Source organism: Apium graveolens, chromosome 1 (genome assembly GCF_009905375.1).
Source record: "Apium graveolens cultivar Ventura chromosome 1, ASM990537v1, whole genome shotgun sequence".
NCBI lineage: Eukaryota > Viridiplantae > Streptophyta > Magnoliopsida > Apiales > Apiaceae > Apium > Apium graveolens.
Genome location: NC_133647.1, coordinates 172,293,239 through 172,365,327, shown reverse-complemented (window position 1 = coordinate 172,365,327; position 72,089 = coordinate 172,293,239). Strand labels below are relative to the sequence as shown.

The 72,089-nt window shown below is 35.2% G+C and overlaps 1 protein-coding gene, 1 long non-coding RNA gene and 1 other non-coding gene across 4 annotated transcripts; 2 read left to right on the top strand and 1 right to left on the bottom strand.

Moving 5' to 3' along the window:
• Positions 1-7,468: 7,468 nt before the first annotated feature.
• LOC141680079 (small nucleolar RNA R71) lies at positions 7,469-7,575 on the bottom strand. Its single transcript, XR_012558259.1, has one exon. It is a non-coding gene; the product is annotated as a small nucleolar RNA R71 (small nucleolar RNA).
• A 14,499-nt stretch (positions 7,576-22,074) lies between these two features.
• LOC141671165 (tonoplast dicarboxylate transporter) lies at positions 22,075-27,138 on the top strand. The gene is made up of 6 exons (XM_074477303.1): positions 22,075-22,680; positions 24,645-25,122; positions 25,278-25,321; positions 25,425-25,520; positions 26,355-26,868; positions 26,964-27,138. Exons 1-6 carry the CDS (start codon positions 22,255-22,257, stop codon positions 26,996-26,998), a joined length of 1,593 nt encoding a protein of 530 aa, XP_074333404.1. The 5' UTR covers positions 22,075-22,254; the 3' UTR covers positions 26,999-27,138.
• A 2,790-nt stretch (positions 27,139-29,928) lies between these two features.
• On the top strand, positions 29,929-32,102 carry LOC141671160 (uncharacterized). Of its 2 annotated transcripts, none has more exons than XR_012554984.1 (4): positions 29,929-30,148; positions 30,267-30,340; positions 30,704-31,101; positions 31,754-32,102. It is a non-coding gene; the product is annotated as an uncharacterized LOC141671160 (long non-coding RNA). The 2 variants fall into 2 exon arrangements; XR_012554985.1 differs by having other exon boundaries at positions 29,929-30,175.
• The last annotated feature ends 39,987 nt before the right edge of the window (positions 32,103-72,089 follow it).

Below are 72,089 nucleotides of genomic sequence, written 5' to 3'. Positions count from 1 at the left end.
TGATATCGATAAGTCATTTCTTTACTAGAGAACTCAGAGTTATCGATAAGTCATAATGAAGATATGAAGACTAGAAATCTTGACAAGCTGAAGACCTTTACAAGTCAAACTCAAAATGGAGTGCTAGAGATCTCGATAGCTATGTACTTATCGAGATGTCAAGTGTGCTACTAATTCAAACTGGAGATCTCGAGGTATAGTCTCAAAGTACAGAATTGCAGATCAGTTCAATATCCAAGATAAACAATCAACAAACAATTCAACAGCTGGATTGACAAGTCTACAAAAAGCAGCTTGAAGAGTGTGCAAGATCAATGGCAAAGATTAACTGACAAAGGAAGATTAAAGTAAACACGGGATGCTAAAGATATGCTAAGCCAGAAATGGAAGATCTGCTTTTCTATAAATAAAAATGACAAGTGACAGTTTAGAAAAGCTAATAGCATGTTTATTATCCACTGTGTAAACCAGCAGTTAACTGAGTTATAAAGTTAACACTTGTCCTCTAGTTAGAAGTAACAATTAAGGTAAAATCTCTTGTATCACTCTCAAGAAGAAGCTGAGCTCTTTAACATCAAAGAGCTTAGAAATTTTGTAGCAAAACAGTCTTAATTTTTATATAAAAATTAAGTGAGTTTTGAAGATTTGTGTTCTTTATTTAATGCAAGTTTAATTTCTGCATGAACACTTTTCTATACAAGATTTAATTTACTTTGTTCAACCATTAACTTTCAAGAAAAGCCTAAAATCAGAAAAACGCATTCACCCCCCCCCTCTATGTGTGAATCATTACCTAACAAGTAGTATCAGAGCAAAATCTGAAAGTAAACAGATTCAAGATCTTGGAAGAATGAATACACAGAAAATCAGTAGCATCAAAATTCCTACATTTGACAAAGCTAACTACACTATTTGGAAAAAAAAATGATACTGTTTATCAAGATGGCCCATCCATTCTATATTCAGATCCTCAAGAATGGACCCTTCATTCCTTTGGTGAGAATTGAGGAATCCACAGATGGAAACATGGTCATACCAGCTCATTATGCTCCTAAAGATCCAACTGAGTATTCTTACCCTGAAAGGAGAAAGTCTCCCTGGACAATAGCTTACAATTGATATTGATTGAGTCACTTGACAATGTGATGTACAACAATATTGTTAACTGTGACACTGCCAAGCAAATATGGGAGAAGATTGTAATACTATGTGAAAGAACTGAGGAGGTTAGATCTAATCAAAGAAGGATACTGATTTCACAGTATGAGGGTTTCATGGCTAAGCCTAAGGAAAGCATTATTAATATATTTGAAAGATTCAACAAGCTGATAAATGACTTGCAGCTTCATGACAAATACTATGAAGCTGAAGAGGTGAATCTAAAGTTCTTGCTTACTCTCCCTGACCATTTGGAACAGAAAATCTCAACAATCAGGGAAGGGAGAGACTTGAGCAGAATAACTCTGGAAGTTCTAGATGGAATTCTCAAAACATATGAAGTAGAGATGATTCAAAGGCAATCGCTGAGGTCTGGTCAATGACATGTTGTGGATGGCTCAAGTGCTTTAATTTTAAATGAAAGCCACTCATTCAATAATGAACTAAGATCTCAAACTTCAGTTGCCTCAACAAGTGAGCAGAGAACTAATGATTCACAGGAGCAAGTCATATTAGAGTTGGAAAAGGATGAGTTCTACACTCTTAAAAAACTGGATGAGCTAGATCAGTCAATGGCCTATCTAGCTAGAAAATTCTCTAACATTAGAGTAAAGAAACCAAGGCACTTCAGGAATAAAGGACAATCCTTCAACAAAGACAACAGCTGGAAAGAGAAAGGGAAGTATAATTCTGACAGCAAGAGTGGTTACAAAACTGGATCTGTTGACAGATCTAATATAAGGTGTTTCAATTGTGATGAACTAGGCCACTTTGCTATAGAATGCAGGAAACCTAAGAAGGTGAAGAAAGTTAAAGTTTATCTTGAACTGGAAGCAAATTATGAAGCTCTTCTGAAAAAGCAACAAAGCAAAGCTTACATTGCGGTGGGAAAGAGTTGGGATGATTCAGATAATGATGAAGATGAGGAAGTTGGAAACTATGCTCTAATGGCTTTGGAGCAAGGTGAATCATCCTCATCAAAAGCACAGTCACCAACTCTTACCACTATTGATTTAAACGTGAATCAATACAAGGAAACTGTTGAAAAGATGAGCACAGAAATGTTTCGCATTCACACAAGCATGGTTGCTGCTAATGAAGAATTTAGCAGATTAACAAAGATAAATAAGAAGCTCGAGAGTGAGAAGCAAGAAACTGAATTGTTGTTAGTTGAGCTTGAAGCTTTAAAACAAGAAAATGCTATCTCAAGAACAAGCTCAAGTGGGCAAATGAAATTGAAATAGTGTTAAGGGAGAAGCTAGAAAAGAATGAAGTAAAGATGAAATCTTTCAAAACTGCATCTGAACTGGTCGAATAGTATCATGAGAAGATTAAGCCATGTGCAAACATTTCTATTGTCCTTAACTATGATGACATGAGTGACAAAAAGAAAACTGTAGGTGACAAAGGGAAAGCCAAGAAGACTGAGAATGCTCCAACCTTTTTGAAAGAGGTTAATGCACCTATATTCAAAGCATGTGTAGTCAACTTCAGTGAAGAAGAATTGAGTATCAAGCAAGAAATTGCTAATAAATATAAAGAGAAGTAAACTGAAGAATCAGTTCAGTCTTCCAACACTGAAGAGAAACTTATGAACAAACAAAGTCCCAAGACTCATGTTCAAGAAACCAAAACTGAAGATGCAAGAAAGAGAAAGAAAAATAGAAATGGGAAAATAGGGATAAACAAAAACAATAATTTTGCTTATGTTGCAAATGCTCCTAGAAAGAAGTGTGAAAAATGTGGCTCTTCAAATCACCTAACTCACCTTTGTAAAAAGGTTGTTAGCAAGCCAGCTGAAGGAACTTACAAATATAATGAAGCAAATTCTAATGATCCCCATTCATTCTGTGACAAGTTTGACTACATTCCTTGCAACATGAAAGTAATGAAGAGTTGCCACAAACTGAGAATAGACCTTAAAGAATCAAGAATAGAGTCTACATCAGAAGGAAAACATGCACAACAAACACTGAATTCTATTTCATCTAAAATTACTCATTCTACCTCTACTAAACAAGTTACCAAGAAGAAACTACCCAACACTGCTTGGGTTTCCAAACACACTTAAGACTCACTGTGTGCAGGGCTAGTGAAGAAAGTCATCTGGATCATAGATAGTGGATGTTCCAGGCATATGACTGGTGGTAGAGCCCTGTTATCACAGTTTGAGGAGTAAGCTGGCCCATTGGTGGCCTTTGGAGACAACAGCAAAGGATTCAAAATGGGATATGGCAAGATTGTTCTAAAAATGTTGTCCTTAAATAATGAAGCACTGGTAGCTGATCTTAAAGTGAAAATTTTCAGAATTAGCATATTGTGGACAATAATCTCAAGTCATATTCAACAAGAAGAATACACTGTTATCAACATAAAAATTAGTGAAGTTGATCTAAAGGGAGCAAAGAAAGGAAGCTTGTTTGTTAAAGATTTTGACTCAACAAATAAGGATGGTATTTGTTGCTTATACACCAAGGTATCAGGAGAAATAAACAAGCTCATCTCATACACCTGGGTTTGATTGCACAACCTCAGGGGGAGTAAGAGGATCTTCAGATACTGGAAGGAAGCTCAACATGGGACCATGGTATCCCATGGGAATCAATTATGGAGCTGTTGGACTCACAAATACAGATTTTGCTGGATAGAAAGTGTCAACTTTGTCTTTCAAAGACCTGTATCCTGATATTGCATTAAGCTCATATTTGTACCAACAGAAAAATAAGTAGCTGACATTTTAACTTAACCTTTGGATGAAGCAACGCTCACTAGATTTGTTAGTGAAATTGGAACGCTTAATTCTTCATCCTAAGGCAAGAACTCAGCTAATGTTTTGCACCAGATTAATCTCCAGTAAATCAAAATTAATTGGATTAAATTAGAAATTAACTGAAATATGAATTATAAATATTTCAGAAATCTCTGCATATTTATTTTTCAAATTCGATTAACTTGGAATTTTTCAAATTCTGAGTAAACTACCTGGTTGCTAGTTTATATTCTTAATATGTAAAATTAACACAAGGCAGAATTAAAAAAATCAAAAGTATTTAGAGAACTGAGTTCTCGATAAGTAAAAATTGACTTCTCGACAAGTCATTTTAGGACTTCTCGAGTGAGTCCTCGATAAGTCAATTTACTGACTTCTCGAGTGACTTCCTGATAGGTTTAAAATGACTTATCGATAAGTCCTTGTAGAGTTCTCAAATAGTGTTCATTCACAGAGTTCTCTACAAGTACAATTCTTGACTTATCAAAGACTCAGAACTGAGATAATTTAAATTGATAAATTATTTTGGTAAAATACTTTTGAAAAATTTATTCTAATTTTATTTTGAATTTATTCAAGTAAAAGTTAGAATTAGTTCAGTCCAATTTTTGAAAAAACTTGGTATTTGTTTGACATTTCGATAAGTCAAGTTTGAGTTCTCTATAAGAGTAATTTAAAATGACTTCTCGATAGACAAACACCAAATGTCTATTTTTGAGTTCACGACAAGTCATCTTCTTTTACTATAAATACCCAGACTTCTCGATACATACTATTACTCACAGCTTTCGAGATCTAAACTGACCTAGATTTCAATCCAAAACCGTTTTCTCTCTCGTTTTTCATTCCTTCTTAGAAATTTCTCTTACCCATTCATTCTCATCAATCAACAATGGCCCAAAATATTTCTAGGACATTTATTCAAGAGAAAGGAACCAACTATCTTGCTTTTACTGATTCAAACCAAGCTCCTGATAGTTTCAAGGGGTTTGTGAAGCTGTTGTCTGAATCCTATCTTGCAGGTGCTTTGACTGCAAATCCAGTATTGTATCTAGACGTGCTGCATGAATTATGGACTACAGCTGTAGTGAGAACTGATGTTAACAATAACTCTCTTTCTTTGGTAGTGACATACACAATTGGACGCCAACGAATAGAATTCAATGATCAAGATGTGAATAGAGCCTTGGGGCTGCCAACTGAGAATCTGGTGGAGGTACCAACTCCTGATAAGCTGACTGAGTTCATGGACTTCATCAATTATGGTGGAAGAATCAACCTGTCAAGCTTAAACTGAACCAATCTAAGGAAGGAGTGGTCATTCATCTTTGACTCTGTAGTAAAGGCCTTACAGAAAAATAGGATATGACAATATCTCAAGTGTTGTGCAAAAGCTGGTGTATTCAATTGCCCACAACAGACACTGATAAGTGGCATTTTATACCACTTAGAACGTCTTATAATGGCTTGAATTGATGTCTTGAAATCAAGTATTTTGTGTATTTGATGCATTTTTCTAGTGTCTTTACATTTCAGGGTATAACTTGCGAATTTAGGGGGATTTCATCAAAAATAAGCCTAGGGAAGTACTTGGAATCAGTTGTGGGGAGTTGTGCGAAGAAATCAGCAAAATCAGGAGCAAAAAGTTGTTTTTTCCAGAAGCTGTCCAGGCGCCCGCTTGGGATGTGGGGCGACCGCCTAGAGGTGCAGGCGCCCGCTTGGAATCAGGGACGGCTGCCTGGGGTCGAGAAAATTAATTCTAGATTTTTAATTTGTATTCTACAGGGCTTCTGACGGTGCTGTTTCTTGTGGACTCTTATATAAACCTACTTGAGAGACGTTTCATAATAACAAGCAACAAGGATCAAGTATCAATCAAGCAAGGAGCAAGGAGAGAAGATTAAGAAGACCGTTTTAGCACACCGCAACAAAGAAGAGGAAGCATACGTTATCTTGTGATTCTTTTATTCGTTGTAACAGTGGATGCTAGTTTTCTTTATTTTGAACCTTAATACTCTTGTGACGTACTCCTGTTTTAATAAGTATTTTATTACTTTATATTGTCGTGTTATTATCATGTTTTCATATGAACCCATGGTGACGATGAGTTCTATCATGGGCTAATCGTGATCATGGGGTCGTAGCGAATTTACTCTGGATTTCTTTAGTTAATTGTTTAATACCTTGATATGTGATGGTTGTATGATATCTAGTATAGGTTGAGCTTATTCGTCTTATGTGCGTCGTGAACATATAAGATATCCTGTTAATCTCTTGTGAAGCGACAGTGAATCTTGAGATTTAGAACTTGCCATGCTAGCATATGTTCATGTATTGTATGCATGATTAGTGGGTAACTCTAACTGTTTTACTTGCCCTATGTAATCGTAATGAATAACTTGCGCTTAAATCGTTATGTTATCAAATTCTGTAGACATATAGGGTCTCAACATAATTGATGCCTATTTAACTTCTATCTTAATTGTGGATGCTTGGTAGAATGGTATTTGTGCAACGAAAGTTGGCTTTTATCAGTTTCGTGTTGTTCGATTAATATCATCACCGTTACATGCTGAGGGTAATAACAATAACTATTGAAGGAAGTTGTAATGAAGTTATGATCTCATGTGTGTTTAATATTGTTAATTCAATTGTTATTTAAGTGTTTTATTCTCGTAGTTAATCGTAGTTAATAATTAGTTAATCAACCTTAAGTGTTATTGTCTTGACATTGAGAAGTAATCATACATTGGTGAGTAAGTGTTAATTAAATATAATTAGTCTGAGTCTCTGTGGGAATGAACTAGAAATTATTCTATATTACTTGCGAACGCATATACTTGCGTGAATTATTAGTGCATGCTTTGTGCCAAACAAGTTTTTGGCGCCGCTGCCGAAGACTTGGTGTTAATTTGTTTAGTTTATGTACTTGCCATCAGTGGTCATTAGGACTCATTGATTAAGATTTGTTACTTATTGTTTCCGGTTGTGTTTCAAGTACTCTAGTGAGCGTTTATGCCAACACGTTCTTGCACTCGCAAGAGGACTCTAGATACGGATGAGGAGACAAACTCAGTTCTTGATATTCCGGAGAAGATAGATTTTGAAGATTCAGATAAAGAGAGTGAACAGAAAGAACCGGTAATCATGGGTGATCGTATAGTTCCAGCAGATCCAGCTCTTATGGACTTTTCTCGGCCTAAAATTGATGACATTCAGTCAAGCATCATTCATCCGGCTATCCAGGCTAATACTTTTGAAATCAAGCCGGGCACTATTCAGATGGTGCAGAATTATGTTTCTTTCGGAGGTGCTGCGACTGAAGATCCCAACATGCATATTAGGAATTTTGTCGAGATCTGTAGTACTTTCAAATATAATGGTGTTACTGATGATGCTATCAAGTTGAGGCTTTTCCCATTCTCTCTGAGGGATAAAGCTAAGGACTAGTTACATTCTTTACCAGCTGGGTCCATCACTACTTGGGAAGATCTTGCACAAAAGTTTTTGGTGAAGTTTTATCCAATGGCCAAGACTGCGGCTATGAGGAGTGCTCTTACTCAGTTTGCACATCAACCAATAGAATCTATGTGCGAAGCTTGGGAGCGCTATAAGGAGATGTTGAAAAAGTGTCCACATCATGGTATGCCTGACTGGATGGTGATCACTGGGTTCTAAATGGTTTGGGGGCCCAATCTCGGCCCATGCTCGATGCAGCAGCTGGAGGCGACTTGTGGGCCAAAAGCTATACTAAAGCCTATAATCTTATTGAAACTATGGCAGTAAACGAGCATCACAATCCAACTCAATGGATAATGCCTGGGAAGGTAGCAGGTATTCTGGAAGTTGATGCAGCTACAGCTATTACAGTGCAGCTCCAAGCGCTGTCTATGAAGGTCGATTCTTTAGCCAACTATGGAGTCAATCAGATAGCTATTGTCTATGAGCTTTGTGCAGGTTCTCTTGTTACGGATCAGTGTTCTCTTGTTAATGAATATGTTCAGTATGTGAACAATTATCAGCGACCGCAGCAGCCTGTGCCAGCTACTTATCATCCTAATAACATGAATCATCCCAATTTCAGCTGGAGCAATACTCAGAATACTGTTTAGCAACCATATCAGCAAGCTGTAAGTAAGCAGTTTAATCCACCTGGATTCCAGCAGCCACAGCAATATGCTCAAAGGCAATCATATCCTCAACAAGGAGGTGATGCTCCAACTTCTAGTGTTGATTTCGAGGAGCTAAAGTTGTTGTGCAAAAGTCAGGTTATTTCTATTAAGACCTTGGAGAATCAAATCGGTCAAATAGCCAATTTCGTGCTCAATCGTCAACCTGGCACACTTCCCAGTGATACTGAAGTGTCAGGCAGGAAGGAAGCTAAAGAGAAAGTCAAAGCTATTACCTTAAGGTCTGGAAAAGTTGCTGATGCTGAAAAAGCAAAAGATAGAGAAGCTGAAGTTGTAGATGAAGAAGAAAAGCAAAAGGAGAAAGAGGGGGAACCAAGGAAGACTACTGTCGAACACACTCTGCCTGAGGGTAATACAGGGGAGATACAGCTTTATCCTCCACCACATTTTCCTAAGTGATTGCAAAAACAAAAGCTGGATAAGCAGTTTGGTAAGTTTCTGGAGGTGTTCAAGAAACTTCACATCAACATACCTTTCGCTGAGGCTCTGGAGCAAATGCCTAGTTATGCGAAATTCATGAAAGGTATTCTTTCAAGGAAGGTGAAATTGGATGATCTTGATACCGTTGCTCTAACAGAAGAGTGCAGTGCTGTGCTGCAACAAAAATTACCTCCAAAGCTTAAACATCCAGGTAGCATCACCATTCCTTGCACCATCGGTAAATTGTCATTCGACAAGTGCCTTTGTGATTTGAGAGCAAGCATCAATCTGATACCGTTGTCTATTTTCAAAAAGCTGAATTTGCCTGATCCAAAGCCCACCTATATGTCTCTACAATTGGCTGATCGTTCTATTACATACCCACGAGGTATCGTGGAGGACGTGTTAGTAAAGGTGGATAAGCTCATCTTTTCTGCAGACTTTGTCATTTTAGATTTCGAGGAAGATAAGAAGATTTCCATAATCTTGGGAAGACCTTCCTTGGCTACAGGCCATACCTTGATAGATGTGCAAAACGGTGAACTTACTATGCGGGTGCAAGATCAGGATGTAACATTTAATGTATTCAATGTGATGAAATTACCTACAGAAGATGAGGAGTGCTTCAAGGTGGATTTGATTGATTCTGCAGTAACTTCAGAACTTGATCATGTGCTAAGGTCTGATGCCTTAGAAAAAGCCTTATTGGGGGAATTTGACAGTGAAGATGAGGAAGATAATGAGCAACTACAATTTCTAAATGCTTCTCCTTGGAAGCGAAAGCTAGATATGCCATTCGAATCTCTGGGTAATACTGATCTCAAGAATGATGATGGAAAGCTCAAACCAACTATTGAGAAAGCGCCTACTTTGGAGCTTAAACCATTGCCTGAACACTTGATGTATGCTTTTTTAGGTGATGCATCTACTTTTCCGGTTATTATTACATATGACCTTTCAGGTAGTGATGAGAACAAGCTCTTGAGGATCTAGAGAGAATTCAAATCGGCCATCAGATGGACTATAGCAGATATAAAAGGGATCAGCCCTTCATATTGCATGCATAAAATTCTGCTAGAGAAAGGTAGCAAGCCGACTGTTGAGCAACAGTGAGGACTTAATCCTATCATGAAAGAAGTGGTGAAGAAAGAAATTCTAAAGTGGCTGGATGCAGGAATCATATATCCTATTTTTGACAGTTCTTGGGTGAGCCCCGTGCAATGTGTACCTAAGAAAGGAGGTATTACTGTGGTAGCAAATGAGAAGAACGAGCTCATCCCCACTCGAATAGTCACAGGATGGAGGGTATACATGGACTACAGAAAGTTGAACAAAGCCACGAGGAAGGATCACTTCCCTCTTCCATTTATTGATCAGATGCTTGACAGGTTGGCTGGTCATAAGTATTATTGTCTTCTGGATGGCTATTCGGGTTACAATCAGATTTGTATTGCACCAGAAGATCAAGAAAAGACTACTTTCACTTGTCCATTTGGCACGCTTGCTTTTCGCAGAGTTTCTTTTGGCTTATGTGGTGCACCTACCACTTTTCAGAGATGCATGATGGCAATATTCTCTTATTTGATTGGAAATAATGTTGAAGTGTTCATGGACGACTTCTCCGTCTTTGGACATTCATTTGATAAATGTTTGAATAATATCCGTTCGGTGCTCCAAAGGTGTGTGGAAACTAATTTGGTGCTCAATTGGGAAAAATGTCACTTCATGGTGCAACAAGGCATCATTCTTGGGCATAAAGTCTCTAGTAAAGGTCTTGAGGTGATTAAAGCCAAGGTGGGACTCATTGAAAATCTTCCGCCACCTATTTCTGTGAAAGGAATCCGTAGTTTTCTTGGTCATGCGGGTTTTTATCGGCGTTTCATCAAGGACTTCTCTAAGATATCTAAGCCGTTGTGCAATTTGCTCGAGAAAGATGTGCCTTTCAAATTTGATGATGAATGCTTTGCAGCATTCGAGACTCTTAAGAAGAGTTTAATAACTGCACCAGTTATTACGGTACCTGATTGGACAGAACCTTTTGAGATGATGTGCGATGCAAGTGATTATGCAGTGGGAGCAGTTCTTGGACAGTGCAAGAATAATATTTTTCATGTGGTCTACTATGCTAGTAAGACGCTTAATGGAGCTCAATTGAACTACACCACTACTGAGATGGAGCTCGTGGCTATAGTTTTAGGTTTCAAAAAATTTCGATCTTATCTACTTGGGACAAAGGTAATAGTATTCACTGACCACACTGCCATTCGCTATCTGGTTTCAAAGAAGGATTCGAAGCCTAGACTTATTCGTTGGGTGCTCTTGCTACCAGAATTTGAGTTAGAGATAATGGATCGAAAAGGCACTGAAAATCAAGTAGCTCACCATCTCTCTATACTGGAGAATCCCGATTCTACTTCACATGATAAGATATTGATCAACAAATCTTTTTCGGATGAGCAGTTGTTCACAGTTAAGGAGGAAGAGCCATGGTTCGCAGACATTATGAACTATATTGTCAGCAATATAATGCCTCCTAATATGAATGCGGCTCAAAAGAAGAATTTTCTGCATGAGGTGAAGTGGTACATGTGGGATGAACCATATTTGTTTAGACAAGGAGCTGACCAGATCATCAGAAGATGTATCCCATTCTGTGAGACAGAGGGGATATTACGAGACTGTCATTCCACAGTTTATGGTGGACATTATGGTGGTGAAAAGTCAGGAGCTCATATTCTTCAAGCAGGTTTTTTCTAGCCTAGGTTATTTAAGGATGCACATCATTTCGTTTTAAGGTGTGATCGTTGCCAAAGAGTTGGAAATCTTACTAGAAAGGATGAGATGCCTTTAAATGTGATGCTTGAAGTTGAGGTCTTCGATGTTTGGAGAATCGATTTCATGGGACCATTTATCTCATCATGAAATAATCAGTACATCTTGCTGGCAGTCGATTATGTTTCGAAATGGGTAGAAGTCAAGGCTCTACCGATAAATGATGCAAAGGTAGTGTTGAGTTTTCTTCATAAGCAGATATTCACAAGGTTTGGAACGCCACGAGTTATCATAAGTGATGAGGGGTCGCATTTCTGCAATCGTAAGTTTACTTCTATGATGCAACGCTATAATGTGAATCATCGTATTGTTACTGCCTATCATCCGTAAACTAATGGTCAAGCTGAAGTGTCTAATAAAGAGATCAAGCGCATTCTAGAGAAAGTTGTTTGTCCGTCAAGGAAAGATTGGTCTTTGAAGCTCGATGAAGCTGTTTGAGCTTATAGAACAGCGTACAAGACTCCACTTGGGATGTCTCCGTTTCAACTTGTCTATGGTAAGGGATGTCATTTACCGGCGGAGCTTGACCATAAGGCTTATTGGGCATTAAAGAAATTAAACCTTGATCTAGATGTAGCTGGGAAGAAGCGAATACTTCAGTTAAATGAACTTGATGAATTTCGATTGCAAGCGTACGAAAACAATAAAATGTACAAGGAAAAAGTGAAAAGGTGGCATGACAGGAAGTTATCTCCTAAGTTATTTGTGCCGGGACAACAAGTACTTTTATTCAACTCTCATCTCCGACTTTTTCCTGGAAAGTTGAAATCAAGGTGGTCTGGACCATTTATCATCAAAACTGTGTTTCCACACGGAGCAGTAGAAATTTTTGAGAACGATCCGGCCAAGCATTCAAAGTTAATGGTCAGAGATTGAAGCACTATTATGGGGACACGACAAACCGGGAAGTGGTTAGTGTCGTTTTATTGTCAACTTGATTGCACTACTCTACGTCAAGATAATGACGTAAAAGATGCGTTTCTGGGAGGCAACCCAAGATTTGAGACTATAGGAACCTTTAGAAGTTAGTACTCTATCCAAAAACCCAAAAAAATCAGAAAAGAAAAAGGCAGAAAAAAAATTTCCAGGAACCTCCCGGGCGCCCGCCTGCCAATTCCAGGCGGCCGCTTGGGAATTGAGGTGCCCGCCTGCTGGTTCCAGGCGACCGCCTGGAGCCCGAATGTTTGAAAAAAAAATTAGCCTTATAAAAAAATAGAAAAATAAAACACAAAAAACAAAATACCACAGCCATAACCCCATTAACCCACGAATTTTCTCCTATAAACAAGCCACAAACCCCACTCCTAATCAATTTCTAAACCTAAATCCTACCCTATATATACACACAACCTCTCTATATACACTCCCATATACTTTCACTTACAAACTCTCTCCTACACACAAAATACAACTCTCAAACACTTATTCTCAGTTTCAATGGCCCCAAAGAGATCTCGAACTGTCGATAGCAGCAACACCATTCCTACTGCTGATTCTTCGAGGGGTACTGCTGCGAGGCCCCGATTGGTGGATAGGGCTGCTGAGGAGGAGTATGCTAGGCTTCTGACTAAGCCAATTCTGAAGGAGAGGGGATTTTTGCCATCGGGGAGGGATGGTGAGTTATTGCTGATGATTACAGAGAAAGGGTGGATTGTTTTTTGTGAGTCGCCTGAGGTGGTCCCAATGAGTGTGGTTCGCGAGTTCTATGCGAACGCCAAGACCGACAAGAATGGGTATTCTGTTGTTAGGGGGCTTACAGTTGATTATCAGCCCGAGGCGATTCGCCGTGTTATTGGGCAGCGACAAAGGAAGCCCCATGAGGAGAATTTGAATGAGAAGACTCCCGAGGATTTTGACTCGGATTTGATTATTGCTACTCTCTGTCACCCAGGTACGGTGTGGAAGTTTAAGACAGGATCTAACGAGTATCGTTCTTTTTCGGCTGTTGCGATGAACAGGTATGCCCGTGCATGGAATGCCTTATTTGTGCTAATATTTTGCCTTTTTCGCATGCACATGAGGTTACAGTTGAGAGAGCCAGGTTGTTGTGGGGGATTTTGAATGAGGAGTATTATGTGGACCTTGGTGAGTTCATCTACCAAGGGATTTTGAAGTTTTTGAGGGGGAGGACGCATAACAACATCCCTTATGCCTCTATTGTCACGAAGCTGTGCAAGATAATTGGAGTCCACTGGCCTTCTTATGAGAAGCTGTAGATGCCTGCCGCTCTTATTGATTTATCGACGCTAAATGCGATGCAGGAGTGGACGGGTGGAGAGACCGAGGAGCATGGTTTGGGATATCGTCTTCCAGGAGGACGTCCAGCAGCTGGTGCTACGATGGCTAGCCTCAATCAAGCTCATGGCGAGGCAGGTTCTTCTAGAGCCCAGGGAGGTAATGGTTCAGGTATAGCTGATGTCCAGTATAGGAGGCTATCCAGGAGGATGGATGCGATGTACAAGTCGCAGAGTAGGTTTGCTCAGGAGCTCACCCTAGCACTTGGGACTGCTTTCAGAGGCCTTGGAGCTGACATCCAGTGGCCCATTTTTGGTGAGGACTCTGCTTATCCGCCTCCTGACACTCCACCCTCTGAGGGTGATGATGATGATGATGATTTCTCTGAGTAGGTATATCCTGTGTTCCATTCTATTACCTTCACTAGGGACAGTGAAGATTTTAAGTTTGGGGGTGGTAGTTAAGGAACATATTTGTGTGTGTGTGTCATGTAGTTGCATATTCATGATAGTTTAGTTCATAAAGTTGCATATTTTTTTCCATAGAGTTTATTTTTATTTTATAGCTTTATTTATCATGTCATGTAGCTCATGCATATACCATGATCCCTTTTGTGTTTCTTTACCAATTGATATGTGATATTGATGCGAGTGTAATGATAGCGTTAGAGGGATGTTGAATCTTGTTAGGTTGACATGCATGCTAGAAATACTTGTATTTCACTAAGTCTTAGAGTATGCTTAAGGACTAGATTGTTGTCATGATATGGTGGTTTTTTAGGTTAATTTATTGATTATGCTTAGAATGTATGATAGACTCTTAATAATAAAAGGCATGAAAAGATAAAATTGGAGTAAAATTGGAATTCATTGCTAGTCGTGGCTAGGCGTCAAATGGCTAGTAGTCAGCTCGTATTGTATGCGAGTAGTCTAGGGTTGAGCAAGATGGAGTGAAACGCACTTGCTCAGAAATTGAAAAAAAAAATGAAAAAAAGAAGAAAATTGAAAAAAAAATATGGTTTAATGCATAATTGATCACGAGTGAGCGAGTGAGCTCTTTGGTATTCGAGTTATTAAGTTCTTAGGGGACTTTGTGCCTAGTGACCTAAGGCTTTTATAGTCTGGGATCCGCTATCCTAACGCTCGCTAAATGGATGCCATTGCATAAGTCTTTTGTGGACCTCACTCATTGCACGATCAAATAAGCATTTGTTTATTTTGTTGAATAAAAGCATGATTCCGTAATAAGCTCCAGTGATCTTGAAATGTTATAAGTCATTTTGTGTCTAGAATATATTTTTCGTATAATCTTGTGATTGCCTTGAGGATAATTGAGTTATGATAATTGACCTAGTTTCGAAGCATATCTGTTAAGCATTCGCACACACCACGTTTCTAGTTGTATGTTAGCTTGCGTGATTTGATTGATCTTTAGTCGCCTAATTGCATTTGTTGAGATGTTATGTGTTGGTTGGTTTAGTCATTGCGATGGGGATCACTACATTTCATGTAGTTTGCATTAATGCATGTTTTTATTTTGTTTTTGAGTCTGTGACGCTTGAGGACAAGCATCGATTTAAGTTTGGGGGTGTGATAAGTGGCATTTTATACCACTTAGAACATCTTATAATGACTTGAATTGATGTCTTGAAATCAAGTATTTTGTGTATTTGATGCGTTTTTTTAGTGTCTTTGCATTTCAGGGTATAACTTGCGAATTTAGGGGGATTTCATCAAAATAAGCCTAGGGAAGTACTTGGAATAAGTTACAGGGAGTTGTGCGAAGAAATCAGCAAAATCAAAAGCAAAAAGTTATTTTTTCCAGAAGCTGTCCAGGCGCCCTCCTGGGATGTGTGGCGACCGCCTGGAGGTGCAGGCGCCCACTTGGAATCTGGGGCGGCCGCCTGGGGTCGAGAAAATTAATTCTGGATTTTTAATTCGTATTCTACTGGGCTTCTGACGGCGATGTTTCTTGTGGACTCTTATATAAACCTACTTGAGACACGTTTCACTATAACAAGCAACAAGGATCAAGTATCAATCAAGCAAGGAGCAAGGAGAGAAGATTAAGAAGACCGTTTTAGCACACCGCAACAAAGAAGAGGAAGCATACGCTATCTTGTGATTCTTTTATTCGTTGTAACAATGGATGCTAGTTTTCTTTACTTTGAACCTTAATACTCTTGTGACGTACTCCGGTTTTAATAAGTATTTTATTACTTTATATTGTCGTGTTATATTATGTTTTCATATGAACCTATGGTGATGATGAGTTCTATCATGGGTTAATCGTGATCATGGGGTCGTAGCGAATTTACTATGGATTTCTTTAGTTAATTGTTTAATACCTTGGTATGTGATGGTTGTATGATATCTAGTATTGGTTTAGCTTATTCGTCTTATGTGCGTCGCGAACATATAAGATAGCCTATTAATCTCTTGTGAAGCGACAGTGAATCTTGAGATTTAGAACTTGCCATGCTAGCATAGGTTCATGTATTGTATGCATGATTAGTGGGTAACTCTAACTGTTTTACTTGCCCTATATAATCATAATGAATAACTTGCGCTTAAATCGTTATGTTGTCAAATTCTGTAGACATGTCTCAACATAATTGATGCTTATTGAACTTATATCTTAATTGTGGATGCTTGGTAGAATGGTATTAGTGCAACGAAAGTTGGCTTTTATCAGTTTCGTGTTGTTCGATTAATATCATCACCGTTACATGCTAAGAGTAATAACAATAACTATTGAAGGAAGTAGTAATGAAGTTGTGATCTCATGTGTGTTTAATATTGTTAATTCAAGTGTTATTTAAGTGTTTTATTCTCGTAGTTAATCGTAGTTAATAATTAGTTAATCAACCTTAAGTGTTATTGTCTTGACATTAAGAAGTAATCATACATTGGTGAGTAAGTGTTAATTAAATATAATTAGTCTGAGTCACTGTGGGAATGAACTAGATATTATTCTATATTACTTGTGAACGCGTATACTTGCGTGAATTATTAGCGCATGCTTTGTGCCTAACAGACACCTGAATGTTGGTCTGCTGATCCTGGAAGAACTTGCAACCAGGATGGTTATGCCTCTAACAGCTAGAGGTAAGGAAATTTTCTTTCCTAGATTTATTATGTCCACTTTAAATAATAAAGTAGCTCACATACACCTACTGAATGGTATAGATAGTACTAAAATAGGAAACTGCAAGCAAGTGTCCAAAATAATATTTGGCTCACTTACTACAAAGAATAAGGTGAATGTAAGTCTGAAAATCACTCCATTTATGTTGGAGAATTTAGGACTTATCCTTATCCTATGCCTGACAGTAGATCCAATGCACAATCTAGTACAACTATGATTCCTGAACCTGTGGAAGTACAAACACAGGATTACCAACAGGGATCTTCCCATGCTGCAACCATTCTTTCACAACCTTTAGAAGTTAGGAAACCAACTACCTCATGGATTCACTCTTCTAAACAAAAACTTAATGGATTCTTTGACTCCTGCAGAAATTAAGAGAGTGTTATGTTTGTTAAAAGGAAAGGACACTGTGACAAGGACTTGGAGATCATCTTTGGCTGAATGGTTGATTGAAAGGAAGAAAAAGAAGAAAAGAGATAAGGCTGAAGATGAAGAAAGAAGAAGGAAACATGATGAAGAAATAGATATGTTTATAAAAAGATTAGAAGAGTTGAAATCAAAAGAAATGAGCAGAATTTCTAAAGATGGTAGATTTCTAAACATCAAAGTTGGTGGGTTCTCAAGATTCAGCTTAGAGTATCTGGACCAGGGTTACCCTAAGGCAGCAAGGCAAAAACTTGTGGAAGCTCTAAGTGGAACACTCATCATAGTAGAACTTGAAATTCTTGATCACTTGAAGGATAAACTTAGAGAAGAAGCAGATGTAAAAACTATTTTTACCTGATTCTTGTAATCTTGGAACCTGGTGAATCTTATGTTGTTCAAGCTGTAATTCTATCAAGCTTTATGTTTTAATTCTATCTTTCATCATTTTTAAACTTGGGGTTAGTATTGTTAACATGCATGAATTTATGTGAAGCAATCTTCTCACAAATTGGGGGAGATTTTTGTAAAAGACATGCCTGTACTTTAACAAGACTAAGACAATCTGTCAATCCTAAGTAAGTTGTATTGTTATCTAAATTTTTATTTTGTACTTGTAACACTTAAAGTCTGTAAAAATGCAAAGGAGCCGAATGGAGTCTTTTTCCTAAAACAGTATCAAGCCTAAGGATTCTATCTGGAAGAAGATTAAGAAGATCATACCTCGGAAGAATTTTGAAAAAGCTTGGAGTTGAATAAATCTATTTGGAGAAAAATATTCTAAGTCAAGATCTCTACAAGTCACAGATTTAATGTTATAGAGAAGTCATTCGAGAACTCCAGAGAGTACCGATGGATGAGCAATATCTACTCGACGGATGAGCAATATCTACTCGACGGATGAGCTATATATCTACTCGAGGGATGAGTAACATCTACTTGATTGATGAGCAATATATACTCGACGGATGAGCTATATATCTATTCGACGGATGAGCAATATCCACCGGGAGTGAAGAAGTCAGAAAAGCTACTCGAGAACTCAAGAAGATATCGACAAGCCAATTCTAAAGAACTGAAGACTGGTGATATCGACAAGTCATTTCTTCACTAGAGAACTCAGAGTTATCGATAAGTCATAGTGAAGATATCAAGACTAGAAATCTCGACAAGCTGAAGACCTCTACAAGTCAAACTCAATATGGAGTGCTAGAGATCTTGATAAGCCTATGTACTTATCGAGATATCAAGTGTGCTACTAATTCAAACTGGAGATCTCGAGGTATAGTCTCAAAGTACAGAATTGCAGATCAGTTCAATATCCAAGATAAACAATCAACAAACAATCCAATAGCTAGATTGACAAGTCTACAAAAAGCAGCTTGAAGAGTGTGCAAGATCAATGGCAAAGATTAACTGACAGAGGAAGATTAAAGTAAACACAGGATGCTAAAGATATGCTAAGCCATAAATGGAAGATCTGCTTTTCTATAAATAGAAATGACAAGTGACAGTTTAGAAAAGCTAATAGCATGTTTATTATCCACTGTGCAAACCAGCAGTTAACTGAGTTATAAAGTTAACACTGGTCCTCTAGTTAGAAGTAACAATTAAGGTAAAATCTCTTGTATCACTCTCAAGAAGAAGCTGAGCTCTTTAACATCAAAGAGTTTAGAAATTTTGTAGCAAAACAGTCTTAATTTTTAATATAAAAATTAAGTGAGTTTTGAAGATTTGTGTTCTTTATTTTATGCAAGTTTAATTTCTGCATGAACACTTTTCTATACAAAATTTATTTTACTTTGTTCAACCATTAACTTTCAAGAAAAGCCTAAAATCAGAAAAATACATTCAACCCCCCCCCCTCTGTGTATGATTCATTACCTAACATTATGTAATGTTGATCATGGTTATATTTGATATAATATGGAGAAAAGAGATAAAAGTACGGTTTTATTATAATATATCTTGTTCTCAATTACAATAGAAGAGAGGTTTATATAGCAAACAACCAAATATTAAAAAGAAAAATATCATAACAAGGAAATTATTACAATAATGAAACTATCCAATAATAAGAATATTACATATATTAAGATCCCCCCTCAAACTCATGATGGTGAATCAAGAGTTTGCCAAACTGGAAACAGAATCACATAACCAAACGATTCAAAGCTGCAAATGAGAAAACAAGAGTATCCAAACGAATCCCAACATAGTCACAAATCCAAAACCAAAAACTTCCAACAAAATCCATAGCGCAGCAACATAAGAGAAATCGTCCAAACACACAACAATACAAGAGAAAACATAGAAATCCAATAAAAGAAATCATCCAAACACGCAGCAACGCAAGAGAAAACAGAGCAATCCAAGTGTATCCAACCCAAAATTAGAGTTAACAAGAAATTCAAATATCAAGTGAAGAACTGCCCATGTTATCTAACAACCAAAATAACTTTTTAATTAAAACAAATCTGCAACCATCGAAAGTAAATCCAAATAACATATTTGCAACCATCGAAACTAAAATCAAATATAAAATCCAACCCAATAACCAATCCAAAACAACTCCAAATAAACGAATCCATGTCAACAAACTATATCTAATCATCAACCAAATAAAAACCGTATCCCAATTTAAACTATATCCAAGTCTAATCAAATTCCGCGAAGGGCTAGTGTGCCTAGAGTACCAGATAAACTAAACTAATCTGCAACCATCGAAACTAAATCCAAATAACAAAAATGTAACTATTAAAACTAAATCCAAATATAAAATTCAACATAATAATCAATCCAAACAAACTCCAAATATCTGAATCCAAGTCAACAAACTGTATCTAATCCTCAACCAAAGAAAAATGTATCCCAATTCAAACTGTATCTAAATCTAATCAAATTCCGCGAAGGGCTACTGTGCCCAGAGCATCGGATAAACTAAACCAATGTGCCGAGAGCACCAATTAAATTAAATCAATCCCTCAAAGGGCCAATGTGCCTATAGCACCAAATAAACTAAACCAATCTCCGCGAAGGGCCAATATGCCTAGAGTACCAAATAAACTAAACCAATCGCTCAAAGGGTCAATGTGCCTAGAGCACCAACTAAATAAAACTTCCCTCGAAGGGTCAATGTGCATACAGTACCAAATAAACTAAATAAAAAGCGGAGAAGTATACAGACGTGCCTAGGGCTACCCCCATCATCAACACGAGTAAAGGAAAGGAATATGAGAGGGAACAAAAGAAAAAAATAATACTATCAAGGAGCCAATATCATCAAAAAGAGACCGAGAGTGTGTATTAGAGTTCCAACCAAAACCAGCAAAATAATTTTACGAGAGTTTCAACAAAAACTAGCAGAAAAGTTGTATGAGAGTCCCAACCAAAACTAGTAGAAAAAAAAACTTCAACCAAATTCAATTTTGTTTACCCACGAGAAATCTATGCAACTCGAAGAAGAAAGAAAGTCATGATTAAAACTCAAAATCATCCAAGAAAAGAAAAAATGACCGATTTGAATAAGAAGACGAGAAAAAACAATAATCATAACACATGTTTTAAACCCAACATTTGGAAGCCAATCCCGTATAACTCATTATCAACCCATCTCGATCACATAAATCTAGCTCTGATACCACGATAAATTATGGAGAGGAAAGAGAAAAGTAGTGTTTTATTATAATATATCTTTTTCTCAATTATAATAGAAGACGGGTCTATATAACCAACAACCAAACAATTATAAAGAAAAACATCATAACAAGAAAACTATTACAAAAATGAATATAATAAGACTCGTTATCAATCTTTTATATAGATAATAAAGAAAAATATTTCGTAAACTATTATAATAATGAAGTTATTCAATAATAAGAATATTATATATGTTAATACTCATCGAATATTGTCTTGTTTTTTTGGAATAATGAGCTTATCTGAAAATTGTGTTTTAATCGTCTTGCTTATTTGTGAATCAACTAATTTGTTTGTTATTTTTATGGAGTGATATTTAATTTCACCAATTAATTATTAGAGATCGATTATAATTATAATATTCGCATTAGGGCTGAGCAAAATCGAACTGAAATCGAAAAACCGAACTGAACCGTTCTAATTCCGTTCGGTTCGTTCCTAATTTTTCAGAAATTCGGACCGAATGGACCGAAATAAAATTTGGTTCATTCCAATTTTTTTTAAAAATATTTCGGTCCTGACTGAATAGACCAAATTATAAATACTATAATTTTATATTATATATATATTAAAGAATTATAATTATAATTATAATTTTTAATTTGTAATTGTATTTATACACACTTAAAACTCTATATATCACCCTACTTTAATTATATAATAGATTTTAACATTTTTGGTTTAAAATTTTAATACAATTTTATATTTTAAAAAAAAATCGGTCCGTTCGGTCTTTGGACCGAACCGAATGGTTTTGGTTTAGTCCGGTCCATAATAAAATTTCGGTCTGGTTCGGTTCAAGAAAAAATGATAATTCGATTTTCAGTCTATTCAGTTTGATCCGGTTTTGGACCGAACCGACCGAATGCTCAACCGTAATTCGGATCATTTGATTTGGCGTGGTTTTATATATTCACTCCATTTCATACGAGTTTTGAATAGAAATAATCAATCGATTATTAATTAGTATATAATAAACGATCAATATTTACGTCAATATTTTAATTATATATTATTTTTTGGTGGGATATTTCTTTACTAATTAATTATACGAGCATCAATTAATTACAAACGCATACGCGAACCCGAGCCGCAAGATTACAAGATCTAAATAACTATATCAAACATTTCGCATTTTTTGGTAGAATATATAATACCTTACTCAGATATACCTTTTAAGTTATTTTAACCTTTTTGTAATAGCCACAAGCCGAGCAAAGAAAGAAGCCTATGTATGTTCTTACACATTGTACTCCTAGATTTTATATATTTCATTTCATTTATAATTTGAAGCAAAATTTGTGTATATATATAATCATAACATTGGACAATACATTGCAACCTGTCTCAGCTCTCTCACCCCTCAACTTTTAAAAAATGAACGGGAATTCCCTGGATCATGATCCAAAATCTCCTCTCCTTCCTCTTCACGATCAAACTAACCAAACTTCACAAACCTTCACCTACAATATCAAATCCATTTTCACACTCCAAAACTTTTACATACTTCTTGGACCTCTTTTATGTGGCCTTATTTGTTTCACTGTCAAACTTGATGCTCCCACAAGTAGCCGCAACATGCTTGCGGTGCTTGCATGGATATTCTCCTGGTGGATGACGGAGGCGGTCCCGATGCCAATAACATCTATGTCACCGTTATTTCTTTTTCCGATATTCGGAATTTCTACTGCTGATGATGTTGCTCATGCTTATATGGATGATGTTATTGCACTTGTGCTGGGAAGCTTTATTCTTGCTCTTTCCGTGGAGCATTATAATATTCACCGGAGATTGGCTTTAAATGTATGTCCTCTATTTACCCCCTTCATTTCATTTGTTAAAGTTTTATGTTTGTTAGACTTAATTTCTAGAAAATTAGAAGAAATGATGATTTATTATACACAATTATTGTTTCTAGGATGGGAGAGGGGGACTCTGTTTTATGTTCTATTCAACAAATAGTTGTCTTAATTTTGTCGGAATTTTAATATGTTAAAAGTGTTTAATGTGCGTAATATACATGTTAATAGTTAATGAATTTAATAACTTTACTGGTTTGTAGATTTACACTGATAATTTGAAGGTGCTAGAGAAAGAGTCTCATCATGTATCACACTGATTGAACCTAAACAACTGATTGATCTGTTTAGTGTGTTTATTAATGTGTCCTGGTCACCCACTTTCATGTATCAAACTAAACTGTTGATGTGTCACTGTATTAAACAAAGTTATGTGCCACTTAATTTATTCAGGGTAGTAGGGCACCGTTTACAGTGATATTCTTAATGGAACAAATTATGAGAAGATAAACTCGATTGAGATAGACTTGAAACCGGATTGTTGGCATAAAAAGCTTTTAAAAGTGCTTCGGTAGGGTCTTCTTCTGGCATGTTAAGATTTTTAGATGAGTTGTTTACTCAACATAATATCAGTGCTCAGGCTGGAAGAGGTTTTAAGTTCGACTCCCTGTGGCTACTAAAGAAAGAAAAGTTTTGGTCCTTTGTAATTGAATGTGTAACATTGTGGTTGGCTTTAGCAGGATAAATAGAGGGGAACGAAGCTTCCTTTTCTTTTTACATCTCACTCTTTCTAATTAACAACTACAAATTTAGTTTGGTAAATTTACATGAATTCAGCTGGGTTACAACATCATAACGAATGGCCATTGTTGGCCTTCACCTATTACTCCCCCCATCTATTACTATAAAGATAAGATAAGGCACACCTTTATGTTGCCACCTGCTGAGTTTTGCTTGTACATACATATACAGGCATTGGAAAAGAAGAAACGGAACGCATTAATCAGACATCCCGAGCCCAAATATTTAAATGGAATTTGTTTTGGTCTACAAATTATTGTTAGAATCCTGAAAATGACCATTTTCTAACACCTTAAGGTTTTATATGAGCTGGTTACTCAACATGGTATCAGAGCTCAGGTTGGCAGAGGACTTAGGTTCGATCCCTGCCACCCCCAACATTTCTCACAATTTATGAGGGATACGAAAGACAAATTTATGTCCCAAAGATGGGTGTCTGTGATCCACTCTTCGACCCATAAATGGGCTTTCGAGTGAGGGGGAGTGTTAGAATCCTGCAAATGACCATTCTCTAACACCTTAAGGTTTTAGAGTAACTGGTTCCTTGACATGTTAAATATATGATCCTATTGAGGCCTTCATGAGCTTAGGCTGGCGGGAGAACTAAAAGTTCGATTCCCAGCCACCCCCAACATTCTCACAATTTAATATGAACACTAAAGGCAATTAATGCCCCAAAGATGGGCGCCGGTGTTCCACTCTTCGACCCATAAATGGGTTTTCGAGTGAGGGGGAGTGTTAAATTTATGATCATATTGCGGTCTTCATCTAACACCTTAAGATTTTAGATGAGCTGGCTTTCGAGTGAGGGGGGTGTTAAATATATGATCCTATTGAGACCTTCATCTAACACATTAAGATTTTAGATAAGCTGGTTACTCAACAATTATTACAAATCAATATTAAATTACTAGTAAATTTCTTATAAACCAATTAGAGTTTTGTGCACAAATATTTAAAGTTCATTAGCTGATGTCAATATTAAGAATCATGTTAACGAAATTTTAATAAATGTATTGATCAGTATTAAATATGCAAGAGAGTAAGATTAAGACATTTTCGTTATCTTCCTTATCTTGCGAATAGCTGTTTAACCTGAAATGATCAAAGCAGTTGAAAGTCGAAACCACAAGTTAAAATGTCATTTTCTTATGTCACGTTATGCAGATAACAGTGTTATTCAGCGGAGACCCACTGAACCCACAAATACTACTCCTGGGAATATGTGGCACAACACTATTCGTCAGCATGTGGATGCACAACGTGGCAGTAACTTTAATGATGATGCCGGTGGCAACGGGTATCTTACAGAGATTCCCAACTGGTCCACAATCCGACGTTGTAACCACCAAGTTCTGCAAAGCTGTTGTGTTAGGTGTAATATACTCTGCAACCATCGGAGGTATGAGTACACTTACAGGGACCGGAGTCAATCTGATATTGGTTGGAATGTGGAAAAGTTATTTTCCAGAAGCAGATCCTATTACATTCAGCAATTATATTATTTTTGGGTTCCCGTTGGCTCTATTTGTTTTCTTGGCTATGTGGGTAATTCTTTGCTTGTGGTTTGTGCCGAAGGGTTCGGGTAGAATTCTTTCAGCTTATCTTGACAAGTCCCATTTGAAGAGGGAGCTTGATGTGCTAGGTAAATGCCCAAATTTTAACCGAGTCTTGAACCTTCATAATTTTGTTTTCCGAGTATAAGTTGTTTTCTAGATCATTCTTTCTTTAGAAATATATTTACAACAATTTTGAGAATAGATGTCATATACACAATGATGTTTCATGACTTGTACGCAGGTCCTATGGCTTTTGCTGAGAAGATGATATTGACCCTATTTTCGGTACTGTGGCAGTAGATTGATTTTATAGCATGTGAAGTTCTTAGTTGAAAAAACAAATTATGTGCATTTCGTATTACATCTTTAATGATATTTATATTTTCAGATTTTGATTTTTCTATGGATGACAAGGAGTATAACAGATGACATTCCTGGATGGGGTTCTCTATTCAATGGTCGTGCAGGCGATGGAACCGTTAGTGTGAGTATTAGTATATCTTAAGTCGTAACACTTAATTCACATATTCATATCGATACTATTCATTAGAAGAAATGATTAAAGAGTTCGAGAACATCTATGCTAAAGTATCAATCTTTACTGGCTATAAGCAGTTGTAAAAATCGGGAATCAGGGAAGATCGGTTAAGCTAGAGATTTAGGATTAAATATAAATCGGGGATTAATCGGAGTAAAAATCGGATGTATTATAATATTAAATTATATTTAATATATTATTATGATTATATTAGTTATTTATTAATAAATATATATTTATTATGTCATAATTTCTATATTTATTCATTTTTAAATTAATATAGTATTTTAATTTTAATAAATAATAATATATAATCGAATAAAGAAAAATTCGTAAGAATAAATCGGATTTCAAAGATCGAAACGGTCGGGTACTTTGTAGGGGATTAATCGGTTGATCACGGATTTATTGGGGATCTTTAGAACACTGGCTATAAGATAAAGGGAACACCGATGTTAAATCGAGTAAACGTGAATGCCGACAAATCGCTCAAAATTATTTGTCCGATTTGACCAATTTCCGATAAATCATCTAATTTTTCTAAAATCATCCGATTAATCGCAAATCGGTAACTCAACCAAATATTCCTAATTTCTGAAATTTGTAACCATGACTACTAGTATTAAGATGAGCATTCTTGCATTCCTATATCTAAGTTTCTATATTTAAATTATTTTTGGTAAACAACATGAACTTTTAGTAACCGGGTGAAAAGTTAACAAGTGAATGGGCTATTGTAGTATTTTGTGTTTGATACATAGCCATCGGTCATATGTTCAGGTGATGGTGGCAACTTTGCTATTCATAATTCCAAATAGGAAGCAGGCAGGCGAGAAACTAATGGACTGGAACAAATGCAAGAAACTTCCATGGAACATTATATTACTATTAGGAGCTGGATTCGCCTTAGCCGAGGGAGTCCAAACCAGCGGCCTAGCTAATGTGTTATCGAAAACATTAGATTTCTTAGAAGAAGTTCCATATATAGCCATGGCTCCTGCAGTTTGTCTCATATGTGCAATACTTACTGAGTTCATCACATCTAATAATGCTACCACAACTCTAGTTCTCCCGCTTCTTATAGAAATCGCGAAAACAATGCATGTTCATCCACTTCTTCTCATGCTTCCCGGTTCAATAGGAGCGCAACTCGCCTTCCTCCTTCCAACCGGAACTCCTTCAAATGTAATAGGGTTCACTACAGGGCATATTGATCTTAAAGATATGATCAAGGCTGGAATTCCACTAAAATTTGCTGGAATTGTTGTGCTATCAGTTGTGATGCCTACGCTAGGTATGTACATTACATGTAATTTACATTCCCTTCCCGGAATCTTGATATCGTGAAATCATAGATTCAATTTCGTCTCTGTTTTGTATTTTATGCAGGAGCTTACATTTTCGGGACCGATAACAAACAGTAGTACTGGAGCGCTGGAAAATGTAGTACCTGTGTTTTTGTATATTGCCGCAATGTACAAAAACATGTCATTGCCTAAGAAGGAATAGTAAGACTACATGTAACTATAGCCAAAGTATATATATATGATCGATTTTCAGTTCATTTAATTTATTTAATGTATAAAAATCAAAGTGTTTTTTTTGTTGAGCCTCGGTTTATAATCTGAACCTCTTTCGTTTTCAACAAATTCCACATGTATCATCATAGCCGGCCCCTAGGCCTAGCTGCTAAAGAAGGGGGCTTCTAAAAAATTGAAATTTGAGGAGTACATATTTTTTAATAAACACGAAAAATTAAAGAAAAAAAATACAGGCACAAAATAATTTGAAGGGCACGAATTTTTAATTTTTATTCTACCACCAAAAAATACGATATATTTTTCATTTAGATGAATTGATATATACACGGTAAATATCTCACTTCTTATACTTTTTTTTAAATGATCTCATTTCTTATTATTGTTTAGATTTATTGTTAGGTAAAAAAAATTAGTTTGAATATATATATATATATCATGATCGGTTGTATCATGAACATATTACAATCAATTATTTTAAAATTTAAAATTTCAAATAAGTACTTGTATTTATTTATTAGATTTGTGTTTATTAGACCATAAGATCCGATCGTGTACTAATTGTGTGCTACAATATAAACATATATATATATATATATATATATATATATATATATATATATGTGTGTGTATCTGGGCGCGAGCGCGTCTAAATAAAATAAGATGAATACTGAGAAATTGGATCCAATAAGGGATTAATAATTGGGTGGTTATAATTTATATTATCTCGAGTTTCTTCATCGATCTAAACAAGTTTTATTTATCCGGACCGATTATATTAGCTCAACAACATGTGCACATGTATCCAATAGAACAGGAAACCTTTGCGATGTTTACTTAGACTGATATATTTGTTGTAGTGCGTCAGTGATGACAGATCTCGTACGCATAGAATGTAAATATTTTATCAACATTTTTGTAACATTTTCCGCAACAATATTTTTCTAACAGCACCTTTTAAATTTTTTTACCAACTATCAAAACGAAACCTAAATCCCCTTTTTTAGAGCAATTTACGAATTCATAATTCCCGGTGGAATGTGTTTCTTAAACGCAAATGGTTCTTAATGGAATGTGCTTAACTAGAACAACTGACACAAGCTCTTAAAAAGGATATCAATTCGAACGGGAAACCTAGCATTGTTGTTATCTAAATAAATTTATTATCGAATTAGAACTATGTGAGTTATAGAAAAAATCTTAATATTTTCTCCTTTAACGAGTAATCGTCCTAAACTTCCCACGGCTTTTACGCATTTGGTAAAAGGGTAGCTGAATCAGTAAAATTGACCAAAAAAGCTGGATATTGGTTGTTAGAAATCAGATCTATTTCTTAATGATTAGCAAAATATATATCATAATTTTGTTAACTTATTTTATAGCTGTCAATAGCTAGCCATCCTAAGGGATAACTGTTGATAGAATAGCCTATTAACTGATATGATTTTTCGTTAAGCACATGACATGTTTATACCAATATAATAAGCCTGCTCAAGTGATAATATCACTTTACATGACAAAATGAATTCTACCATTTGGACTATTAAAAGGTTTCTTTGAGTACTTATTTTGTTTGCTTTTCTAGACAGTTCAAAATGCTATAATGAGTTTAAAAAATTTTATGCAACATGTTTCTAAATAATAGTCAAAGAATAAATTAATTTGGTAGAAGTTCAATGTATATTGCAAAGCAGCAAATTGAAGGAAAAAAATTTGGAGTTAATAAATTGCAAAAATTTCTCTAAGTCTAGTATAAAAGTCTAGAATAACTATGTCTTCAAGTCCAGTTCAATACCATATCGTGAAGTCCAGTTCAATACCATATCGTGAAGTTCAAATTTGGTCTATATCGTGAAGTCCAAATTTGTTCCGGATCGTGAAGTCAAATTCTGTACTGGATCGTGAAGTCAAATTATGTGTTATATCGTGAAGTCAAGAAAGATGTTATATCATAAAGTCCATAGTCACACTACCTCGTGAAGTCCAAGATTGTACTATGTCGTGAAGTCCAAAATAAAATATATTGTGAAGTCAAGCACAACAGAGTTCACAATATCTTTATTTAGCCATTTCACAACAAGTCAAATGAAAGTACAATTTCCAGAAATGAAGAAACGGGATCACACATCATATTGTACAAGGAAATGATCCATGAACAAATGTCAAATCTATAGCTAAACTTGGAGATAAAGTAAAGGAAACATACAACAAAAGGTGCGGAGCATATAACAAAATTATGATGGCCCTAATAAAGCTGTAACCACTACTAGAAAAACTGGAATTGACATCAGGTTTTAAATATCGGTTAGAGTTGTCACCGATGTTAAAAGATGCTTTATATCATTTTCTTAAAAACCGATGTGTATTTTGTCGACGACCGATATATTAGGTTATCTTTAAAAAATTTAAATTTTCTCTCACTCACCTAGGGTGTATGTCACAGCGGCAGGGACATGTCAAGATGGGCATGTCATGACGTCAATTAGCCAGACATGCTTTTTCATGATTTGACATGCCTTTTTACTAATTTTGTTTATATTTTTAATAATTATTTTAATATTAGAAATATTCAGAAATAATTAATATAATTCTAAAATATTTACATATATTTGAATATTTAAAAAGTTACTAATATAAATAGTATTATGATGGTATTCGGTTGTTACTATCAACTAATTTTAATTTTATATTCAAGTTTACTGTATATTAGTATAACAATAATATTTTAAATTTTATTATATATTTTGACAAAAAACATACCTATAAACATACATTCGGGGAGTACCATGATATGACTGGTACCCTGCACTCACCCCTTCAACGCCTAAACCAATTTTTTGCAAATTTATATCCCCGCCTTAACCGAATTTCATACCGCCCCCCTTTCAAAACATACAAGTCATCATCTAAACAAAAAACACATAAAATATGAAAACAAAATTACTTTACTCAAACAAAAGCACAATCCCGTTTGCACATATTTTAGCTTGAATTAGATTTAATCATCCTTATCTCAAATGGAATTACAGATATTAGGTCGACCCCTTTCTCCATAATACATAGGTTCATCAGTAGCTTCTATTAAATATCTTCGATTTGCTCATGTTTTTGCTTAAATTAGCTTGAATCGTCCTAATCCTATCTATTATCACAGGAGTTAATTTGAGTTCGTGTTCATCAAGCAGCTTGTGTTCGTTTTCTTCTCTTAATCGATTTGTTCATCGAGGGGTAAGTGGTTTTTCGTGTTTTGGTAAGTGGGTAGGCAACGTTTTTGTTTATTTTGTGCTTATATTTGTAGATATTGGCTAGGTTTTGGTTTGTGTGTTATGTGAAATACAGTTGAAGTTTTAATATATTATTGCCCGTTAATGCTTGAGTTTACTCATGCTTTATGTTTGACATTACTCCACATTTCAAAGCTCTCCTATTTTTTAATGAGGTTGTACTTTGTAGCGTAATCCGATGTAGCAGTAAATTTGTGGTAGCTCTCTGTCTTTAACATTATGTATGTTTGCAGCATTGGTTTTATGGGAAATCTATTCCTTATGGAGGTGATAAAGAAGTGGCTTATGAGAGATTCTATTTCTGCAGATACTTTTGTGGAATAAAAAGAAGAAGGCAGAGTTGTATTGGTACTCGATGACATTTAAGATGAGGTGCAAATGGAGGATGGACACAGAGATGCACCAATAACAAATGTTATACTACTGTTTATCACATTGCTAGAGGCCAAAAGACTTGTTAATCTGATGTTCATGCATATGCTACTAGTTTATGAATTAATAGATTCTACCTAGTGTTAGTTTTTTAGTTTGATGTTATTGTATTATTGAGAGGACATACTTGTGCGATAACATTATAGTAAGTAAATAAACAGAGTGAGAGAGAAAACTGGTACAAGTGATCAAAGGGTCTTGGAAAAAAATTGAAGACGCCGCTAAACAGCATGAAGGACTTAACTTGCTTCAGAAATTATTTCACATATGCAAGTAAGTAAATCATTTTCCTACTATTCTATATATACTACAATAGAAACAGTTCCAAAATTTTTGTCAACATAATTAATTTCGTAGGAATTTAAAGTTTATTTTTAACCCTTTAACCAATCGCAATCTACTGGTGCATACAAGATCGCCTGTCGGCTTGCAATTGCTACCCCGCCACCCGCCTATGTATTAAGCTGGGGAATTGGTCGGTACTTGAGCTATTTTTACCCCAATTTTGATAAGATTGTAGTGATAGTTTGTAACAGGCTACTCATGTAAGATATACCTCCTGCTGTTAATAGTGTCATTTTGCTATTCTTCTCTTTTTTTATTATTATTCTATTAAATTTTTATTAACATATTACTCTGGATAATTTAAATTTTGGGAAAAAATTACTTAGCATCTGAACCATTCTTAGTACTATAATTACCCATAGAAGAAAATTGAACTTGGCTTTGAATTTATCTTTAATCTTTAACTAAATCTGGTCAATCTAAGAGCTCATTTAATCAATTTGGCATTAACGCATTTGTTAAACTAGATTTGATAATCTGATTGAGTATCAAAACAAGTTGAGGATATCCTTTTGTTTTTTATTATATTATATGTGTCTTGTGGATAAGTTGAACACGTTTTTCTTGATTATTTTGGCAGGGAATATGTATTTTACTTGATGGACTTTATAGAACAAGTATAGGTTCTTCAGTGTTTGTGTATGGACTAATCTGTAGTACGGGTGGTGTAGCTAGTGCTGCTTGCAGGTTTGTTCTCTTTCCTGCAATAAATATGTATTACTTGACAGACAAATTGCTAATGTTGTTCGGAGAAACTATTGGCTCCTTGGACTGACTCGAGTTGGAAGTCTCAGAGTTCATAGTTTAAATTTGATGTATGTTTGTAGTTGAAGATTAGCTGTACTTTATAGTTGAGATATGATGTACGTAGTTGGTCAATTGGATGGATTAAATAATGTAATTAGTTAATACATTTGATGAATTTATAATTTTGTTGGTTTCTTGTCGGTTTTATAATGATAAACATAATTTTGCGATTTTGATTTGTTCGTATTGTCTTTATTTTTTTGGTAGATTTTCGTTTTGGCATATGTTTTTATTTTTAGCATTTGGTACATTTGAGTGCATATTAGAAAATAGACATCAACATCTTCTGAAAACTGATGTTAATAGTCCTAGACATCTGCTAGTAACTGATGTTAAGGATTATAGTAACCCGTGTATATCTGGTTGTAGAGAAAGGTTTAAACCTTTTACATCGGCTAGAGACTGATGTTAAAAAGGTACCGGAGTATGACTTCTAAAACTAAACCGATGTTAAAATCGTCAAACACATCAGATCCAGTTAAGAAACTAATGTCTAATCAAACATCTAATATCGGTTTTGATTTACAGGCAATGTAAAAATGTAACTTTTACATCAGTCTCATGTTTAGAAGCGATGGTAATGCTAGTTTATACCTTGTAAATTAAATGTCAACGTTCGTATTTATATTATATTAAAGCTATATTAAAAAGGTTGTAATGCACTTTTTATTTAAAAATAAAGAATACAAATCAGGTTTTTACTAGGACACGATGTTAAAGCTGTTACTAGACATCAGTTCACAACTGATGTTTTATGGGGCTACCTTTCTCTACAACCAGATAGACATCGGTTGAGAAAACTTTAGACATCGGCTACTAATCGATGTCTATTGATCCCATGCATAGAATAGGATTGCTTACCGTAAATTTGTGTGCACAACTCATAGTACAATGCTTAATTAATAGTGTGCACACTCCATTCTTTTGTGGATGCAACGGATAGAAAATTTGTATTATTATTTATTTTCTCTCTCTGTAACCCAACTTGAGAAAACATTCTTGAGTACAAGTCGAGAAAAATACAATTTTTTTTCTTGGAGCTGTAGTACCAATTTCTTTATATTTTATACTCCCCCGTCCCAATGAATTCTTAACATTTGAATTAGGGTATTCGACACGCATTTTAAGGCTCTTACCTACTATAGTTACATAAATTATTTTTAAAAAAGTTGTTTGAAAAAATTAAATGTTCAAATTTTTATTGAAAAAAGAAAATCTAAAAATTAAATTATGGAACTATACTAGATAAAAATCTTAAAATGCGTGTCGAACTCTCCATTTTAATTATTAAGAACCTACCGAGACCGAGGGAGTATAAAATAAATTGACCTGAATCTCTGAATATTTTTGCTTGCTTATTTTACTGTACTTTGATATTTGGCAATCTAAGTTTTCAAGTTCCAAAAATACTCAAAAAAATCGAACTAGTCATTCACCCCCTCTCCCTAGTTTTGGGATCTATTAATACCATAATGGCTCTAAAATTTTGCACTCTTCTCGTCACTCTCTTTCTTTATTTATTTTATGATGACTCTTCTGACGGTACTTTTGACCAGAAAGGACTTGTTGTTGGTGGCTAGAAACCAATCAGTGATCCAAAAGATCCATTAGTTCAAGAAATCAGAAAATTTTCGGTGACTACATACAATAAGGATAACAAGAAAAAATTGTTATAGCTGGATGTTAATAAAGGTGAAACTTATACCGTTGTCACAAATTTTCGTCTAATTATCGCCGCTAAAGATGAAAGTGATGTTAACAATTATCAGGCCATTGTTTTTACCGGCTCTCGAGTCATTCCAGAAATTTTCTTTCCTTTAAGCGCCTGTTAAAGTGAATATATGTAAAAACAATTACTCCCTCCGCCCTCCTTCCCAATTTGTCTGTCTTATTTGATTTTTTGTGGTGACCAAAAGTTTCATATAATATATAATTAAAAAAATATATAAAAATTGTATCATTAAAAAGTACGTAATCTACTTTAATACGTATTCTTCGGTTTTTTAAAATAATGAAAGATTAATGTTTAATTTACGGTCAAAATTGAGTCAATTTGACCACACAAAGTCAAACAAGACAAAGACAAATAAATTGGGACAGAGGGAGTATATCACATGTAATGTAATCTTATCGAAATGATTAATTTACATGTTTATTCTGAATTATTTGATGCAATTTTCTTGCAATTTTGTAGATTTATCAATTTTATCATCATCACCACCTATCTAAATACTTGTAAGATCTAGAGTACCAATACGCAACTGGAACATGTAAAATCAAAAATGGCTTTAAATGAAAAACATAAAATCAGGATTCGAGTGTATTTTTGAATTTAAAATTTAAAATTTTGATTAAATCGAAAATAATTTGAATAAAACAAAAATTGGTTCAGACTACTCTAATAGTTTGATAACGATACCAAAATTTATTTGATCTGATTTGTAAATTACTTAAATCGAAGACATTCAAATTATTAAATCCAGTATAACCATAAATAAATTAAACTGAATAATAACTTTTCAAACTAAAACGGACTCTAAATAATGAACCGAATATAAATTTGAACTAAAAATTGTGAAATTAAGTTAAATTTTTTATTCGGATTATAGTTTGAATAGATAACAACCTATGGTGCATATACATAACCATTTTTTATTCAATAAATTAGCACGTTTATTGTTCGGACATGTATAAAGTAACTTTTTTAACAAGTTAACGTTATTATTTAACCATGTTAGGTCCCGAAATATCGTAGAAGGAGAGTTGAATACGATACTCACTAAATTAAAAAATTCTTTTAAATATTTTGCGGATAAATAATTTAGTATTCGGTTAGTGGTTCCATGTTCTTGAGGTATATAGTGTTTAGGACATTAGAATATGGAACAAAAGATCTTCGTGGAAGTATATATTCATATATAAATTCTCGAGGGTGTTGCTGTACTCCGGTAAATGAATTAACCGGCTACAATCCAAGAACAACAATATTCTTGCTTCTACAAAGATTTACAAATCAAATCTTATACAAGATCTATAATTATTTGTCCAAGGACTTAATTATCGGATAACGAATATAATGCCCCAAATAATATACAAGATGTAAACTGTGTATTATAACGTTTATCCGGTGAGAAGTTTAATGGATATTCAATAAACTTGGACTTCTCTGTGTATCTTTATTTCTTGTTTCATCATCTCTCGTTTGAGAAGAAGATGAACAGAACAATAAAACTGATTCTTAATCTTCTACTTCTTTGGTGTAGACTTTTATATCAATTGAATACGTTGTCAATTATGAACCAAGTAAAACCAATTGATATAATTCAATAAATATGTTGCTTAGAGTTTACTTGCATCCAGGGATGTTTTTCACTTGGAATATTTAAACATTCCATTAAGTTGTGCCTCCTAGAATAAAAGAGAAGCTTACTTGCGCCTCCAAGGACCCAAACATGGACTACTTGTGCCTAGAGGATGGAAACATGTTCATTTTCTTAGTTTCTTCCGTCACTTGTGACAACAAGGGGTTAGGGATCCACCACTTACGCCACCTTGCTTCCTAGGGACTTTGACTTAGCATTTTAACTTAGTTTCATTTTAACTTGCACATACTCGGTCTCCTAGGGAGTCCACTGGTGCCACTTGGCTTCACTGCGACCACAAGGCACATATGAATGCTTTTTGCCTTAGAAACTTTGCTGAGTTACACCTACATTGTCCCTTGTATGCTTCACTTGCGACTAATACCTCCAGGGAGGTGTATTTTCCTTAGAAAAATCCCTTAGTTGCGTATATTAGGGACCTTGATGTCTCAGTGACTCCTACTACAAGGTAGTGATCACTTTGACTTAGATTCTGTTGAGAGCTTTAACCCTTAAACTATCCGGTCGTCAAGTCTTCTCTCCGAGTCTTCGTAAACCATATAACCTTCATATTCAAATAAGAATCCTCACTTAACAGTTCTTCTAATGATAATACTCAGATTCCTTTCACGAAACGCTGACGCCTAATGCAACTGGTCTGGTTCACAGACGACTAACTTCGATTCAGGTCTTTGTATTATGGCTTTGATTACATTGTTAAGCTTGCAACAAATTTATCATTTCAGATACTAACTGTCAATAAACAAATATACTTTCACTGGAATCTTTTATGGTACTTAGACAATGTCTTCATTGCTACTACAATCTTGAATACTTCTTTCACTGTTCTTCACTGACGCTTGAACATATGAATGAAATTTTTTCAGTGAGTATAACTTCAAGACTGCGATTGTCTTCTTTAATATTTGTCTTTACCCTGTCTTCAATTCTTCAGATTCCTATGCTTCAAACACTTTCTATCTTCAGTCAATGCTAATATACTGAAATCTTCCGGTGGCACTTTTATACTGAATCTTCAACATTCTGAAACCCTGAAAGTATTCAAACCTTATTCTTCTCTAAGGCATGAACATGTTAATGAACTTTTTTCAGTGACTTGTAAATAGACTTCAAAACTTCTTCTACTGTTTTGATTCTTTTTATTTGCCTTATCTTTATTTCATCCTGATTTGTGTAGACATAGTATTATTTGTCTGTCATGTTCTAGTGTTGAGTTATCACGTCTACGGTTCATAAAGCTTCGCAATCTCACCCGCAATCTCCCCCTATTTGATTTCTAAACCTAACAAACAAATTAATAGAGAGGATAACCCAACTAACAACTAGAAAAAGTAAAGTACCACGACTTGTAAATAAAACTACTGGTTTTCGGGATCATATTTTGTATTTCTAGATTTCTTGAGTAACTGAAATGAAAGATGCTTGTTCCTCTAGCACTGAACTGATCTTCAAGTAGTCTCATCTTTGTTTTTTTGGTTCTTCAAATCTCTTACATATAATACTTCGTACAATTGAAGTAATCATCAACAATATTTTTTGTACAACCACATTCCTATTGGGAAGCACATATCTTTCTTGCTTCCCCCCTATGAGAGCCAACTACTTCCCTTACGAAGAACAATGATGAACCAATACCACTTCTTCTGATCACTAGGATATCACCTTCATTTACCACTTCTCCCGTCAATAGGATATGTAGGTAAAAATAATGGTACTCCCCCTTGAGAAAACAACTTATCCCCTTACGAAATCACTAGGAAATCTCCTTCGTCTTCGTTTAGCACTTCTCCCGTTCAATAAGATCTTTAGTTTGAAACAATGGCGTGGTGTACATTTTATTTACCTTTGCTTTTTTCTGCCACTTCACCCCCTTAGTTGAGGAATCCTCCAATATTTTTTATGTAACACTTCTTCCCCTTGGAATAAGAGAAAGAAGGTATTTTGTTGTCCGAAGGAATTCTCATATAGCACTTGGTTAGAGAAGAAGTAGAAAGTTGTATTCTTATCAACCATGTCCTTTTAAATATTGCAACAATGGCTTCATCGTTGATCATCATGTTAACCAAATTTCCCGACATCCTTATACCTCCCAACTGTTAGATCATAATTTTTAGGCCCCAGCTATTCGATTCTAATATGTAAATGTTGGGACCCTAAGAGTTCAGTCCTGACATAAACAGATTTGCATCCCTGAAGAACGGAGTTGGGTCCCTAAGAATCATCTTTCGAAAGATTGAACATTACGAACCATGTTTAGGGAAAAGGAATGGGATTTGGTGTCTCTTTCTTTCTCACTGTGAGTGTATGATTTTGTAAAGTCTGATAATGAGAAATCAGAAGTTAAAAAGGAATTAACTTCTGACAAACTAAAACAGGAAAAGACAACTGAAGTAAACGTAGGCTTAATGACTAAGAAGCAGCTTAAGCGTAAGTTGAAAGATGTTAAGAATGCAAACAAGGTAAAATCACCTAGGAAAAATAGGAATGGAAAGGAAGGTGTGAATAAAAGCAACAATTATAAGCTTGTTCCTGAGGCTCCTAGGAAAACGTGTCATAACTGTGGAAGTTCTAACCATCTGGCTTCTTTTTGCAGGAAGAATAAGAACATAAACTCCTTACCTTCAAAGTCAGGAGTTAAGAATCAGTCTGTTAGATATAAGCCACAAAATCCTTGTTTTCATTGTGGTAGTTTATGGCATTCCATTTATACTTGTAAGGAATATCATAATTTGCACTATGATTATTATCAAATAAAACCTTCTTTAAAGAAAGTTACCATTGTTCCTTCTAGTGTAAGTTCTGATTCAAAGTCTGATAGTGTAAATTATGATAAGAGAATTGTTAACATAAACTCTGATGCTAAATCCGCTGCAAATATTAACAGACTTAATAAGGCCAAAGGATCCAAGCATGTCTGGGTCCTTAAAACTAATCATTAGTGGTCTTTGTGATTGCAGGGCAACAGGAAAAACATCCTAGTTCTGGACAGTGGATGTTCAGGACTAGAGCTGTTCGCGAACCGAGCCGTTCGCGAACAAGCTCGAGCTCGGCTCGTTAAGGGCTCGGTTCGGCTCGGTTTATTAAGGGCTCGAGCTCGAGCTCGAACACAAAAATGTGTTCGTTAAGAAAATGAGCTCGAGCCGAGCTTTTGGCATGTTCGGCTCGAGCTCGGCTCGAGCTCGGCTCGGCTCGAGCTCGGCTCGGTTCGGCTCGAAAAAAAATTAAAAAAAAATTTTATTTTTTATATTTTTAATTATTATGAATTTTATTCAGATTTTTTATAAATATTTTTAAATTATTGAACTATACGAATGTCAAAATATATATTTTAGTAATTTGAAAAAATTCAGATATTAAAAATTAATTTTTTAATTTGATATATTAATAATTAACAAGTGATTTGACTATTACTTGTAACTAGTATTTATTTCCTGATCGGTGTTTCGATTTTTTGAAATTATTTATAAATGATCCAACCGTACGGATGTCAAGATATATATATTTAAGTGATATAATAAAAAATTTAGAAAAAATAAATATATTTGGTTTGCTATTTTAACGGTAAACTAGTAGTTTGACTAGTACTTCTCCCATATTAATGTTTCGATTTTTTAAAAAATATTTATGAATGATCCAACCGTACGGATGTTAATATCTATATTATTTAGTAATATGACAAAATTTTTAGAAAAAATAAATATATTTGATTTGTTATTTTAAGAGTCAACAGGTGTTTTGACCTTTACTTGTAACTAGTGTTTAGTCTCATATTAATGTTTCAATTTTTAAAAAATATTTATAAATGATTCAACCATACGGATGTTAATATCTATATATTTTAGTGACATGATAAAAAATTTAGAAAAAAATAAATTTATTTTGTTTATTATTTTGACAATCGACCAATTGGTTGAATAGTTGTTAGAACTAGTGTTTAGTCTCATATTAATGTTTCAATTTTTTTAAAAATATTTATGAATGATCCAACCGTACGAATGTTAAGATCTATATATTTTAGTGACATGACAAAAGTTTTAGAAAAAAATAAATGTATTTGGTTTGTTATTTTAACATTCAACCGGTGTTTTGACCTTTACTTGTAACTAGTGTTTAGTCTCGTATTAATGTTTTGATTTTTTTAAAAATATTTATAGATGATCCAACCGTACGGATGTTAATATCTATATATTTTAGTGACATGATAAAAATTTTAGAAAAAAATAAATTTATTTTGTTTGTTATTTTGACAATCAACCACTTGTTTGAACAATACTTGTAACTAGTGTTTAGTCTCGTATTCATATTTTGATTTTTTTAAAAATATTTATAGATGATCCAACCGTACGGATGTTAAGATCTATATATTTTAGTGACATGACAAAAGTTTTAGAAAAAAATAAATGTATTTGGTTTGTTATTTTAACATTCAACCGGTATTTTGACCTTTACTTGTAACTAGTGTTTAGTCTCGTATTAATGTTTTCATTTTTTAAATAATATTTATAGATGATCCAACCGTACGGATGTTAATATCTATATATTTTAGTGACATGATAAAAATTTTAGAAAAAAATAAATTTATTTTGTTTGTTATTTTGACAATCAACCACTTGTTTGAACAATACTTGTAACTAGTGTTTAGTCTCGTATTCATGTTTTGATTTTTTTAAAAATATTTATAGATGATCCAACCGTACGGATGTTAAGATCTATATATTTTAGTGACATGACAAAAGTTTTAGAAAAAAATAAATGTATTTGATTTGTTATTTTAATAGTCAACCGGTGTTTTGACTTGTACTTGTAATTAGTGTTTAGTATCGTATTAATGTTTCGATTTTTTAAAAAATATATATGAATGATTGTTAGGTCCCAATGTGTTTGTAGAAGGGGGGGTTGAATACAAACGTTACCAAATAATCGAATAAAATGCGGAATAAAAAATGTGAAACAAAATTCAAGTTAAATAAAAATATTATTAAACTTGAAAGGTGTTACAACAACTGTATCGATTACAAGGTATTAATCTCAAATCAATTATCACAAATTTAGAATAAATTCGACATGAACTTTTTCTATTTTTGCAATAATTAGAATCAAATGCTAAACGCGATTTGAGATTAAGTTCTAGGGATTTTAATCTGCTAGATTGATATACAAGAACAAGATAAATAATTCTAGTGGTTTGGATTTAACATTAACAAACTAGAAATTGATCTTGAATTTCTGCAGAGAAAAGATGATATTTTTCAGAGGCGGCTGCTTTGTTCTTGACTTTTGATTGAGTTGATAAAATGATATGCTGCTTCTCTGCTTCTATTTAAACAATCAGCTGATTTAATTGAATTGGAATGACAATCCTTTAAGCTTGCAAGACTTTCGGTAGGACAATTGAATGAACTAGCAAGACAATCTGAATGAACTAGCAAGACAATCAGAATGAACTAGCAAGACAATTACCCTCCTGATGTAACTTTCGGTGTAACAATTGAATTTGGCCTAGCATGACAATCGGTATGACAATCCTGATTGTCATGCTAGTTCATTTTCAATTGTCTTGCTGATTTAAAGCTTGAATTTAATCCAATTAAACTTCTGAAAATTCCTAAAATTCCTAGAATTAAATCAGAATTAATTAATCAATTAATTCAATTAATAAATAAATTATTCTTCGCAGATATAATTTATTTTCTTAATTAAATTAGATGACTCAATTAATTAATAGAGAATTAATTCTAGTCTTGAGCAGCAACCATTCTTCTGCAAATCTTCTGAAAATCACTGAAAATTATGAATCAATTCCACCACTTCAACGTTGACACTCGATGTACTGTCTGGTTCATGAGTGACTAACTTCCGTGACGTTTCTTCATGTCTTGACTCTGACACTTTGATTTTCTTCAGATTAAATCCTTGTAATTTATTGATACCCTGACGAGATCTCTGTCACTTGATTAAATCCACAATCTTGACTTATATCACTGAGGCATGATCAATTTCTTGAACTTCTTCCAGTGAATTAATTCCTCAAGTCTGTAGATGAACCTTGTCTCTGAATCCTTTGACAGATATTACTTTGCGAGATCTCTCTGATGGTAGTTCCACTATTTACTTATTACATTTTTATTTGAGTTGAGTTGAATCCTCGAATATACAAATAGGTCTATGACATATGACTTACAATCTCCCCCTATTTGTTTGTTAGACAATAACACACAAATACCTAGAGGATAACTCAACTAACAAATAAGAAAAAGATATAAACATACACGCAAAGTAAATAGCAGAAAAGTTCTGGATGAGATTTAACATTTTCCAGATTCCAAGTAGATGTTCCTCTAGACTGAACATATCTTCAAGTAGTTCCATCTTCATTTGTACAACCACATTTCCTGTTGAGAAGCCCATATCTCTTGCTTATCCCCCTATGAGAATCAACTGATTAAAGAAGATCACCTTCGTTTTACCACCTCTCCCGTACAATAGGATCCGCAGATAAAAACCGATGGTACTCCCTTAACAGCTTCTTCCCTTATCAGAAAATCACCTTTTAATGTCTGTGTTTACCACCTCTCCCGTACAATAGGATCCGTAGTTACAAACAACAATGGTGTGGTGTAGTGTACATGTAGGATCTTTTTCTTCCACCCCTGCTATTTCTCCCCCTTAGTTGAGGAATCCTCCAAACTATTACTTAAGCTTTTATCTCCCCCTTAAAGAAGGAATGTATGCCGTCGTCTGAAGGAGTTCTCATATTTCACTTGGTTGGAAAAGAAATAACAAGTAGTTTCTGTTTCTTCCTCACTGTGAGTGTGTGATTGTGTTTAGTGTACCTCACATGAGTTTCACTCTTCTCTCCACTCGTGTTTACACTCATTCTCACAAGTGTATCACTCCTCTCATAGCTCCAAAAATCAGCTGTACCTGCAAGGAAAATCACCTTAGCCATCCTTAAGGAGGTCACAGGTGGTGCAATGGGAGTTCACAAATCCCCATCCTTGTTAAACTCGTCAGATGAATCTGAGTCATAATCTACAAGTTGCTAGTTTCCCTTTTAGGGTTCCAGATTTGAATTCTGGGAAGGTAAACAATGATCCAACGAATTTAGCATAAGGATCAAAGTTCCCTTCTAATGTCTGTGAAGACATTTCCTTGTGACTTATCAGGTAATATCTGAATCATTGTCAACAAGTTGCCGATCTGCACCTATGTCAGATCCACTATCCGCAGATGCATCCAGGGGATTTAAGCCTGGGGAGGTAGACACTGACCACTGACATATGGCTTTTGGATCAGTATCCTCTCCTAACACCTGTAAAGGCAATTGGTCCACTAACGAACCTTGAACAATCGAATCTGACCTTAAAATGGTCAAAACTCTTGTTTTCGTCAACTCATCCTTTGTGTGTGTAACCTCTCCTTGTGCATCAAGAATTGATTATTTTTGAAGTGGTGACACTACATCGGATACCTTGGCCGACAGGCAAAATTCAATAGATGCACCCTGTTGAGAGAATGAATCTAGTAACTGATTTTGTGCCTTTTCAACCATTACATCTTTTTGAGAAGATGTATGGGGGTTAGCAGTTGTCTCGGTTTAAATACTACTCATCTATGTAGGAGACAGAGCTACTGGGTTGACTACAGAACCTTCCTTATGTGGTGCACTAGGCACTATCTCCCTCACGCTCATTCATACTACATTTAGTGGTAAGAGAGTGTTGGTTGGTTCTGTTTTTGTGTTTGTCTTTACAGTCTGGGATAGAAGTTGTGGGTTTTCAACCTCATGACTGTCAATGAAAGAAAGTCATTGGAGACTGAACCTGTAACACAGAATATATGGTAATAGAGAGAAAATGATTTACAATAGTGATTTCAAAAGATTTTACATGAAATAAGAAATCACTAATGTAGAAAGAAGTTTAATTTTTGTTTTTCAATATGAATGAGTTTTTGATAAAACATTGATCACTTAGGGTAAAGTCTAAGTAATTCTCATTCATGTCAAAAGCTTACAAATATCTGCAACATAATGTTAACAAGATATCATTGACCGATACTTGTCAAGTACTTTAGATACTAATTGTTATGTTGCATAATCAATATACCACTGCACATATAAAACAATATGATTGTGCTTAGTGATAAGATAGTTATTAATATGACGACTCTACTTATTCATATAAAATTATAACTTCTGTTAGAGTGCCATACCATGTCCTTGACGATTGCTTGAGCAGTATACTAGTTCATACCAACCTGAAGTGAGATTGTGAAGAAGAGATTGCATAGTCCAATAGATCTGCAGCTGCAAAGTCCATGAACTGTGGTGCACTGACTTCTTCTTTTAACTCACCAATCAGGAGTACACTTGTACACATCTTACTAGAGTACAATTCCAAGTGTAATGTGCAGCAGGTGTCTGATATGTCGTAATATTCTCAAGTCTCGTCACTGGTGCTATATGTTAGATACTGCTTCCTGATAATAACCTAGCACAATATACAAAATTACAATGATAACATTCCCAGCTTGCAAACAGCCATATCCCTCAGATAAACCTTTGCTGTTATCTCCAAAGGTAATCAGGGGGCCAGCTTTCTCAATCCTCATTTGATAGCAGGGCTCTATCTCCGGTCATATGTCTTGATGATCCACTGTCAAGAATCCACACTACCGGTTGCACCTGTATACTGCCCTGCACTTCAAATGGATTAGACCTTCTTCGGAACCCAAACTTGGTTGGGCCCGGCATACTTGTAGAATTGTCCTTTGTCAGGCAAAACAACATTTTTAATTTTAACGATCTCAACATCCTCAATGACTGAACATTTGACCTTGTAAATAGCCTTAACAAATTTCTGTTTAAGCTTAGGCACAAATGTCTCCTTTCTAGCCTTAGAAGGACTAGCAGTCTTAGACCTATCATGCTTCTTGTTATTCACATGCTGACGAGGAGTAGTCTTATCATTAGACACATGCTTACCATTAAAATAAGCATACATCATATTAAAAGCACAAGACATACAATTAGCAACACTACATGCTTTATGAGAGTGATTAACAGCAGGTAATTTATGCATGGTAGACATGGAATTATTGTTATCCAACTCATGTGTGTCTGAGTTAGTCTCAGTTGCTTTCACAACTTTGACTGGAACTTTCGACTCACTTGACTTGGAAACAATCTTCTCATTAGCATGATCTTCAGCACGTATTTCTTCATAAATAACAGAAGAGGTCGCATCAAATGGTTCAGCAATTGATGCTTTATAGAGGGGTTCATCAACACCCTTAAGCACATGTGGTACTTCCCTCCCTTTAGCACATACATGAGGAGGGGAGTTTATGCCTAATTCTCCAATAGCAGCATTGTAATCATAACCTATTCCAGATGTTTGATTAACAGCTTGCTTACTGTAGAACTCTTTAGCCTTCGAACAAGAATTGAAGTAGGCTCTAACCTTAGTCTCAAGACCGGTGATCTTGTCTTTGAGAATAGTTTCGAGTTTTCTATAACAGTCAACTCTATTCTCTAGAAAAGATACCTGTTCTTTTAATTTGTCTTGATTAATGTGCACAAGTCTTAATTCATTGACCTCTTTCTCAAGGTCTGTGATCTGTAAACTTAACAGTTCATTATCACGACGTGCACAATCTAAGTTACCTCTTAGATGATAAACCATTTCAGCATCAGAAAGTTTTACCTCTATTCTTGACGATGAAGCTTTTCCATCAATAGCCATAAGAGCAAGATTTCCTTCATCTTCATCTTCACTGTCAGTATCATCCCAGCTTCTTCCCTTTGCCAGATAAGCCCTTTCAGAGTTCTTTCTTACTTGCTTTGGCTTTCTACATTCTGTGGCAAAGTGTCCCAACTCATTGCAGTTATAGCATCTGATGGTGCTCCGATCAACCATCCCTGTTTTGTATCCACCACTGCTGGTGTTAGAGGATGAAGATCCACCTTTCTGGAATTTGTTGTAGTTGGACTTGTACTTAAGCTTGGGATTCCTCTTGAATCTGACATGGGAGAATCTCTTGACAATTTGGGCCATTGACTCGTCTTCCAATTGCTCCAGCTCTTCCAAGGAATAAAAATCATCACTTGATTGATTTGTAGTAGGAGGATCATATTCTGCTACTAACTCATTTTCCTCAGCCTTGGAAAACTGTACCATTCTCTCTAACTGTTGAGATTGTTGTTGTTGTTGACCTTCAGCTACAAGTGCAGTAGATGTGCTGACCATTCTATCCTTCCCGTAGACTTCCTTCTGTTGAATCTGCTCCAACTCATAAGTTTTTAACACTCCATAGAGCCTGTCCAAAGAAATCTCACTCAGATCTCTAGCTTCTCTAATGGCAGTGATTCTATGTTCAAGATGAGCTGGCAGTGTTAAAAGGAACTTTTTGTTGACCTCCCTGATTGAATAATACTTTCCATTGATGTTCAGGTTGTTGATCAACGCATTGTACCTCTCAAACACTTCAGTAATTCCTTCTCCTGGATTTGATTTGAAATGTTCATATTCAGAGGTTAGGATTTCCAACTTGTTCTCCCTAACTTCCTCTGTGCCTTCATTAATTACCTCAATAGTTTCCCACATGTGTTTAGAATTTTTACAGTTCATCACATGTCTGTTCATCAAGGGATCAAGGGAATCAATTAATATTAATTGAAGGCTGGCATCCAAGGAGGCTTCTTCCTTCTCAGCAGGAGTAAAATCTTCAGGCTCTTTTGGATAGGTTCTAGCTTCAGTAGTCACCACACCATCTATTATTACCTCCGGTTCAATAATCATCGGAGTTTTTATACCCTTCTTTAACAAGTTTGAATATTTGGGATTTGCAACTTGTAAAAATAATAGCATCTTCTTCTTCCACATGATATAATTCTCTTTATCAAATTGTGGAATTTTAACGGTTCCAACTTTATGTGAAGTCATTATGAATTTTTGAATGAATAAAAATTCAAGGAGTTGAAAAATCACAAAAGTCTAGGATCTTGATTTGTTCGTTAATCAGAAGGCTCTGATACCAATTGTTAGGTCCCAATGTGTTTGTAGAAGGGGGGGTTGAATACAAACGTTACCAAATAATCGAATAAAATGCGGAATAAAAAATGTGAAACAAAATTCAAGTTAAATAAAAATATTATTAAACTTGAAAGGTGTTACAACAACTTTATCGATTACAAGGTATTAATCTCAAATCAATTATCACAAATTTAGAATAAATTCGACATGAACTTTTTCTATTTTTGCAATAATTAGAATCAAATGCTAAACGCGATTTGAGATTAAGTTCTAGGGATTTTAATCTGCTAGATTGATATACAAGAACAAGATAAATAATTCTAGTGGTTTGGATTTAACATTAACAAACTAGAAATTGATCTTGAATTTCTGCAGAGAAAAGATGATATTTTTCAGAGGCGGCTGCTTTGTTCTTGACTTTTGATTGAGTTGATAAAATGATATGCTGCTTCTCTGCTTCTATTTAAACAATCAGCTGATTTAATTGAATTGGAATGACAATCCTTTAAGCTTGCAAGACTTTCGGTAGGACAATTGAATGAACTAGCAAGACAATCTGAATGAACTAGCAAGACAATCAGAATGAACTAGCAAGACAATTACCCTCCTGATGTAACTTTCGGTGTAACAATTGAATTTGGCCTAGCATGACAATCGGTATGACAATCCTGATTGTCATGCTAGTTCATTTTCAATTGTCTTGCTGATTTAAAGCTTGAATTTAATCCAATTAAACTTCTGAAAATTCCTAAAATTCCTAGAATTAAATCAGAATTAATTAATCAATTAATTCAATTAATAAATAAATTATTCTTCGCAGATATAATTTATTTTCTTAATTAAATTAGATGACTCAATTAATTAATAGAGAATTAATTCTAGGCTTGAGCAGCAACCATTCTTCTGCAAATCTTCTGAAAATCACTGAAAATTATGAATCAATTCCACCACTTCAACGTTGACACTCGATGTACTGTCTGGTTCATGAGTGACTAACTTCCGTGACGTTTCTTCATGTCTTGACTCTGACACTTTGATTTTCTTCAGATTAAATCCTTGTAATTTATTGATACCCTGACGAGATCTCTGTCACTTGATTAAATCCACAATCTTGACTTATATCACTGAGGCATGATCAATTTCTTGAACTTCTTCCAGTGAATTAATTCCTCAAGTCTGTAGATGAACCTTGTCTCTGAATCCTTTGACAGATATTACTTTGCGAGATCTCTCTGATGGTAGTTCCACTATTTACTTATTACATTCTTATTTGAGTTGAGTTGAATCCTCGAATATACAAATAGGTCTATGACATATGACTTACAATGATCCAACCGTACGGATGTTAAGATCAATATTTTTTAGTGATATGACAAAATTTTTAGAAAAAAATAAAAGTATTTGGTTTGTTATTTTAACAGTCAACCGGTGTTTTGACCAGAATTTTTTAATTAAGCTCGGCTCGGCTCGGCTCGGCTCGACTCGTTTTGATGGAGAAAGCTTGTGTTCGACTCGTGTTCGGCTCGGTTCGACTCGACTCGATTTTGTTCGATAAAAGCTCGTGTTCGGCTCGTTCGTTAACGAGCTCGAGCTCGAACACAGGTTTTTGTTCGTTAAGAAAGCTCGGCTCGGCTCGGTTCGTCAGAAAAAAAATTAAAGCTCGGCTCGGTTCGATCAAAACTCGACTCGGCTCGGTTCGTGAACAGCTCTATTCAGGACATATGACTGGAAATAAAGCCCTGCTATCAGACTTTGTGAAGAAGGCTGGCCCAAGTGTTTCTTATGGAGATGGCAACATTGGAAAAACATTGGGATATGGCAATATTTGGGATATGGCAATATCAATCTAGGGAATGTCATCATTAAAGAAGTAGCTCTGGTCTCAGGACTTAAACACAATCTGCTAAGTGTCAGTCAAATCTGTGACAGAGGTTATCATGTGGATTTCTTTGAAGAACACTGTGAAGTTGTAAGTAAATCTACAGGCAAAGTTGTTCTGAAAGGATACAGGCGTGGAAACATTTATGAAGCCAAGCTTTCAACAATTACTGATGGTTCTGCAATCTGTCTGATGAGTAGAGCATCAATTGAAGAAAGCTGGAATTGGCACAAGAAACTCTCTCATTTAAATTTCAACAATATAAATAAACTAGTCAAGAAAAATCTTGTGAGAGGACTGCCAAAGTCAGTATTTGCTCCTGATGGCCTTTGTGATTCTTGTCAGAAGGCTAAACAAAGGAAATCCTCATTCAAGAGCAAGACTGAATCATCAATTATTGAGCCTTATCACCTTCTACATGTTGATCTATTTGGTCTAGTAAATGTCATGTCTATTGCAAAGAAGAAATATGCTATGGTCATAGTGGATGAGTTCACCAGATACACATGGGTGTATTTCTTGCACACAAAAAGTGAAACTGCATCGCTCTTGATTGATCATGTCAAACAACTGGATAAATTGGTCAAAGACTCAGTGAAGATAATAAGAAGTGATAATGGTACTGAGTTCAAGAATTTGATAATGGAAGAGTTCTGCAAAAACCATGGAATCAAACAGGAATTCTATGCTCCTGAAACTCCACAGCAAAATGGAGTTGTTGAAAGGAAGAATAGAACTCTCATTGAAGCTGCACGTACAATGCTTGATGAAGCAAAGTTTCCAACCTATTTCTGGGCTGAAGCTGTGCAGACTGCTTGTTTTACTCAGAATGCAACACTCATTAACAAGCAAGGAAAGACACCATATGAGATGGTGAAAAAAAAGAAGGCAAATCTGAAGTATTTTCATGTATTTGAATGCAAGTGTTTTGTTCTTAAGACTCATCCTGAACAGCTATCCAAATTTGATCTAAAAGCTGATGAAGGAATCTTTGTTGGATACCCACTTTCCACAAAAGCCTTCAAAGTCTATAACTTGAGAACAAAAGTGGTCATGGAATCTATCAATGTCTCTTTGATGATAAGAAGATTACAGGACTTGAAGATTTTATTGATCATGATCAGCTGAGATTTGAAAATGAAGACTCAAATTCTGATACTGAAAATCCTGACAATCTAAATCCTGATACTGCAAACTCTGATGGATTAAACTCTGATGTTATTGAAACTGTGGTGACTACGCCAAAGGAAGATGCACCTATGCAGGGGGAGCATACTCAAGGTCTAACCACATCTCAAGAAGCATCAGAACATAAATCTGGCTCTTCAAGTTCTGATTCGTCAAGTTCTGATAAGCCAAGTTCTGATAGTTCTGAAAATCTAAATTCTGAAGAATCCAACTCAGAGAGCATAGTTTCAGGGGGAGCATCAGAAAATGTCAATGAAGACAGCATGGATCATGGGGGAGCATCTAGTTCTAGAGAAAACCTTCCATCTGTAAGGAAGTGAACTAAATCACATACACCTGATTTGATAATTGGAAATCCTGATGCAGGTGTCAGAACTAGAACAGCTACTTCAAGTGAATGTCTTTACAATTCTTTTCTTTCTCAGACTGAGCCAAAGAAAGTGGAAGAAGCTCTTCAAGATGCTGATTGGGTGCAAGCAATGCAGGAAGAGTTAATTGAATTTGAAAGAAACAAAGTCTGGACCCTAGTGCCAAGACCAAAGAACAGATCTGTTGTTGGTACAAAGTGGGTATTCAGAAACCAAACTGATAGTGATGGCATAATTACAAGGAATAAGGCAAGGCTGGTTGCAAAATGATATTCTCAACATGAGGGAATTGATTATGATGAAACATTTGCACCAGTTGCTAGATTGGAAGCCATAAGGATATTTTTGGCTTATGCTGCTCACAAAAAGTTTACTGTCTTTCAAATGGATGTGAAAAGTGCTTTTCTCAATGGAGAATTGGAGGAAGAAGTATATGTTGAACAACCTCCAGGCTTTGTAGATTCCAAATATCCAGATTATGTCTACAGGCTTGATAAAGCACTTTATGGACTTAAGCAAGCTCCAAGAGCATGGTATGGGACTTTAGCTCAATTTCTTCTGGAAAGTGAATTTAACAGAGGAACTATAAACAAAACACTGTTCTACCTCAACCATGGAAAGGACTTACTTCTGGTCCAGATTTATGTTGATGATATCATTTTTGGTTCTACAAATGACAGACTTTGCAAGAAGTTTGCCAAACTGATGCAGTCAAGATATCAAATGAGTATGATGGGGGAACTTAGCTATTTTCTGGGCCTTCAAGTCAAGCAAGATGAATAAGGCACTTTTATTTGTCAAACTAAGCACACCAGAAATTTGCTGAAGAAATTTGGAATGCAAGATTGTTCAAGTGCATCCACTCCCATGGCCACTGCAACAAAACTGGACAAGGATACTGGTAAATCAGTAGATATTACTGATTACAGAGGTATAATTGGCTCTCTACTCTATCTAACTGCTAGTAGACCTGATATCATGTATGCTACCTGTCTTTGTGCAAGATTTCAAGCAGATCCAAGAGAACCTCACTTAACAGCTGTGAAAAGAATTTTCAAGTATCTTAAGGGCAAAGCTGATCTGGGATTGTGGTATCCCAGAGAATCAGATTTTAAACTAATAGGTTACTCAGATGCAGATTTTGCAGGTTGCAAAATTGAAAGGAAAAGCACAAGTGGAAGCTGCCAATTTCTTGGAGGCAGATTAGTTTCTTGGTTTAGCAAGAAATAAAAGTCAATTTCCATATCAACTGTAGAAGCAGAGTACATTGCTGCAGGAAGCTGTTGTGCACAGATTCTTTGGATGAAGAATCAGTTACTGGATTATGGTTTAACATATTTTAAAATCCCTATTTACTGTGATAATCAAAGTGCTATTGCTATGACAGGTAATCCAGTTCAACAGTCAATGACAAAGCACATCAGCATCAGGTACCACTTCATAAGGGAACATGTGGATGAAGGTACAGTGGAATTGCACTTTGTTCCAACAGATCAACAACTAGCAGATATCTTCACAAAACCACTGTATGAAGCTACTTTTACAAGATTGGTAAATGAACTTGGAATGGTTTCAGGTTCTTTCTCTAAATCTGCTTAGTTTTGTTCTGATGCATCAGATTTTATGCTCAGTATTTACAGAAAATACTCTCTTTGTGTATTCTGTGCTTAATTGAAAATTGCTTAAGTACTAACTGTTGTCTATTGTGACTCTCTAAACTCTGATAGTGATATGTCTGTTTATGTAACTATTCAATCCTATGAGGATACCTGTGCTAGATGCTAACCTAGTAGTCTTCAATATACTAGAGATCCCACATTAGAAGTAATTATTTCTGTGGAAATCTATTGAAACAAGCAAATTCTGATATTGAGCTTAGTTGAGTTTACTTTGTTTATCTTATTACTAAGTCAAAAACTAGAATGATGCCTCTCTTCTGTTAAGTTTTGATGCCAGTAAATCTGTTGATAAGTGCTGATAAACCTCACTTATTAAAAGAAAAAGGAAAAGAAAAAGAAATAAAAATCAGGCACTCCTTTGAGGTCTAGAGTAAATATGTGGAAGGAACGACCCAAGTGCATTTCTGGTATTAAGTAATATGCATCAGAAAAGCAAAATATTTTCTTGGTGACTTTTCACACTCTATGATTACTGGAGAAATACTCTGATGATAGCATAAATTCTGATAAACAGTCGTGACTCACTTACACTGAGAAGCCACTGAAAATGGAATTTAAAAAGATGCACAAAATTAGCACAAAATAGTTGAGGTGGACTCAAGCATGAACTCATTCAATAGTAGGCTTCAGAATAATGACAGATTTTTAGTAAAGTTTTAGTTATGCCTTATTTTTAAAATGTACTGAAGTGAATCAGACTTTACTCTTTGTCTGATATTTAGCTTAATGCACACACTACACACTCCATATGAATGATGAAAATTACTGTGGTGATCTATGTTATTTTAGATGAACAATTTATGTGTCAGAATGCATAAATTCTGAGGACAAGTTCTGTTGAACGTTCTGATAATTAAGTTCTGAAGAATCTATATCAGAATTTGCGTGAAGAATTACAAAGATATGCATTCATTTTTCGAGTTAAGAAATCATGTTCTGATAACTGTTAAGTTCTGATATAAGTCTAAGTTCTGATATTAAATTCTGATCCTTTACTTGACTTATTTGTGGATGAAATCTAAAAACAGTCTCATTTTAAATCAGAATATGTTGGGGCGGAATATTAACAGTCAATATAATTAGGGATAGTGGTACACGTACATGCAAAGTAATTTTTACTTGTTTCTTGTGCGCATTAAACCCTGTTTTACCTTTCCAATGACTGTTTTTCTTCTTCCAAGTCTAGGGAGACGAGGTAGAATTATTTCTACCTGTCAGCATTAAATTTCCTTGAGTCTCCTGGAATTCTCTTGCCTATATAAATAAACACTTCACAACAACCTACACATCATTTCTTTTCTCACATACTCACCTTCATTTTCTTCATACTAACAAAACCATGGTCAACTACAACATGTTTTTGAACTATGAAACCTTCAACATGGAGCTGAGCTGTGAAGCCTGGCAGCAGGAATGACACGTGACTGTCATTCCTGATGAGATTTAGGACTCGGTTCCCCAGGAGGTTCTCACACACCTCCTGTTCTTTTACATGGACTACCATCGCCATCTGGAGCGATTGAAGGAAGAAAGGCTGGAAGCTCTCCGCCAGCAAGAGCGAATCATCAGACTCGCTATTCTGTTTGTAAAATAGGAAGAAGAAATAACTTATTTTCTTCTTCCTGTTTTTCTTCATCGTCAGCCTTTCCCTGCTTCTTGAGCTAGGACAAAGGCTGTTGATGTTAGGTTTAGAAGCTTAGGACAATCTTGTAATGTTATGATGTAATTTGAATTTCATGAATGTATTCTCTTAATATATTAACGGAATTTCTACTTTTTTCAAGTTTTTGTCTCTGAGATGTTTGTAATTTAAATGCTCTAATAAATCCTGATATACTCATATTCTGATGACCATTTCATTTTTGATTTAAATTAAGTTCTGATCTTAAAATATCAGTACTTATTTACTTGATTTATGTTGGTCATTCTCACACTCGAATTTTTTCTCAGAATATTGGTGTTGCAGTGAAAATAATTGAATAAGTGGGAACAATTTAAATTTTGAATTAAAACTGACTTACCTCAATTAATGGAATTACTGGGTAAGTGGAACGGTTTTTCCTTGAAAAACTGCAAGAGGGTAAGTAATGATTACTGTTTTCCCGTGCCCATTAACTATTCATTATTGCTGCATGTCTGACAGGTGTCCAACGGTTATATTTTTTACCAAGTATAAGTAAGAGAGAGAGAAGATTATACAATCTTTTATTTACTTTTCCACTTTATCTCTCTTTCTTTGCTTTTACTCTCTCTCATCTCCTGACGTTGGTTTTTCATACATACATTTTATCAAACACCTAACAGGCAAATCTTAAATTTCAATTATTCTCATGGCACCTAAGGATTTGATCATTGATGGAGCTAAGTTCGTTCCAAATAACTATGCTGCAATTCTCGATAATGCTGAAGCTCCGTCTGAGTTACATTTTGTGCAAGATCTTCTTGCACACAGTGAAATTGGGTATGCATTGACCCAGCCTTCAGTCTTTTCAAGCCAACAAGTTCTGACGTTTTGGCGGACTGGGCATTTTGACAATGGTGGTGCTAATGGTACTCCCAACATTGTTTTTGAAGTGGATGATACTGAACATGTGGTAACTCCTGGTACAATTCGCAAGGCCTTACATTTACCAGAAGGCTATATTTTCTCAACACCGGAGGAATTAGCTCTACAAGAGTTAATGGCAAGTTTGGGGTATGAGCAGAGTTTGACTAAGCTTGGACAGTTGAAACAGGCTCATATCAGAAATGAATGGAGCTTCTTCTTCGACTGCATCACTAAAGCCTTCGGGAATAAGTGTTCCAACTTTGATGCCATTCCTATAATGAGTCAGCACATCGGGTATGCTATTATTAACCAAACTCATTTTGATTTTGCAAATGATGTGATAGGTTTTATTGGGGATAGGATGACAGAAGATATGAATGTTGTCTACTTTGCTAGATTTTGTCAGCTTATATATAATTTATGTTGTGCTGATGAACCCCAACTACCACTGACTTAACTCCACCTTTCAAAATTGCAAAACGAGCCTTTAATGACTTGGTAAATGCTGACCTTAAGAAAAAGGTGGTTAGACCTTTACAGATTCCTCAGTCTGTAAAACAGATCTTGGTAAATGCTGATCCTCAAACCTATAGATCTATTTATCCTGATGTCCAACCCACCACCACAACCCAAACACCACAGCAACCATCAGAACATACCACTCACATCAATTCCTCAACCTTCCCTCAGAACATATCTCAAATCATATCTCTCAACTTCACAGACAACTCAACCTTCATCCTCAGCACCTACTGTGAAGAATGTTCATCTTCCAAGCCCAAGAGGACAAAGATTGTTCCTCAAACACGACAGAAGAGAAGGAGGATTGTTCTGAGAGATGAGTCTGATAGTGAGGAATAGGTTTCTGCATCAGAACCTGTTGTTAAAGAAGCTGAGAAAGTTCCTTCTCAGAAGGATTCTGGCATTGGGGGATCTAAGCTTCTCAAAAGACTTAGAAGAATGACTTCTGCTGAACCTCCCAAGGAATCCCCACCTTCAAAGAGATACAAGAAACAGAGAGCTAAAAGGCCAGTTTCAGATGATGAGGAAGCAGCAGCTAAGGAAGGAGATCAGGAATCTCTGATCTCACAAGAACCAGAATCTACTGAAGCCACTGCCTCTCCATTGACTCCAACTCATGAAGCTGCTACAGAAAAGGTCAACACACCATCTGTGTCTCCTGTACATAAGACTGTATCTCCTGTTGATCCAGGCACAAGTGCTGAAATTGATAATCAGAACCTCATTGTGCCTGAGGTATTTTACTTAGAAGCTCCAACAACAATTAATCCATCACCAACATCTGTTACTGATGCTACTCAAACTCCAGAATTGTCTACTACACCTTCTCTGCATCTAGATGTTGATGATCAGAATATAGGTGAGCATCAGGATATGGATGTTGATCAGAACTTGGAACCAGATCAGCACTTAGAGGATGATGCTGAAGCCTCAATTGCTTCTCATACTGTTATTTTATCGGAAGATGCTGATTCTGTAAGTTTTGATGCTGCAAATGCTGGTGATACTGGTGATGCTGCTCCAAATGCAGATGCTGATGAAGCAGGTCCTTCTGGACATGCACCTCAGCAAACTGTTCACAAAAGTGAACTAGTTAAGAAGTTTGTTACAAGAGAAGCACCAGTGCCTTGGAGTGAAACTCCTGCAGGACAGGAGTGGACTAAGGAATGGAACTCAGTTACCTGTGTTCCATCTGCAAAGAATCTTGCTGATCACTTGACAAAAGCTGATGAGATGTTAATGACTGATGATTTCAAAACACAGCTTCGAGTCACTGCATTGAGTACTAAACATCTGCAAGGTATCCATTCCACTACTCATGCAGAGTTACATCAAATTCAGGAAGAATTAATCAAGCAAGAACAAGTTCAGAAACTTGACAAGAAAAAATTCTTCCAACCTACCTTTGACAGAGTTGCTTATATTGAGAAGACCCAAGAGAAACAACAATCTCAGATTGATGATATTTTGAAAAATCAAGCTTCTCAGCAATCTCAACTTGATGAAATCCAAGCCTCAGTGGAATTGCTTGTCTCTCTTCTCTTACCTGCTGATGCCAAAAAGGGGGAGAAAGTAATTAAGTCCAAATACAAAACTGATAAGACACTGAAGGGGAATGATGATGAAAAAGATGATCAGGGAAACTCTGGAATGGGTGGAGGTCATAGTCAAGGTAGAGGTTTCTCATCAAGAAAAACTAAAATCACAAGTCACAGGACAAGTTCTGATGCTGGAAAAAGAATTACTTCTGCTACTGGTAAAAGGATAAGTTCTGATGAACTTTAGATCTTGATGAAGAAATGTCAAGACAGTTATTTCTTAAGGAAAATCTAGGAATGGACTTGGAGAGTCTGATGGAAGAAGAAGCCAGACTTAAATCAGAAAAAGTCAAATCTAAATCTGAAGCTTCTGGTAAAAAGAAACTTCCAAAACTTAAAGGCATTGTGATAAAAGAAAGGACAAACTCTGAAGCAACCAAAGCTAAATCACAACTGCAGATAGATCCAAGGTCCAAGGGCAAAGAGAAAGTTGGTGAACCTATCAAGGTTTATGTGCCTTCTGTGAATGAAGAAATTACTGATGAAGATGTTGATCTTGCTCTGACTTCAAGAAAAGTTTCTAAGACAACCTCTGACATGGCTCAAGTTGTTCAGAGTCAAGAGATAGTTACATCTGATATCTCAAAGAAGCAAGTAACCTCTGACATAGCTCAAGTTAACTTGATATCAGAAGATAAATCAAAGGAAACCTCTGACATTGCTCATGTTAAACCTTCAAAGAAACTCCTACCAGGATTTACTAAAGCCAAACAGACTCAACCTTTGAAGACTGCTACAAGTGGTTTTCAATCAAGAGTGGTTACTGGAAAGGAAGAAAGAGATAAAACTGGATTGGGAAGTGCTGATGAAAGAAAAATACAGAACACAACCAATGATCCAACTTCCTTAAGTGAACCAGGTATTGGAGCAACTCCTGAGAGATTGAATCAACTAGAATCTGTACAAATGGTTTACCATACCTACTTGAAAGAACACATCTTGTTGTACTTCATGACAGATGGTAGGGTTTATCATATAAGGGAAAATGCCATTCCACTGAAGTATTTTGAAGAGCTGGAACATGTATTATTCTTACTTCAAGTGAATGACAAAATAACAGAAAGTGCTGCAAAATTTTTGAAGAGTCAAATTCAGAAACAGAAAATGCTTTATTCTGTTAAGTCTGAGAGCACATATCTTCCAAAGTACAGAGATCACAAGGGTGATATTGTTGAGATGAAGCCCAATTCTTCTAAGATTATAACTACCTTTCTGGGTTACAGGGCTGTGGAATTCAATCTTGAGTCTGACAAGGCATCTTTGATCAGACTGGATCAGGATATAAGGAAAGCTAGAATTAATGATCTCAGGGCTGCAATCTTTCAAATTGGTGAAGATTCTGCATAACTTAAAGATGCTAAAAGGAGGATGATTGATGAACTCAGATATGCTGAGAGATGTTTGTTGAAGAACTATCTCAGAACAACTCCTGACATCAGAGAGATCAGAAGATGAAGCCAAGTCAAGATCTACAACTACTTAAATTTTGATATGGATACAGACTGAAGTTGTTATCAGAAGTTAAAGATTAGTAAAGCTTTAAGGACTATAAGTTGTAGTTATCTAGTCAAATTCTCATGCATTTGTACTTAATGTTTTTGACATCATCAAATATCTGTTAAACTTGTATATTATGCTAATTTACAAGTTGGGGGAGATTGTTAGATATATTTGATAATGTCATGGCTAATGTGATTTATGTTTAGTTTTCAGATCTTACTTAAACAGGATAAATCAGTACTTACTGGAAGTTAGGACTTAAGGATATCAGTACTTATATTATCAGGAGATAATCATCAGAAGATGAATATCTGAACTTAAGTACTAAAGGACGTTCAGATAAGGAAGGCAACTGGTTAAAGGAAAGAAGATCGAGACAAACATAAGAAGAGATATGCATGAAGAAGGAATTCTATGAAGAATAGAATACCTGGAAGAAAAGATATCTGATTGATATATTTTAGGAAGCAGAATTATATTCCATATCAATTAGCGATTATCTTGTAACTGTGTAGTATATAAACACAGACATAGGGTTTACACTAGAAGTGTTATCACAATTAAGAAGATTATTCTTTGTAACCCTAACAGCTCTCGTGATATTTGTTCATCACTGAGAGAGAACAGTTCCATACTGTAATAGAGTTTATTGTTTCAATAAAATTTGTTTTCTGTTACTTGAGTTATTAAAGTTCGATTTGATTGTGCTATACACTGTATTCACCCCCCTCTACAGTGTGTGTGACCTAACATAGACATTAGCATTCAATTTCATATACTATACAATTGTTAACTCCTAACAACTGTAAAATCTCAAGAAATATTGGTTCGATAAATAAGACAACATTAACCAACATTGTTTGTTTACAATCTTAGAAAAATATTCTAAGTTCCATATACTTTGATTCATTGAGTATTGCATCTACATCAAAATATTTAGGAATTTGCAAATAAGTATTAAAATTATTTAAAGTAGACAAACAAATTATTTAAAGTTATTTCTAATAAAGTATTAAACTCAATAACCATAGTTATACTTAAAAGAATTTTCTTACTTAATATATTAGTATCAGTGAGTTGTAGATATAGTGTTGCTTACTTATAAGAGTTCTAAGTAACTTCACAAATATTAATACTTCACAATTAGTTCATAGTTAAATCTTAACTAAATATTATTAACTAATATAAGTCAAAAATTAGAATACAACTAATCATGCTACAATCATGATTTTCATTTCAGTGAATTCTGGAGATATAAACATTGCTAAATTCACTAGAATCAAACTCTCATAATCAATTAACAACAATTTAGTTATAATCAATATACTAGATATCAATTAGTAACATATTTGGTTATAATTAATCATGTTGCTTATTTATTTTAAGTTAATTTGAATTATGGAGAAAACCAAATCATTGAATTGCTTCAATTTCCATAATCCAAACTTATAAAAAATAATAAATATCCATTAGTTAGTTATTAGAACTTAAATATTCATTATTATCCTTGAGTAATTACCAGTAGAATATATGAATTATACACATGGTAATTATTTTCTAGATAATTAATAATTTTGGAAATAATTCCTAAGCATATGAAATATTGAGAGTTTTATATACATGACTTAGAAAATACTTCAACTTCCAATATTAGTGATTTTAGGAATAAGCATTAATTTCTTAGAAAAGAAATTCTAAATAATATCACTAATACTAAAAGTGTCACAATTATTTGTACATGATACAAATAACTATGTTACATATTATTTTAATGTAATTTAAATTATGAGACTGATACGACATAAAATTGTCTACCATCACAATTTTAATCAATTAAAATAATATTCAAACTTAATGTTAGTAGACTTAATTACCATATATGCATATAATATTGTAATCATGATAATTAAGGTAATAGGACTACGTACGAGGTACTGGATTACTGATAAATTCACAAGTCCTTTAAATATTAAAGATTGAATACTTGTGAACTTATTTAAAAATTAATTTTATCAAGTGATTTAGTGCACGTTTCTGCAAGTAACTCTTTGACTTAAAAATATGCTCTCGAAAGAAATGATACATGTTGTCAAGGTGCATTGTCATAGAGTGTACCACAGAGTTGTTGGATTTGAAGTTGTTTCTTATCATAACAAGAAATCAATCTTCTTCCACGAAGTTGATAGCTTCCCGAGATGCTTCTCCTGTCACTTAGATTGACAGCTTCCTGAGATGTTTCTTCTGTCTTTCTTATAAACTGCATAATATATATATATATATATATATATATATATATATATATATATATATATAGCCAAACATGTTAAGCACAATATCCTTAGGGTCCAATACTTTAAAAGTTGGTAATCCCTTAATATATCTAAAAATCTTGTTAATAGAGATCTTTTTTCCTTTTGGAAGATACATGAGGGATAAGATATGTTTCTCTAGGATCCACTTGCAACCTTGCATATTGGCATCTTAAGAACATTATATGTTGTCTAAATGTATTTGCATAAAAGAGTGAGCTGGTCATACCTCTATAGCTTGTCATTATACCTGAGTTACACTGATCAAGCTTTAGTGGTTTATGTTGGTAAGTAGTCTTGGCGTGTCTAGATTCCAAATTTTACATTCTTCAAACGATCCTTGACTTACTTGTATTGACATCACTATTTTGGTTTAATCGTGCTCCTAAAAGAATTGTTCTTTTGGCTTGCTTAAAGTAATTCCAAAGAGAATTTTAACTTTTCCAGCATACTCAACTATACCTACTCTGCATTAACTTGACAAATAATCTTGCACAAGTTTTCGTTAGTGGACCAACATATAATAATATCATAATATCACTGTACATATATAACATTATACTTGTGCCTAGTGATAGTGAGAGATATTTGTATGATAACTTTACTAGTTAATGTTTAATTATAAATTCAGTTAAAGTGCCATACCATGTCCTTGACGATTTCCTGAGTAAGATACCTGTTCATGCCAACCTGAAGTGAGATTGTGAAGAAGAGATATACATAGTTTAATTGATTTGCAATTGCAAAGTCCAGGAACTGTTGTACATTGACTTCCTCTCACCAACCAGGAGTACACTTGTTCACATTCACATTATAGATATTGAAGTTTGAATGTGCACTAGGTGCCAAATATGTCATAATATCCTCAAGTCTCGTCACTGGTGCTTTCTGTTAGATAATGCTTCCAGATAATAACCTACCATCCAGTTTGGCCTTGTACCTGGTAATATTTCCATTGTCATCCAGTTTGACTTATGGTTAACCTAGTACAAATTAAAATACTGTCATTTAGTTTAGATACGAGCTTCCCTATAATCTGCTTTCTGACTGAATGAGTCCATCATGCTTTGCAATCACCCAATCAATCCAGACCTGTTAGAGCTTCTGTAACTTTCTTAGTTTCCTTTTCAGATAAAAAACTAGAAAAATACTCATTCATGCTCAATTGCCCTGCTAATCATTACTCCACCATCCTGATCACTTTAGAACTAGACTCTGAGAACGGTCTTGATATTAAACCCTTTATCTTAGAAGATATGTTCTTGTTGTGTCCTCTTGATTTTTAATGTGGTGTTTTATTTGACTAGATGATCCTTCTTTTGCTCCCCCTAAACCGTTGCTGGGATTTCCTGAAAATTCTTATCCTTTCTGAGTGGCTTCATTGAAGTAATGAGTTGTGTAGTTACACAATCATTCCACTGCTTGGATATGAATCATCATTGCTATTAATTTCACATGTAACAGCTTGGAGCATGATGTTTTTGAACAGTACATTTAGACTATCTATCACCTTCTATTGATCAACCACAATGCTATGTAGGTTATAGACTCCAATGAATAGCCACGGAAAATATCCTCACTAGCCTTAGCTACAAATGCCAAGATTCTCAAACAAATGAAAACATTTGATTGTTTGCTTCCACGGAATATTCTCTTCCAAACACTTAAAGTTATTTAGTATTTGATTCTGTTGGCCATTGTAAAGCATAATGTAATATAACATGTAATCGAGGATTTATAACTCAACATGAAAACAGAAACAGATAAATAATATTAAACTGTGAAGCACAGGAACCCTTCAGATGAAGACAAGATAAACACAAAGAACCAAATGATGTGATTGATTCATTAAGTCCTCCAACAGATCATGGGAAGAAGTTCATTGTTATGTTCAAGCAGCCATGAAGAATAAGACATCAAGGGGCTTTAGACATCAGTTGCATGTATTGATTTCAATTGTTAACAGATCAAGGGTTCAGTGAAAGAAGCAATGAATAAACATCAGTCTGTATCAATTCAGGAACACAAGATAAATTGAATTAGGATCCTCACAATGCTAGCTGTTTGTGAACTAGACCAGTGCACCAAACATCAACATTCAAGAAAGTATTTTGATTCAATTAAAAGAAGAAAAATGATTGATACATTGAAGAATGGTTTGACATAGAGCCAAAATATTCTAAGTCATGACAGCTCTCTCTACCTGTCGCCACAGAAGCTGTAACCACAGAGAAATTACTCTAAGGCAACTCTGTCACCATAGAGTTGTCGCCACAGAAGATGTAACCACAGAGAAATTACTCTAAGGTAACTCTGTCGCCACAGAAGCTGTAACCACAGAGAAACTGCTCTAAGGCAACTCCGTCGCCATAGAATTGTCGCCACAGAACTGTCGCCACAGAGGAAGCACAGGGGAAAGCTTGTCACCACAGAGCTGTCGCCATAGATGAGTTATTCATAGAATTGCATGCAACAAATTTAATGAATTGTGTGGACAATAATTGGCCACCTGTCCATTGAATTTTGAAAGACTACAAAGTAGCAATTGAATGTAATTCATTCAGTTAGTCATCTTCTTCAGCAAACACAGAAAGTTTATGAGAGCTCCATTAAAGCTTCACATTTATTATCCTTGTAAACATATTGTTATGCTGCTAAATTTATTGTAGCTAATCAATACTTTGATTAGATTGTAGCAACCTCAAGGTTTATATTAATAAAACAATATATTCCTTGAATTGTTTTGTGTTGTTTTTGATTCCGTACTTTTAATGAAGAACTTGAAACGAATCGAAAAAGATTGTAGGTATCGTATTCAACCCCCCTTCTACGATACTTTGGGACTAACAATTGGTATCAGAGCTTGTTGATTGACATACAAATCAAGATCCGGAGAAAGAAATAAGTTCTTGAAAAATTCTTGAATTTTTTAATTTCAAAAATTTTAATTTCTTGAAATTTTTGAATTTTAAATAATTTAATTCCGCCAAGATAATGAATAACCAAAGAATTGGAAGTATAAAGGTTCCCCCATTTGACAGAGACAATTACAACCTATGGAAGAAAAAGATGATGCTGTTTATGAAAGCTTCGAATCCACTTTACGTTGGGATATTACTGAATGGACCTTGTGTTCCGATGGAAGTAATTGCTGAATCCACAACCGCAACTGGTGTGAGAATTCCTTCCTCATCCACTCTCAGGGATCCGTCTAAATATACGGAAACCGATAAGGAGTTGATAAATCTGGACACAAGCCTTCAACTCATAATTATGGAATCGACCGATAATATGATGAGCCATCAACTTCTAGGAAGTAACAGTGCAAAAGATATGTGGGACATCATTGAGCTTTTGATGAAAGGAACAGAGGAAGTCAAAGAAAACAGGATGGATATTCAGACGACTCAGTATGAGGCATTCAAACTTCAACCCGGAGAAGCACTGTCTTCAGTCTTTGAGAGATATACAAGACTGTTAAGTGAATTAAAGCTGCAAGGGAAAGTCTATCCCATACGAGAGTCTAACAGAAAGTTTATGCTGACGCTCCCAGTTCACCTGGAACAAAAGAACACATCAATCAGGGAAAGAGCAGATTTTATCACTATATCCCTGGATGTGATCAATGGTAAAATAAGAACACATGAGCTGGAGCAAGAGCAAAGAGCCATTATCTATGGACCTGGTTCTATTGACAGTAAGAGTATAGCACTTGCAAAAACCACTGCACTTGTAGTTCGTGAACCAGAATCTCAAGAAAATAAGGTTGCACCCTCCTTAACAATTAAAGAAATTGTCGTAGCTGAAATTACTAATGGTGAGCCAGAGGATGAAAGTGAGTTCTATACCCAAGAGGAACTTGAACAGTTGGAGGACAAATCTATGGCATACATGGCTGCAAAATTTAGTCATGTTAGATTCAGAAGAAATCCCAACTATAAACCAAGGGGTTCATCAGGTAGATTTCAGAAAGGAAGCTACTCGTCAGGGTCAAGCTCCAGAGGAGGCTACAAGTCAAGTTGGATTGACAAGAGCAAAACTAGATGCTACAACTGCAATGAGTTAGGGCACTTTGCATCTGATTGCAGAAAGCCTAAGGCAGTTAAATCAAATGACTTCTATGAAAAGAAGGAAACTTATGAAGATCTGAAAAGGAAGAATGAGAAGCTGAAACAGAAGCTGAATGCTTATGTGGTAAAGGAAAAAGGAAGAGCGTACATTGCTGAAGGAAAAAGCTGGGATGATACTGATTCAGATGAAGAGGAAGAGTATGTAAATCTGGCCCTTATGGCAGACTCTGCAGAGGAATCACCACAATCATCTCAGGTTCCTGAACTTACCACTATAAATATGTCTGTATCTGAATACAAATCTATTGTGCATGAACTTACTTTAGAATTATATGATGTTCATACAAGCATGCTTGCATATAAAATGGAAAATGATAAGTTAGTTCTTAAATCTGAGAGTTTAACCTCTAGGAATGAAGAACTAGAACTGCTTGTAGTTGGACTAGAAGACCTTAAGCAAAATAATGAGTATCTAGAGAATAAGGTTAAGTGTAATACAAACATAGAAGCTATTCTTAGAACCCAAATTGCTGACTTAGAAAAGAAGTTACAGGCGTTTAAGAATGCAACTCTGACTCAGAAGGAGATAATAGATAGCCAAAGATTTAAATCTAAGACTTTAATAGGACTTGACTATTCTAAGCTGAACAGTAAGGAACATAGTGGTACATCAGAGATAAACATGTTTGTCTCAGAAAAGGTTCCATATGTTATTAAGGATGTTGTATCTCCTCTATTCACTGAGTCTGTTTCAGAACCTTTGGATGAAGTAAGTTTCTAATCAATGAGGAATTGATTGCTGAAGATAGAGAGAAGAAAGAGGAATCCCCTAAGACTCCAGCTACGAAAGCCAAATCCATAGCTGACCTAGGTACTAAGATGGATAAAAAGGAACCTGAAACACTTAAGAAACCAGACCCAATAGTCAACCCTAAGACTGGTGAGAGTGCTAAGGTTAAGACTAAGAAGAACAAGAATGGCAAGGTAGGTGTTAATAAGAAATCTGATTTTGCATCTTCCTCATCTGCATCTATGAAGCTTTGTAATAATTGCAATTCTGCTGCACATCTTACACATGCGTGCACTAAAAGTAAAGTAGAATCTGTTGTAACTTCCAGTATGCCTGCCATGCCTAACATGCCTAGTTTTCATGAACCTTGTGGAATAGTCGGATGTATGCCATGTGCATTTGTTACCATGTCTGAATATTTTAAAGCTTTTCATGCAACTGCTAGCACTTGCATCAACACTAAGACAAGCATGAGTAATAAGCACATACAAGACAAGACTGCTACTCCTATTTCTAAGCCTGACAATACTGTTGAGACTAACACTGAGAAGGAGCCAGTCAAAATGAAAGTTAAGCCTGTTAAGGTTTCAATTATTGATTCTGTTTCTACCCCTAAACCTTCAGGACCCAAGAAAGCTTGGGTACCAAAGTCTTCTTAATCAATCTATGTTTGCAGGGTAACGTAAGAAAAGAAAAGATCATGTGGATTCTGGACAGTGGGTGTTCTAGGCACATGACAGGAGAAAAGTTCCTGCTCACTGGTGTTGTTGTGTATATGTTGTGAACTTGATGATTTCATTAACAAAACACCTTGGTAGATTTTACTTAGTGAAAAATGTAGCACTCGATGGATAAGGATTATAGTCCCGACGGATAACTCAATATAGTCCCGACGGATGATGACTTATTATCCATTGAGTGAGTAGCTTATGTAACAATAAGTCTGTAGCACATTTTTGCATACACATTGTTTAGATTCTGTAAGTAGTACTCAAGTCATGTTGACTTTACCTAGATATGCAGAATAGGTTGATTAATTGTACATAGATGATTGTAATCCTGCATAAATGAAATGAAGTCAAGTGCCAGATTGCTACCCGACGGATGAACAACAATGCCATTCGACGGATGATCAACTAGACAACCCGACGGATGATCATGAACCCGACGGATAAAGAATTCAAACATCTGTTGACAGTGACAACACAGTCACATGCGTCGAGTGTATGCACATGGAATATGGAAGCCTATTCAACTGGGTTTTAGAGAACAAAGAAGCATTGCCATTTCCATGCTATTATGAAGATATTCAAAGATGCTGGAATAGAGTAATGAAGTAGCATAGTATTAGACTTGATAGTTTTTGTTTTATTATCTTGTCTTATTGCTTTGTAATTTTGGTGATATATAAACCAAGAAGCAGCAAATAGAACAACCAACTAAGCAACCAAGTAGAGAAACATTTGTAAGCTGAATTCTTAGCATTTCTCTGTATTCTTAGTTGTTCAACACTTGTAAGCAGTTGTGAGATTTTTGCTACACAGAGTTCTCTCGATATATATTATATATCTCTGGTGGATACATTCAAATCCACCAGAAAGTTTTTAAAGACTTGTTTTTTTAATTACTTGTGTTTTGATTCATTTGAAGTTATTATTCCGCACTCTGCAAATCAATTCACACTGATATATATATATATATATATTTAAGTTAGAACAATTTTATTTAAGAAAAAGTTTCAAAAATTCCATTCAACCCCCCTTCTGTAATTCTTGTTGAATTGTTAAGGGACTAACAATTGGTATCAGAGCAAGCTCTTGATAAACAAAGAGTTTTAAAGATCAACAAAATAGCAAGATGAACAAGAAGGATGTTGGAGTCAAGATTCCTTTTCTGGATAAAGATAATTACCATCACTGGAAGGTAAAGATGCATCTTCATTTACTTTCTCAAGATGAGGCCTATGTAGATTGCACAGAAAGAGGTCCTCATGTACCAATGAGAGCTGCAACTGGAAATGAGCCATCTGTCCCCAAGCCAAGGCATGAATAGTCTGATCCTGATATTGAACAAGTCAGGAAAGATAAGAAGGCCATGAATATCCTGTTCAATGAGTTGATGGTGATATGTTTGACAACATCATCAATTGCAAAACTGCCAAGGATGTTTGGGACACTATAAAGATTATCTGTGATGGCACTGAGCAAGTTAGAGAAAACAAGATATAGCTACTGATTCAGCAATATGAGCATTTTCATAGTGAAGAAAGTGAGTCTCTCACTGACATCTTTAGTAGGTTTAAAAAACTACTAAATGCTCTGAAGCTGCATGGAAAGGTTTATCAGACAAAAGACTCCAATCTGAAATTCCTTAGATCTCTTCCAAAGGAATGGAAACCAATGACAATCTCTAAGACTTATGAGCTTGAAATAGAGCAAGATGAGAGGATGGAGAGAAGAAAGAAGAAAGGAGGATCCATTGCACTAGTTGCTGAGTTAGAAAAAGAGAAGGAGATGAAGATGGAAGCTGTTGAATCAACTTCAAAGATCTGTGAAAACAAGGGCAAGGGGCTGGTAGCAGAAAATGAAGATTCTTTGAGCCAAGATGACATGGAATATATTGATGAACATCTAGCATTTCTTTCCAGAATATTTTCCAAGCTCAAGTTCAAGAAGAACTTTGGAGCAGCCAAGCCAAATAGAAACATGGTGGATAAATCAAAATTCAAATATTTCAAATGTGGCTTTGCAGAGCACTTTGCCAGTGAGTGTAGAAAGTCAGATTCCAACAAAAAGAAGTTTGAGCCTGTGGATTATAAACAGAAATACTTTGAGTTGCTCAAACAAAAGGAAAGGGCTTTCATTACACAAGAAAATGACTGGGCTGCAGATGGTCTGGATGAAGATGAAGATGTAATAACTCGAATTTTTTAGACCTTATAAAACGTTTAAATGAATAGTAACCCTGACGGACGGGAAAAACTTTTGAGCCCACACTATGTAGTGCATGAGAAAATGAGTTTCGGAGTTGATATTACGACTATACGTATCAAATGAGTGTATGTAAACGCTATTAGTTTTCGAAAAAAACGAACTTTGAAAAATGGCCGTATTTACGACTCATCAAGGATTACGGGAATTATAATATAATTACGAGATTAAAACCCTACGGATTTATATTCAAGTAGGATAATTAAAAATATAAGGAATAATTACGAAAGGAGTTACGTCGCGAACCATTTACGAGTAAGTATTACGAAGAACGTTTAAGCAACCGAGAGAACACGTAAATGATTAAATAAACGTAACACACTAACTAAACTATGGTAAGGAAGTAACCATGGTTATTTTATCAAATAATGAGCTAACCATAGGATGAACAAGCTTGCTAGCAAAATAGTGTGCTAAGGAAGCTAAACCTTGTAGTTAGCTTGTAAGCTAGCAAGCTACAAAGATTTGTCCCTAAGATTTGCAACCAAGAATCAACCTAGAATGCAATACTAGGAGAATAAAATCAATTGAAAGATATCACCCCATCTTCCTAGAAGTTACCTAGCAAATCAACCAAGCTAAGCAACCAAGAGTAGTATAAATACCCCCTTGAATGCTCCATTCGGCCCTACTGAAAAAGAAGGAGAAATCCAATTCAAAAACTCAAGTTCTAGCTCTTGTAAAATCATCCAATTAATTCTCAAGCCTCCTAGAAATTAAAAGAAGGTAATAAAATTCTTTCATCTCTTTTTATCAAGGTTTGATGGGTGAAATAAATTCAAGAAACTCACTAGTGAATAGTATGAATAGTAACCTCTCTTTGGTTTCTTGATTTCAATGGTGGTTTTAGGTTCTAAAAATCACACCAAGCACTTCCAAGCCTCCACCATCCTCAAGAACACATCTCAAGCTTTCAAGAAAGTTAAAAATCTTTGGCTCAACTTTATTTAAAATTCATTTTTGAGATCCATTTAGTATGTGGTAAAAAACATAGTGTAATGAGTGTTATTGAGAAAATCTTGATGATTAAGTTAAGTAGATTTAAGGTTGGTTGTTGTTGCCTCAAGAATATGATGTTCTTGAGAGGAGTTTGTGTGTTGAGGATGATATGATTATTGTTGGTGGTTGTGTTAAGAGTTATGGCGTAAACGAAACCCCGATCGTAAACGTAACTTCGTTAAAACCAACGAATCGTAACTTTAAGTTTCTGCAGAAAGTCCCGAAGTTTTAAACTGTATTTTCTTGAAAAATAACCCTTTTTTAGGATATAAACTGTTATAAGGATCGTTTAGGCGCTTGAATCGCTTGATTCCGGTTAACGGATCAAAAGTTATGGCCATTTTACTAAAAGTGAATTACGTGACAAAAACTGGTACGAATTACGAATTTTGAAAGTATAAAGGATAGACTTAAAAGTGTTCATAAATCATGAAATTTTTACAGAGAGTAACATATTGAGTTTCCTAACTGTCATAAAAATTTCAAGTGAAAATAATGATTTATCAATTTTATAAAAATATTGGAGCCGAGACTGCGCGAGTAGAAACCGTAAGAATCCATAAGCGGAGCCGACGAAGATAATGAGAATGAACCTAAGATACTTAGGAAAATGAAGCGACAATAATTTGAATATGACTTAAAGGAATAATAAGGGTAGTATAAGCTGAGAGGGTGCATAATAAGTAGCACATGAGTGCGAGTCGCCGTAAATTAGAACGAGACCTAACGAAATAAAATGTGTTTATGGTTATAGATTTCCGAGCGGAACCTAGAGCATCCTCCACCTCGAGATACCGAGGCAAGTTTACGAACCCAACTCTATTTTACTGTTGTGTTGTGAAAGGATTGTTTTACTATCATTGCATAAATACCATGCTTGCCATGATACGTAGTTGTTGAATTTTCGCATAATATAGCGATGTTGCACGATAAGTATATTTTGTGAAATGTTTATTCCGCTTTAAGCGTGACGTATTATATAAGACCAAGAATCGGTCGGGATTTAAGATAAAACCCGGGAATAATTCCGGTAATATTATAGGATGATTATAAGTCCATAATAGTACGTTTTAAAGGAACTCAACGTCCACTTACGAAACATTAAAACACCTCAAATTTTTATTAAAATGATTTCCCAATGATCATATTCCCTCAACTATATTTCATTGTTCGAATAATAAACACTATATACTTATTCCTTATTATGGGAGTAGTATACTCCAACGATTATTTATTTCAAACCCGATTAATCATTATAGATTATTAATTATGTAGACACAAACTAGTTGAGGAATATTATTTTAAATGTTCTTTTAGAGAGTAAACTCATTCGAGGTTTTATTATTTATCGATTATCATTTAATTATTTATTATTTATTAAAGGGTTTATTATTGATTTAAAAATCATAGATCCTGATTTAAAGCATACTTTCTGATTTCGGAAAATAATTCGAATAATTTCAGATCGTCGGTGAATATTATCCCGACTTATTTAATATGTTGAATATAGTTTCAAGGAGAAACTTTTCCCCCTTATTAATTATCTGTTGACAACGGTCAACTCACATCCTTAATACTTCCTTCGAAATTCTCGGAAGTACGTATATACATATATACACTTATATCTTAGAGATATAAGTTATTTATATCAGCAAGCAAAACGCTTGGGGAACTTCGATGTGGATCGAGTTCTCGAGATTGATAGAATTCTTTTAAAGGACAAGGGAGGGGTAAACTCTGGTACTATGTGTGCTAGATGGACTACCAAAGGTACCACAGACGAAGGTACTCTGTGTACTCAGGAACTTGTGAAGTATGTGTATACCCGAAAATGGGACACGTAGCCCGAATGTGGCAAGGGTGATAACCGGGATACGAATGTGTCGTCCTTCTACTAGTAGAAAATTTACTATTATCGTATTATGACTGATCATCGTATATGGTGGCTCCAACGAGTGTCCTAATTCTTCCAATTGGAATTGTGATGCAATACCGTAACCCAAGCCTAGGTGCTGGGATTACTATTAAGGTATTCGCAGGATATTAAAATCCCTTAAAGAATTGTTTTCATAAGAATGTGTGTATCACCAAGGAAAACTATTTTCGAATAAAACATAAATATCATATATGATGTTATCATACAGTCATTTTCATACTGTACATTATTATACTGGGCATTATAGCTCACACTTGTTTTCTTAAATTGACACAACACAACAGTGAATCAAGATGCCTGCCATGAGAACTACAGCCAAGAAACGGGTAGGAAATGGCCAGCTGTTCCGTAGATTTTTTGGTGTTGTACCACAGGTAGTCAGAATAAGCTGGATTAGTTTTCAGTTATTTATAGTTCAGCTTATTTATAAGTATGACTTATGTAAGGTAAGAAACAAGAAATGTATATTTGGTCGGCGGACTAGCCTTACCTAAAGGTCACTCCCTAGTAAGATTAATTACTTTTGGGTTGTAACAAATATCACTTAATGGTTGACTATTACTCTAGTTATGATGGTTCATTTCCAAGACAATAACCTGCAAGTGTGTGTGTGATAAGTGTGGGGTCGTGAAGCGTGAGTATTTATATATTATAGTGTGAGTTGTGTGAGTTTAGATGGCGTGGCCTCCGAGACTCCTGACCCTGAGTTTTGGGGCGCCACATAAATGGTATCAGAGCCTTAGGTTATCAAATCTTGCAAACGATAGGATATAAAATACGTAGACATAAGAATAATAAAATAATCAATTAGAACTCAAGTCGAGTTCGTCATCGGGCTACACGGGTAGTCTTGATTGTTTTACCCTCAAGGGAATTCCGACTCTAAGTTAGTAACACTTTACCTATTGTGTCAGGTACCAGTGGAGCCTAGGAGGGAGATTGATCTGGGAGAGCTGCTTCCCCAGCCATAGCCCGCAGAGAGATCGATGAGATCTATATTATTGCACTTTATAAAAACCTGCTAGATAATAAATGACATGCTTACATACGAATAAAATAATGCAACTGTTATAATTACAACTATGTTGACCAATTTTCAATATCAGAACAATGCCACCCCGTAGAAGAGGAACCAGGGCACAGCCCGCAGAATCTGTTAACCAACAACGAGGTGAACCTGACCCTGTAGTGAATGAGGAAAGTGAAGAAGACCTAGACTATAATAAATATGATGAGGAAGAATATGTAAAAGAAGAGGCTGAGGATACCTATCAGGGAAGGAACCCCATGAATGAATTTATGGAACTGCTAAGA

Coding starts and splice junctions, on each gene's coding strand:
- LOC141671165 (XM_074477303.1), top strand. CDS start 22,255: ATGAACGGGAATTCCCTGGATCATGATCCAAAATCTCCTCTCCTTCCT. Junction 22,681..24,644: donor ACCGGAGATTGGCTTTAAAT/GTATGTCCTCTA, acceptor CACGTTATGCAG/ATAACAGTGTTATTCAGCGG. Junction 26,869..26,963: donor AGTTGTGATGCCTACGCTAG/GTATGTACATTA, acceptor TATTTTATGCAG/GAGCTTACATTTTCGGGACC.